General features: G+C 43.4%; 2 protein-coding genes across 3 annotated transcripts; both read right to left on the bottom strand.

Annotated features, from left to right (window-relative positions):
* Positions 1-460: 460 nt before the first annotated feature.
* MEIOC (meiosis specific with coiled-coil domain) lies at positions 461-19,869 on the bottom strand. Of its 2 annotated transcripts, none has more exons than XM_003913176.4 (8): positions 19,580-19,869; positions 18,922-19,056; positions 13,642-13,796; positions 10,658-10,762; positions 7,570-9,436; positions 6,273-6,407; positions 2,585-2,765; positions 461-2,176 (listed from the first exon to the last, which is right to left on the bottom strand). In XM_003913176.4, exons 1-8 carry the CDS (start codon positions 19,646-19,648, stop codon positions 1,956-1,958), a joined length of 2,868 nt encoding a protein of 955 aa, XP_003913225.2. In that variant the 5' UTR covers positions 19,649-19,869; the 3' UTR covers positions 461-1,955. The 2 variants fall into 2 exon arrangements, 1 of the variants encoding a protein (XP_003913225.2); XR_002518162.2 differs by having other exon boundaries at positions 2,058-2,176; positions 2,585-2,688.
* An 8,965-nt stretch (positions 19,870-28,834) lies between these two features.
* On the bottom strand, positions 28,835-29,625 carry SMCO4 (single-pass membrane protein with coiled-coil domains 4). Its single transcript, XM_031657215.1, has one exon. The coding sequence runs from the start codon at positions 29,190-29,192 to the stop codon at positions 29,013-29,015; it is 180 nt and encodes a 59-aa protein (XP_031513075.1). The 5' UTR covers positions 29,193-29,625; the 3' UTR covers positions 28,835-29,012.
* Positions 29,626-60,948: the final 31,323 nt, after the last annotated feature.

Below are 60,948 nucleotides of genomic sequence, written 5' to 3'. Positions count from 1 at the left end.
TGTAATTCAGAAGTACAATGTTTTCATAGGTTGTAATTCAGAAATACAAGTACATAAGAACCATCTGTTAGAGGATATGCCATTGAAAGGGACACCAACTAATTTAAAAATTATCTATTGGGTGATGTGATTAACAATATTTAAAAGACTTTTGTTAAGTGTTTGGTTCTTATTAATGGACTGGTATTTCATTTCTGACCAGTATCATGTAAAAGCTTCCCTAAAATTTTTATTCTGGTTTACCTGGATTAGCATAAAGATAGAGCAAAAATTTCATCTTTGAAAGAGATCAGGTTAGATCCATGGATATCTGAATGGCATTGATTTATAAACCAACATTATTACTTGTGTGTTAATAGTGAAATCTAAAACAGTGTAAGTTCTTAAATTCATTTAACTTTCTGATATGAGTGACTCTTAAGGTTAGAAACTAATATAAATTTAGAAAAATGAAACCAAATGTTTTCAACAAAGTAATTTATTTTTTTCCTGAGACTAAATTCAGTACAGTATTTGTTTTTATAACATCCAACATGTCTTATGTTAAACTTAACCACTTTCTATGCAGTGACTGTGGTGAGATGATCTATTTTATTTGACTACCCTCAATGTAATTCATTTGGGTAGTTCTAAGGCATATCAGTGATCAAAATGTTTCTCCCTACAGTTACTCCTGCATTCTCAATCAGTTTCTTCTGCACATCATCTAAAGAAAATTTATGTGGTATGATTACACTCTTTTTTTTTTAATACCAGAATTTCTAAAACTAAGAAAAACACTAACATTTAAAAATCAGTGTTTCTAGTCAAGGATATTTCAATTAAATTTCATCAGTACATTATAGTTTAACTCATGCTAGAAATGTTAAAACCCAAGATCTTCTGAGTCACATAATACCAACATTTCATATTAATGAATAAATTACTCAAGTTCTATACAAAGATACTAAGTGATGAGAAACAGAAAAAGCTTTCAATAGTTTTAAAAAAATACAGAAGCAAACTAATGAACACAACTACACAAAATATACACTAACCAATTGCAAGCTAAACTAGTTAGAGATTAACCTTTTAAAAAATACATTTTAGAACTTCGTGATACCCTCATAAAAGGCAGCAAACTAAGGGTATTAAAACAGTAGTCATTATTTCAGTTACTGTGTATCAAGTCTAAAAGATCCAGACAAAGGGAATGTTTTGTGATTCAATTTAAATAACTTTAAAATTGGAAACATTTAATAATTGATAATATAATTAAAAGTTAAAGAATATATACAAATGATCTGAATAGGTTTTATATTCAGTAACTTGCATGGTTTTTACACTGGCACTTTTATCATTAATTTAGGAGAATCAGATGCATTTCCCTCCATATACTTAGGCATTAAGATTTCAAATTTATAAATATGGTAGTATTTTAAATATTAAATTTTTACATGAATATTGGGTTTATCCATACTTTCCTTTGTTTCCCAGGTATTATCCAGTTTTGCAAGGAAAACACTTTTATATCACAATCAAAACTTGTCTTGGTTACTAGGCTGTAGCCATAATTGGGTTACAGTCACTTAGATTCATTATTTGGAATTATACCTAACTAAGACAGACCTAAATTAAACTTATCTCCTAGAAGAATTTCACATTTGCATTTACCTGCATGGCAGAATGGGTTTAAGCATATTTTAGCTGTTAGGAAATATTTAATTTACTTAAACTTGTTATCTGACTACTCAGAACTCTTGAGTAGTCAGCTGTACCTTTGAGCTTACTTAAAACTATATCGGATTCACTTCAAATAGAAGATTTTTAAATAGAAGTTAGACTTCATTAAGGTATTGGTATTAACTTTAAATCTGAAAGAAAACATACTGAAAGTTTGACAAGTTCATTAAAAAATTTTTAGCATGTCTTGATATATTTATCAGCTTTTTATTCTTCTTTCTGCTGTCATTTCCTTAATGTTTGTTTGTTTCACCTCTCTGGTTCATTGGATTGCTACTATTTATGCTTTCATGGACTTTATCTTCACAGTTTACTGTATCTTGTAAAGCCTTTACCACATCAGCTGTACTGGCTGTTTTTGGCAAGGTCATCTGCAGTGCACACCACAGAGTAGTGCGTGTTTTCCGAGTAGCCACACACATCTCTTTAATTGCTGAAGCAAGGGCAAAAACATCTGTAAAATAAACATTCAGGATAATTTCATATTAAATGCCATTTAAATATCTGTTAAATCTTACAAAACCCAGTGCTTTTGCTACTAAATGATCAAATGTTATTTTTGTAAAAAAAGGATGGTTATTGATTGAACCAAAGTCCTGTCCTTTATCATTAAAATATTTAAAATTATTGATACTTTATTTCTGACTTGAGTAGAACACAGACTATCTTAAAACAGTTATAATAGACAAAATTAATAAAATGGAAATACTTTTGGAGTGAATAATGTGGAGATTATTTACCAATTTATTCTGTAGATAAGTGTTAATTTTAGAAATCTAATCTTTCAACCTCAGAATCTGACTTTATCAATACCTAAATTATTGCACTGACTTATCACAAGAATATGCATCAATATTTGTACCTCTGTCATCTTGGCATCTAGGAACTCCTTGCCTTTGCCGATTGGAAGCATTAACAATTTCATCCTTTCTACGTGACTGTACAATGTGAATAGACTCCAAGTGTCTATCAAGAGCAGTAGAGATATTGGCATGAAGAAGAGAACTCCGAAGACGTTCCATTTTGCCTAGTAAAGTCACAACCTGAGGGAAGCATTTTAAATTTTGATAAGACATGTCCTGCCCTTAACTTAAGTAAAAACAAATCTTCAGTGAAGCAGAATAGAGATGACAGCAATAATATTCATTCAATAAATCAAAGAATGCTTAGTGTCCTGACACCATGCTGGGGAAACAAAAATGGAAAGTGTTTTCTATCTACTTGTCTATGTTAATTCTAAAAATATGTGGCAGTTGATTACTGAAAAGCAGCAATGAAAATGTTAAATATTCAAACATTACCATGTCATTAACAGTGCAAATACAAGATCTGATACTGTTTTTGGCAAATAAGAGACCAGCCTGCAAACAGCATTGTTAGGAAGTATTGTAATCTAATGGAAAAAGTTTTGAGCTAAAAAGAGAAGTACTTGATTGATTAATCCTGACCTCAATAAGTCTTTAATTTTTCTGGGCCTCTAATGTTCCCTTTTTGGAAATCAGAAATATTCAGATAGTAATACTGACTAGTGATAGCTTTAAGGAATCCATAATACAGAAAATATTGATTTAAATTTACATTAAAATAATACAAAATGACTCCTGTAACTGTCAAAACTGCTAAAGAAAATTAGGATGCTTCTCAATCCTCTGGATAATGAAACTTAAAAAAAGGCACTGATATATTAGGTCAGTAGAGGGAGTATGTTTCATATGCCTAACTTGTTTCAAATTCTAAACTTGGAAAGTGTATGGAAAGATAACTTTTTGAATAATTGCAGTTTGAAGATCAAGTAAATACAACAATTGTCTTTGGGAGTTAAATGATTTAACAATTGATATTAGAACTTGGTATTCACTGATTGGAGAATATAAGGGGAAAAGGCTTTTCAAGAAACTAATGGCACTGGAATTAATGTTTCTCTAACCTCAAACTTGTATTAAGTTTCTTTGTAATAAGTCTATTCCGGATGTTAAATATTTTCCTCTCAACTGTGTATCAGCCAGATCCTTCAGGGGAAAACAAAACACTCAAAAAAAACCTCCAGGGAACTACTAATTATTTTTAAATAAGACAATCATTTTGAGCAAATGATAAAGAGTAAAGAAATGTGCAGATTGGGGCTGGGCACTGTAGCTCACACCTGTAATCCCAGCACTTTGGGGAGGCTGAGGCGGGCGGCTCATTTGAGATCAGGAGTTCGAGATCAGCCTGACCAACACGGTGAAACCCTATCTCTACTAAAAATACAAAAAATTAGTCGGGTGTGGTGGTGCATGCCTGTAATCTCAACTATTCAGGAAGCTAAGGCAGGAGAATCGCTTGAACCCAGGAGGCAGAGGTTGCAGTGAGCCAGGATCTTGTCAGAGTGAGACTCTATCTCAAAAAAAGAAAAGTTTGCATAGGATGATTTTTAATAAAGTTTAAAAAGTATTTTTTTTCAAAATTCTACAAAGCTAGCAAACTAGAAAATAGTAATTTTTAAACCCTCTGTTATTGAAATAATGCTGCTAAGTATAAATAAAATATATATATATATTTTTGAGATAGGGTCCCACCCTGTCCCAGGCTGGCATGCAGTGGCATCATCTCATCTCACTGCAATCTCTGCCTCCCAGGCTCAAGTGATCCTCCCACCTAAGACTCCTGAGTAGCTGGGACTATAGGCACATGCCACCATGCCCAGCTAATTTTTGTAGAGAAAATAAAATTATTATAACAGGCATAAATACATCCTTCTAAATTAATGTGAAGCATAAGCAAAGCTGGGAAAAGTATATCACTATCCACAGTATGTCATCCTTTATTTCCTAGAAATGTATTACTGAGATAAAGAAATTTTAATTTGGAACAGTTTTTTTTTTAAAATAATAAAAGACTGAAGTTTTTATTAACATCTGGCTGTACCTCATGTTAGGCTCTGAACGTACCATAGATAAATTCCATTGTACAGATTTACAAATTTGACTCATGTTCTAATTCCTAAAATGGTTTTATTCAATCATAGAGGTAATCCATTTGGCTGCATTTTTCCCCCAGGAATCTTTATCAAATTTTATTTGGAAAACTAAGTTTTTAAGAGAGGAAGGTCAAAAAAGGAAAAGTTTACCTACCCTAAGTTGCTTAGAAAATTCTGAAATTACAAAGAATAGGAATAATCATTAAATTACAAAATGAGAGGATTCTTACAACATTTGACTTGAAATAATATCCTGCTTTGCCAAAACAAAAGTATTTTGTTGGCTGAGCGTGGTGGCTCACACCTGTAATCCCAGCACTTTGGGAGGCTGAGGCGGGTGGATTGCTTGAGCTCAGAAGTTTGAGACCAACCTGGGCAACATGGCGAATCCTGTCTCTATAAAAAATACAAAAATTAGCTGTGCGTGGTAGTGTGCATCTGTAGTCCCAGCTATTTGGGGGCTTAGGCAGGAGGATCTTGTGAACCCAGAAGGTCAAGGCTACAGTGAGCGTAGATAATGCCACTGTACTCTAGCCTGGGTGACAAAGAGACCCTGCCTCAAAAAGAAAAAAAAAAAAAAAAAGGAAAGATGATAATTCCCTGTTACCATCTTACGTAAGCACAGCTTGCTCATCAAGCTAGAAAACAAATGTGACAAAGAAATGAGACTTTCTCCATAAATAATACTCAAAATGGTTTTTGCTTTAAAAAAAAATTATTTCAGTTGAAGATTAGCTCCACTGCCAATCTGAGCTTCAAGAAGAACCATTTAAATTATGAAAATTACTTTTTAAATGATTGAGTGAGACTATTTTCCCTTTCCTATTTTTTTTTTTTTTTTTTGAAACAAGGTCTTGCTCTGTTGCCCAGCTTGGAATGCAATGGTATGGTTATGGCTCACTGTAGCCCTGACCTCCCAGGCTCAAGCTATCCTCCCATTTCAGCCTCCTGAGTAGCACAAGCATGCGCCACCATGTCCAGCTAATTTTTAATTTTTAGTAGAGACAGGGTCTCCCTATGTTGCCTAGGATGGTCTCAAACTCCTGGGCTCAAGTGATTCTCCCACCTCCACTTCCCAAAGTGCTGGTATTACAGGTGTGAGCCACTGCACCCAGCCCCTTTCCTAAATATTATAGTTCTAGGAACAAACATGGAAAAAATATATTTCAGAGAGTTAGATGTAAATGTGATTTAAAAACCCTTCAAAGTTCTAAAACTTGATGAAGTTTTATTTATTTATTTATTTATTGAGATGAAGTCTCGCTCTGTCACTCAGGTTGGAGTGCAGTGGCGTGATCTTGGCTCACTGCAACCTCCACCTCCTGAGTTTAAGTGATTCTCCTGCCTCAGCCTCCCGAGTAGCTGGGACTACAGGCACATGCCACCACCCCCAGCTAATTTTTGTATTTTTAGTAGAGATGGGGTTTCACCGTAATGGCCAGGCTGGTCTTGAACTCCTGACCTCAGGTGATCTGCCCGCCTTGGCCTCCCAAAGTGCTGGGACTACAGGAGTGAGTCACCATGCCTGGCCTGAAATTTTAACAAAATTTAACAAAATATCCATCCACTGTTATCTGTTTTTACAGCTTACTCTGGCTTGTTCTCGAAGTTCATCCACAATTAAGCGATCAACTCTAGATGGGTTGGAGGTCAGCCTTGGAATTGGAGTGTTGTTAGTACTGGATACTTTTTTTCCAGGATAATTCTTGGCAAGGGCTAATTCAGTCTGTAAAAAATTACATACTTTTAAAAAATTATATACTTTTTAGAATTTTCTAAATATGATTCGACCATGAATAATAGTTTTCATAAGCCTAATAAATAGAGTATTACCACTTTAAATGAAAATTCTGTTTTGGTATCAAAAGGCAACAAATGTAAACCACAGTACCACAGTATTTTTCTATCTTTTTTTTGAGAGTCTCGCTTTGTTGCCCAGGCTGGAGTGCAGTGGCACAGTCTTAGCTCACTGCAACCTCCGTTTCCCGGGTTCAAGTGATTCTCCTGTCTCAGCCTCCCAAGTAGCTGGGATTAAAGGTGCCTGCTACCATGCCTGGCTAATTTTTTGTATTTTTAGTAGAGAATGGGTTTCACCATGTTGGCCAGGCTGGTCTCCAACTCCTGACCTTGTGATCCGCCCGCCTTGGCCTCCCAAAGTGTTGGGATTACAGGCGTGAGCCACGGCGCCCAACTATCATCTTAATACAGATAGAATACCTGAGTATACAAACAGGTTAACACTAAAAAAATTAAAAGAAATAAACTTATAACCACTAAGGGGGTAAAAAAATCTACTTCAGGGCAAGTCAACTTAAAATAACAATAACTTTAAAATATCAAGCATTTTTCGTCTTCATTTATTTAAGCTTCCCATTGGCCAACCCCATCCATTTTTAGTTTTTAAGTAACCCACTTAATTCCTTACAGTCATGAACTTATAGCAAATCCTGGACATTATAGAATTCAGCTCAGAAATAAGGCAAGTTGGCTGGGTGCAGTGGCTCACACCTGTAATCCCAGCACTTGGGACATCAAGGTGGGAGGATTGCTTGAGGCCAGGGGTTTGAGACCACCGTGGGGAACATAGTGAAACCCAATGTCTACAAAAAATTAAAATTACCTAGGCATGGTGGCATGTGCCTGTAGTACTAGCTACTCAGGAGGCTGAGGAGGAAGGATTGCTTGAGCCAGGAGTTTGGTTACAGTAAACTATGATTGTGCCACTGTACTCCAGCCTGGGCAACAGAGCGAGACTCTGTCTCTTTAAAACAACAACAAATAAAGCAAAAAGAAATAAGGCAAGTACTCTTAAACTACACTAAGGTAAACAGAATGAAGACAGGCAAAAGGAACATACTGTTACTCCTAAATGGTTAACTTTGTGTTACCTTTTTTCTCTCTTTTTCTAATGCTCTCCATTGTTCATAGCACTCTTCTAGACGAATATGAAGTTCACTGGCTGGTCCACTACGGGTTTTAATTGGTCTTTGAAATCCAAAAGTTGGCACGAGACCAGAAAAAGAATTATCACCATACATCATATCATTAAAATAAGGGTACAAATGGCTTAAGTCATCATAAGAAAATAAGTCATAGGAATCCAACAGTGGAACAACTGAATGGCCAAATGGGTGGGTGGATCTTAGGGGAAACCCATTTGAACCAAGTTGTTGAAAACCCTGATTATGCCTTAAGTCTCCCATCATATAATTATTAGAAAAGCATGACGCTTGTGTGCGATTCACACGGCTATTAATACTGTCTCCACCTCTCGTTCTGTGGCTATTTGAATGACCCTGTGACTCCAGTAGATCTTGGTATGTATTTTGTGATAAGCCATCTAAATGCTTTGAACCTTCCTCAGGATCATAATGTCCACTCTGGGGCTTGGCTTGAAAATTATGTTTGTTTACATTTTCAATTATCCCATACTGCTGAGCTGAATAGTTATCACAAAATCCATTTGGCTGCTTTATTTTTTTATCTGTAACCAATTCAAAGAGATTTTCTTCTCCAGGCTTTGTTAGTCCTTCTATGTGATTGACAGATTGGATTCTTTCTGCACCATTGTAACTAAAATCAAAACTAGAAAATGCTGAAGGGTTTTCTTGGCAATACTTCTGAAATAAATTGCTATTTGGGGTTAAGTTTGTGGATGATAGTTGGGGGAAATCTGAAGAATGGTTAGAACCTTTTGAAGCTGCACTTAAATGACTATTTAATTTCATCAAGTTACCTTGATTTCGATAAGGAATAGGAGTGTTATTTTTTGTTTGAACATTCATCCAAGTTGGTCTGTTTAAACTGATACCTCCTGAAGATGTTGCTGAGTTTGATAATAAATTCGCTGATTTAAAATACTCAGAATTTGGGGGATCAGGTTTAGCAAACTGTTGCTTTTCTGTGACGTTAGCAAAATCATTAGCGGGACAAGCTGTGTGAGGTTTTAGTCCATATTCTGAGGTTAAGCCAAAATCAGCAGTGAATGCTGCTTCCTTTGCAAACTGTTTCTCTGTCAGATGTGGAGTAGTTTTTGGAAATGTGAAATTCTGCTGGTCAGGGATTGTCTCCTCCATTTTTTTCTGATTTGCTGGTTTAACCTGAAATAGCTTTGTGTAAGTATCTGCTTCTACAGTTGGTGTTTCAGGTGTGCCATTGGCTAATTTTTTGCTATCTTGGACACTAAAATTTGAACATTTATTAAGCTTAGCCTTATTAGGATGAACATATTCTGGGTATCTACAATAATCTACATTTTCATTGTATCTATTAAATTGAGAAAGAAACATCTCTGCCCTTTTTTGCTGTAATGGTGCTTCAAGACCTTTAGTACATATTCTGTCCCTTCCATAAGGGTAAATATCAACTCCTGATTCTTTCATGATGTCAGACAGACCAGTTTGTGGTGTAAAACAGTTTTTGATAAATGGATATTCTTGGAATGTTGTCTTAACTGTATCATTTGTCTGCATATTGTGACAGTTAGAATGATCACTTCGTGAGGGGTACATCCATTGTTCTTCAAGGTCTAAACCGGTAAATCCATGATAAAGTTCATCTATTTTTTGTTGTGGTGTGAGATTACTGTTATGCAGGTATTGCTTTTCCATTGCTGACATAGATTCACCACTATAAAAAGCTTGCTGAGAGATGGCTGTATCTATTGGCCTTTTGGTTTCTGTTAAGAGGTCATGGTGATCTGCAAATCTGCTTGTGTTCATTGGCCAAACTGACTTTAAATTGGAGGAGCAGGTCCTAGAACAAATAAATATATTTAATTACAACTTAGGTTTTAAAGACTTTATTTCCTCAGTGGAAGAGGGAGAAATGGTCTTCAAAAACATTTATCTTGCCCCATGTCACCATTCTCTAATCCCTTTCAACTCTGCTTTATAAGCTACCATTAGCTCCAGATAATTATCTATCACATGAAATGTGCTATATGTTATATAAATATGCATTTTATTTTTTTATTATTTTTTTTAATTTTTTTGAGACGGAGTCTCGCTCTGTCGCCCAGGCTGGTGTGCAAGTGGCCAGATCTCAGCTCACTGCAAGCTCCGCCTCTCAGGTTTATGCCATTCTCCTGCCTCAGCCTCCCGAGTAGTTGGGACTACAGGCGCCCGCCACCTCGCCCGGCTAGTTTTTTTTGTATTTTTTTTAGTAGAGACGGGGTTTCACCGTGTTAGCCAGGATGGTCTCGATCTCCTGACCTCGTGATCCGCCCGTCTCGGCCTCCCAAAGTGCTGGGATTGCAGGCTTGAGCCACCGCACCCGGCCAAATATGCATTTTAATGTCTTCACTGTACTTTCCCAAGAGACAATAACTAAGGCCTAATATGTGACTTCATGGTCTTAGATGATTTATCTATAGTAAGCAGAAAATAAGTTTTTCCTTTGCTTAGGTTATTATATAAAAGCATTGTTGACCACAGTTTTTTTTTTTTTAAATGAAAAAAGATGTGTTTTGCTTAAACTCTGTGAAATTAAAATATTTTAATTGATTATATGTGTGCTACATACTTCCCTATTTATGAAGTAGGATATTTGCGTAATATGGCTTCCACACTCAAATAAAACAATTAAAACATTAAAAAATTTTCTAACACATGAATAAAATCCATATGTATTTCTGCATAGTAGTAATGAGTTTTATTCTTTGGGATCTATGTATAAAAGCTCCCTTGAATTTATATTCTTTAAGCCAATCTTTAGTTCATTCATGAACTCAAGGGAAATAGCTCTGAATTATGCAAGAATAATTTTTCAATGAAAGTCCTTACACAAAACCTTAGACTGAACTTCCAATTGTATAGCAAATACTTCAGCAAAATCAAGTCTCCTTGAAACAATATTTGAATTAAGATATCTAGTGTCAGATGATCCACTATTAAGTAAAAATAAAAGTTAATAAACGGTAATCTAGTGTATGTTAGTTTAAAAGCCTGTTATATACTATATAGATTATATACTAACCCTTCAGCAAAGTATGGCTGTGACTTATCTTGTTCTTCCAAAATGTTAGACACAAGTCCATATAAGTCTGTTTCACTGCCATAGTCATTTCTTTCTGTTTGAATCCTAAAAACAAATGAATTTGTGCTGAAATACAATATATTGATTACTCTTTCCAGACTTATCCTACCTTACCATTTTTATCTATAAAATATTTGGACTGAATCTACACCATCATTTCAAATAAAGAAGAGACTAGAACTCAAGAATATTTTCTTTTCCACATAAATATTTTATGTGGAAATGTCTTTTCCAAATAATATTTCTCCTTCATTTCAAATCCTATATCTAACTTACAGTGTATGCTTACCTCTTATTTCTCCACAACACATGCTTTTCATTTTAGGTGACCAAGATATAAATCTCTCATCTATGATGTCACAGACATGATTGGTATCATAGCTGCTCCTGAAAGCAAGTCTTGTCCTATTATATATCATTCCATCAACACCTGCTCAGCTTCCTCATTTGCAGTTTGAAAACCATATGAACCTGATGCTCTATTTTTGTGACTCTATACTAAATACTGGATAAAAAAGTGAAATGTGATATGGTCATCCTAGACACCATAGCAATTTTGCAGTTGTTCCTTACATGTAACAGATTTGGGAGCCATCCTTAATCCTTGCAAAGCATGACTGGATGGAGTTCCTTATATCCCAGAAATCCACCTAGTAACTGATACTGACTAAATACAAAATGTAAAAACCACAAGCACATGGAAGATTGGTACCTTTTACCTATTACAGTTTTTGGGTAATTTCTTCCTAGAAGTAATACAGGTTGAGTATTCCTTATCCAAAATGCTTGGGATTAGAGGTGTTTTGGATTTCAGGTTTTTTTCTTGGATTCTGGAAATATACATTATACTTCAAATATATAATGTATATTTGTATATTTGGTTGAACAGCCCTGATCCAAAATCTGAAATGCTCCAATGAATATTTGTTTTGAGCATCATGTCAGCAAAAAGTTTTGGATTTTGGATCAGTTTGGATTTTGGATTTTCAGATTGGGATGCTCAACCTGTACGTTTGTTTGTTTGTTTATTTATTTTTGAGATGGAGTGTCACTCTGTTCCCCAGGCTGCAGTGCGCAGTCTCTGCTCACTGCAACCTCCGCCTCCCAGGTTCAAGCAATTCTCCTGTCTCAGCCTCCCAAGTAGCTGGGACTACAACAAGCGCGTGCCACCACGCCTGGCTAATTTTTTTTGTATTTTCAGTAGAGACAGGGTTTCACCATGTTGGTCAGGCTGGTCTCGAACTCCTGACCTTGTGATCTGCCCACCTCGGCTTCCCAAAGTGCTGGGATTACAGGCGTGAGCCACTGCTCCCAGCCCTGTACGTTGCTTTATAATAAATTGTAACTTCCTGTTTTTTCATATTTCAACATTTCATAGTGTTGGGGTATTTTAGAAATAAAATACCTTATATTTGCATAACACTCATATTTAATTGATCTTTATAACACTGGAAGGGTAAGCATTAGTAATCTTTTGTTATTATCTGTTGAATAAATGAATGATCATTTGAGATATTAAGAAACTTGTATTTTGCAAGGGTATATGACTTGCCAAACTACTTCATACTTGCTAAATAGTCTGCCTATAAGTCCAATACCTTTTCTACTACATGTGTTATCTCATAAAAGTTCAATATAAAAGCTTTTTTGTGTAATTATGTATTAGTATATATCTAAAAAAAATTCAATGTAATGTATACCAAATTGCTAGCAGCTGTTATTGGGTGGTGGGGGAGAAGGTTAAGATAGACTTTCACTTTTCTTGATACATATTTCTGAAAAGTTTGAATTTTTTCACTTGATCTTAGCCAAAAGCTGAGAAGAAATAGGCTTGAATTTTTTCAATAGCATATATCAACTTTAAAAATATTTTTGTTTTTTGTAGAATTATGTATTATATGGACTTTCTAATAAAATCATTATTTAGAGAATTTGCCAAGAATTTTAATTTTTAACACTTTTCTAATAAATACAAATAACTATTTCCTGATTAGACTAAAGATGCATCAGCTGCTATAAATAGCTCCCATACATAATTAAAGATAGATGTCACTCCCTTAGGGCTCCTCTTTGCAATAGGCTCCCATAATATCCTAGTTATCGTCGTCATCGTCATTATCATCATCATCATCATCAAGATTATAAAGGCAAGGATAATATTTGCCATGTTTAAATTCTGGTATCCCCCATAGAAAAGCATCTGATGTACAGGGGGCCCTTATTATTTGTGGAATTGAACAGAAAAATAATTTAAAATATCTTATGTTTGATAAAACCCTGTTTGTTCTGTAGTTGTGAAGGAAAAAAATGGAAAATTTAGAACTGGATGACAAAAACATCTAAAAGTTTTAACTCATTCATATAAGTCATCTTTAGAAAGAAGAACTTAAGATTTATGCACTAAATGTTCCCACTAATGAATTTTTTAAAGTAATAACCTAGCTGGGCAGAGGCTCATGCCTATAATTCCAGCACTTTGGGAGGCCAAGGTGGGAGGATGCTTTGAGACCAGGAGTTCAAGACCAGCCTAGGCAACAAAGTGAGACCTCGTTTCTTAAAAAGAAAAGGAAACAAAAGTTTTTAAAGTTAGCTGACCACCGTGGTGCATACCTGTAGTCCCAGCTACTGTGGAGGCTGAGGCAGGAGGATGGCTTGAGCCCAGGAGTTCAAAGTTGCAGTGAGTCATGATCTCGCCACTGCCCTCCAGACTGGGTGACAGAGTGAGACCGTGTCTCAACAAAACAAAACACCATAAAAACTATACACAAATAACTGCCCAGTTTACACTTTCCTAAAAGTATGAAAAACCTAGAATGCCACAACAGTAAAATGCTGATGTAGGGAACAGAGAGCAAATAAACCTCAGTTCCTATGTAATTAAATTTAAAATTACCTCAATTACCCTGAGAAATGAATTAATTTACCTGTTCTTTATATTGATTTGAGAATTAGAAGGTTGTTTAATATCATCTCCGTAAGTAGACCATGGTGCACAGAAAAGTGAAGAATCTACAGAACTTGAATATTCTGTTGAAGAAAATGGAGTATAGGTCTGCCTTAGGTCTACATTGTCTTCACTCTGAAAGTTTTAAGAAATGTTTATCAGATACATCAAAACTTCATTTGTTATAGAATATTAGAAAAATAAGAAAGCAGGGGAAATAACACAGGTGTAAGAGTTGGGAGAATTACATTCAAATGTAGACTTAGTGACTTAAGCTTACTTTATTCCAGGGATTGGCAAACTTTTTCTGCAAAAGGCCAAATAGTAAATATTTTAGGCTTAGCTGGCCATTAAGGTTGCTGTCAAAACTCTTCAACTCTAATGCTGCAGCACTAAATCAACCATAGACAATAAACAAATGGGTTTGGCTGCACTGCAATAAAACTTTATTTACAAAACAGGCATTGGGCAGATCTGGCTCCTTGTTGCTGGTCCGTGGCATAAAATACTTACAATTATTATACTTTTTTGTAATTCTTTGAATAGATAAGCATTATGTGGATACTAGCAATGTTATTTTTAATAAATTATATATAAAATTCAGTCTTGGGGCCAGGCGCGGTGGCTCACGCCTGTAATCCCAGCACTTTGGGAGGCTGAGGTGGGCGGATCATGAGGTCAGGAGATGAGACCATCCTGGCTAAACCCCGTCTCTACTAAAAATACAAAAAATTAGCCAGGCGTGGTGGTGGGAGCCTGTAATCCCAGCTACTTGGGAGGCTGAGGCAGGAGAATGGTGTGAACCCGGGAGGGGAAGCTTGCAGTGAGCCGAGATTGCGCCACTGCACTCCAGCCTGGGCGACAGAGCAAGACTCCGTGTCAAAAATAAATAAATAAATAAAATTCAGTCTTAATGTCCCCAATCTCTGAAAAAAGTTAATGTATATTTATATAGAATTTTACACTATTCAAAGAAATTTCACATATATTATATTCAGTAAACCTTGTGACATGAGTATGATCTTACTTTAAAAACAAGGAAACTGAGGCTGCAAGTCACTCAGCCAATATGTAACAAATCTAAAACCAAAATTCAAGGTCTTCTTCCTTCTAGTCCCGGGCCTTTTATACAGTATCTTTTTTGTTTGTTTGTTTTTTGGAGACAAGAGTCTCACTCTGTCGCCCAGGCTGGAGTACAGTGGCGAGATCTTGGTTCACTGCAACCTCTGCCTCCCAGGTTGAAGCGATTCTCCTGCCTTAGCCTCCCAAGTAGCTGGAATTACAGGCACCTGCCACCATGTCTGGCTAATTTTTGTATTTTCAGTAGAGTTTTAGGATTTCACCATGTTGGCCAGGCTGCTCTCGAATCCTGACCTCAAGTGATCTGCCTGCCTTGGGCCTTCCGAAGTGTTGGGTTTACAGGCGTGAGCCATTGCACGCAGCCTCGGTGAATGCTTCTATAATGAACTTGAGTAAACAAAAAGTTTGGGTGTTAAGTTTCTTTTTTTTTTTTTTTTTTCTGTTAATAGAGATGGGGTCTCGCTGTGTTGCCCAGGCTGGTCTTAAACTCCTGGCCTCAAGTGATCCTCCTGCCTTGGCTTCCCAAAGTGCTGGGATTACAGGTGTGAGTCACTTTGCCAGGCCTTGGGTTTTAAGATTTTAATGATTCAAACCCTGAAGGACCGTGTAGGGAAAGTGAATTTAACAAACAAAAAAAGATTAAGCTAATTTATACATTGTTTATTCTAGAAAATGCTTCCTTAAAGAAGACAGAAAGTATAAATTCAAAATTTTTAACTCTCCAGATAAGGAACTATTAAAAACTGAGATGCAATAACTTAAATACCCAGACATAAACACAATGAAAATAGTATTTTCTTCTAAATACAGAAGAGAGATAATTCTGGCCGGGCGCAGTGGCTCACACCCGTAATCCCAGCACTTTGGGAGGCCTAGGTGTGCGGATCACCTGAGGTCAGGAGTTCAACTCCTGACCAACATGGTGAAACCCCGTTTCTACAAAAATACAAAAATTAGCTGGGCGTGGTGGCAGGTGCCTGTAATCCCAGCTACTCTAGAGGCTGAGGCAGGACAGTCACTTGAACCCGAAAGGCGGAGGTTGCAATGAGCCAAGATTGAGCCACTGTACTCCAGCCTGGGCGACAGAGAGAGACTCTGTCAAAAAAGAAAGGAAAGAAAGGAAAGAAAGGAAGGAAGGAAGGAAGGAAGGAAGAGAAAGATAGAAAAAGAGAAAAAGAGAGAAAGTGAGAGAAAAGATATAATTCTGGCTAAAAGTATTTTCTAATTGCTTTTATTCTGTTAATATTTCTAAATTTTTGTTCCTAATAGATATGATCACTGAAAAACATTTAAACTATACAACCATGTTATACGATACCAACAAAATGTGAACATTAAGAAATACCTTCCAATCATCCATCTTAAAGAATCTCAAAATATTTTACAACCATTTGTTCAAGTTCTGGTTATGATTCTATTTAAAATCCACACATTATAATTTTTCTGTGTATAGTTTATATTACAACTATTCTCAAGCTAAGGAAATGGAAACACAGAAGGCATTTTGCTGAGAGCTAAAACTAAAAACTACCTTCCCAGAATTTGTTGGTTAGCAGAAACTTTTACAAAGGCTTTTTATCTTTCTTTCCTAATTTTATCCCTTGAGTTCTAAAGTTATCATCATAGGCCCACTCTTACTGTGTGAAGTATCCAAAGTGACATAAATAATTGTTCATCTTTTTGAAATAGTTGCTTAAACAAAAGGAACATTTTCAGATTATGTAATGTCAAATGAGTAAACAGTATTTGAAATTAAAAATATTTGGGGAGTATTCTTTCAAGTACATTTTACATTTTAAAGCAAATTTTGAATATTACAAATAAAAATCATTTTAAAAGATTGACTTAACTTTTGTATTCTTGGGTTAAAACAACTAAAGTAATGTGGTGGATTCAAACATAATTATACTTGAAATATCTGCATCCCTTTCGTTAACAGAGGCCAGGAAATATGCAAATATTTGAGTGGCATATTAACTGGATTAACTTTAAAATGTATCACTTATATCCTTAACATACTTAAAACAATGAACTGAAATTAAATCCAAGTAAATTTTAGTCCGGATGTAAACACTGCAGAGAGCAGTGGAACTATGGTCTGGGTTCCACTTGAGCTTTGACATTTAGGGCACAAATCAAGCTCTCTGAGGCTCAGTTTCTCAATCTGTACAGTGGCATAATAATATACAAGTTTCTTAGTGTAGATTAAATAAAATAATTTATTTCTAGATATTGTTATAATTCAAAGTACAACAATATCAACATTGATGTCCTGGTTAAATAATTTCAAATGAAAATTACTTACATTACCCAAGCTTTATTTCCTTTGATTAATAAATCTAAATGTATTGGTGAGGTAAGTGGTAGCATGTAATTTAAGACATTGTTGAAACCAGAAAATAAAGGAGTAAAGTGAAATTTTCACCTTTAAATTATCAAAAATATGTCTGTACCAACTTGCAATAAATGCCTGAAGGAAAAAAATATATTTTGATCTTACTAAATAAGTGGATTTTCTTACATTGCTGGCCTCATGTTATGCTGAGGACAAGATGGAAACAAATCAATAAAAAATCTTATTCCTTGTTTTCTTGTTTTTTTTTTTTTTTTTGAGAGGGAGTCTTGCTCTGTCACCCAGGTTGGAGTGCAGTGGCATGATCTTGGCTCACTGCAACCTCCACCTCCCTGGTTCAAGATTCTGCCGCTTCAGTCTCCCAAGCAGCTGGGATTACAGGTGCCTGCCACCACACCCGGCTGATTTTTGTATTTTTAGTAGAGATGGGGTTTCACCATGTTGGCCAGGCTGGTCTTGAACTCCCGAACTCAGGTGATCCACCCGCCTTGGCCTCCCAAAGTGCTGAGATTACAGGCATGAGCCACCCCGCCCGGCCTTAATTTGTTTTCAAAGCAAAGTATATATTCTGAAAACACTGTATTTAAACGATTGTAGCTGGACGCAGTGGCTCACACCTGTAATCCCAGCACTTTGGGAGGTCGAGGCGGGAGGATCACGAGGTCAGGAGATCAAGACATACTGGCTAAATCTCGTGTCTACGGTGAAACCCCGTGTCTACTAAAAATACAAAAAATTAGCCGGGCGTGATGCCGGGTGCCTGTAGTCCCAGCTACTTGGGAGGCTGAGGCAGGAGAATGGCGTGAACCCTGGAGGTGGAGCTTGCAGTGAGCCAAGATCCTGCCACTGCACTCCAGCCTGGGTGACAGAGCAAGACTCCGTCCCAAAAAAGGAAAAAAAAAAAAAAAAAAAGATTGTTACTGGGCTGGGCGCAGTGGTCTGAAATCCTAGCACTTTGGGAGGCCGAGGCGGAAGCATGGCTGGAGCCCAGGAGTTCGAGACCAGCCCGGGGAATATGGGGAAACCCTGTCTCTAAAAACAACATAAAAATTAGCCGGGCATGATGGCAGGTGCCTGTAATCCCAGCTACTCGGGAGGCTGAGATGGAAGAACTGCTTGAACCGGGGAGACAGAGGTTACTGTGATCCGAGATCGCGCCACTGCACTCCAGCCTGGGCAACAGAACGAGACTCAAAAAACAAAACAAAACGGCCTGACGCGGTGGCTCATGCCTGTAATCCCAGCACTTTGGGAGGCCAAGGTGCGCGGATCACCTCAAGTCGGGAGTTCGAGACCAGCCTGACCAAAATGGAGAAACCCCGTCTCTACTAAAAATACAAAATTAGCCAGGCGTGGTGGCGCATGCCCGCAATCCCAGCTACTCGGGAGGCTGAGGCAGGAGAATAGCTTGAGCCCGGGAGGCGGAGGTTGCGGTGAGCCGAGATCACGCCACTGCACTCCAGTCTGGGCAACAAGAGCAAAACTCCATCTCAAAAAACAAAACAAAACAAAACAAAAAAGTGCAGCCGGGCGTGGTGGCGTGCGCCTCAGGAAGCTGAGGCACAAGAATCGCTTCAGCCCGGCTGGCGAAGGTTGCAGTGAGCCGAGATGGCGCCACTGCACTCCAGCCTGGGAGGCAGAGCAAAACCCTGTCTCAAAAAAAAAAAAAAAGAAAAAAGAAAAAGGAAAAAAAGGTTGTCTCCGGTTTTCTTTTCCTTAACTGTGGAGCCACTAAACCCCTGTGAATCGGAGGCTCGAGTAAATTAATTTGAGAACAAATTGTGTAACAGGGGCGGAGTTTAACAGGGGCGGAGTTTACTCAAGGACCTGCGATTTGTAGCAATCGTAGAAGGAAGCGGAGCCAGCCAACATCACGCTGCCGAAGACATCGGTTAACCTGTTGCCGGCGTCGGCGCCGAGGTTCCAGCAGCGATTCGCACCTCCAGGGAACGCGACTTTGGGCTGCAGCACGCGGGAACAGGAAATATCAGAAAGTGGTCACGAGGGTGACGCCGGAGCTGAAACGGCCCGACACCTGTCCCACCTAGGCCGTTCGGCTCAATTCCGAACCCTCTCAGAGGACACGAATTTGGGGGCCCGCGCTTCCAGCCTCGGGATTCTCACTCTTCCCTCGGGCCCCCTGAGTGCCACCCCGAGGGGCGCCCCTCCCCGGCCACCGCCTCAGCGCGACGGCTGCCTCCCGGGAATCGCGGCGACCCCTGAGTGCCGACCCCGAGGCGCGCCCCTCCCCGGCCACCGCCTCAGCGCGACGGCTGCCTCCCGGGAATCGCGGCGACTCGGGCTCCGTCCGGCCCGTCCAGTCAGCCCTCGCCGCGCCCCCCGCCCGCCCGCCCCGTCCGGGCTCCCCACCGACGACCCGCCTCTGCCGCCCCGTCTGGGGACGCGTCCCCTCCTCAGCCTCTCCTCCTTGTCGCCTCTTGCAAGCCTGGCCGCCCCCTGGACCCTGCCCTTCCCCATCCGTTACCTCAAGTCCTTCCTCCCTCAGGCCTGAGGGGTGAGGGCGCGGGCAGGTGTCTCCACGTCTCACCTCCATGGGGCCCCCCCAGCCTCTCCCGGACTAGGCACAGCTCCTGGGGTACGGAGGTGAGGGGGGGCGTCCAGGCCCGGCTCCCTCAGCCCGCACCCCGCCGTCTCCGCAGCCGCCTCCGCCGCCCGGGCGCTGCCTGAAGCCAGTCTACGGGTGGGGGGGGGGGGCCGGAGCGGGGAGGGAGGGGCGGGGGCAGAGGCCGTTACCTGGCCTGCCTGGGGCTCGCGACTAGGCACACGGCACAGGCGCGCCCCGCCCCGCTGTGAGGCCCGCCCCCCGCTTCGCACCCCGCCATTGGCCCGATACCCATCCAATGGGCGACCACTCCAGGCTCCGTTACCCCCCAGAGACAAGCAGAGGAAGGGGCGGTTAGCGAACCTCGCTCTCTGAGCTTTTCCCGCTTAAAGTAAATGTGTTTGGGATTGGCCCGGACTGGCAGGCACCGGCCCGATGATTTGCTGATAGGACAGCGGAGAGGCGGGGCGTGGAAGGTTGAAAGAGCGCAGCCCTACTGGGTGGGAGAGGTATTGGGGGCGCTTGGAAGATTTGAGAAGTCGCTCAGCAACTGGCTCATCATCCAAAACCTAGCCGTTGCGCACATTTCATTTGTCCGACATTTCATATTTGTCCCTTAGTCCCTCCCGTAGCTCCCAGAATCCTTTGGAGCTGCCCAGAGACTAATATATCTTGTACCGGTTTGGGGAGGGCGAGGAACAACTTGTGGACTGGGTGTTGTTGGGAGACCACCCTTTTGAGGGAGAGCTGCCCTGTGTCCTAAGCCCGGGCTTCCAGTCAGGGTTAAGACTGAGTGTTAATGTGACTTTTGAACAAAGTTCGCTGTGACCTTTTGTTCGTTTGTGTTGTTTGTCTGTGTAAAACAGGGTCTTGCTCTGTCGCCCAGGCTGGAGTGCAGTGGCGCTATCATAGCTCGTTGCAGCCTTGAACTCCCGGGTTCAAGCGATCCTCCCGCCTCAGCCTCACGAGTAGCTGGGGCTGCAGGCTACGCGACGCCACCACTCCTGGCTAATTTTTAAAAATTTTTTGTAAAACTGAGGGGCCTGGGGGTTGGGTCTCTTTATGTTGCCCAGGCTGGTCTCAAACTCCTGGTCTCAGCCTCCCGAGTAGTTGGGGCTACAGGCGCATGCCACCACTCTCAGCTAATTTTTGTGTGTGTGTGTGAGATGGAATGTCACTCTGTCGCCAGGCTAGAGTGCAGTGGCACAAAGGCTCACTACAACCTCTGCCTCCCGGGTTCGAGCGATTCTCCTGCCTCAGCTTCCCAAGTAGCTGGGACTACAGGCCCATGCCACCACTCCCAGCTAATTTTTGTATTTTTAGTAGAGACGGGAATTTCACCATGTTGCCCAGGATGGTCTCCATCTCTTGACCTCGTGATCTGCCCGCTTCAGCCTCCCAGAGTTCTGGGATTACAGGCGTGAGCCACCGTGCCTGGCCCCAGCTCATTTTTAAATTTTTTTGTAGAGCCAGGGTTGGAGGTGGGGATGGGAGTGGGGGCGTGGGTCTCTTTATGTTGCCCAGGCTAGTCTTGAACTGAACTCTTGACCTGAAGTGATTCTCCGCCTCGGCCTCCCAAAGTGTAAGATTACAAGTGAGAACTTACATGAAGAAGCCATTCCAGGCACCCAACAAACCATTCATATGGCAGTCAGTTTGGGGATATGACGGTCTCGGAGAAATGCTAGTTTTTGTCCCCAGACACTGCTAAAAATGAGATAGTTGAAATATAAAAGAAGTAAACACAGCACTTTTAGGCTGTTTTTATATTTCAAATCAAAACTTGAGAAATGAGCACTTAAGTGGAAGATACTGTTTTAACTCAAACACAAATGGAAGTAGGAGGATGAGTTTTATTGATCCATATCGTTCTGATAATTACTTCAGGTCTCTACTCAGCTTTGAGTTCAGAAAGCTCACCAAGACTGGGCACAGTGGCTCATACCTGTAATCCCAGCACTTTGGGAGGCCAAGGCAGGGGGATTTCTTGAGCCCAGGAGTTGCCCAGCTAGGGCAGCATAAGGAGACTTCCTCTCTACAAAAAAATTAACAGTTGGGTATGGTGGTGTGCGCGGTACTTGCACTTGGGAGGCTGAGGTGGGAGGATCGCCTGAGCTGGAGAGTTAGAGGATGCAGTGAGCCATAATTACTCCATTACACTCCAGCATGGGTGACAGAGCAAGACCCTGTTTCAAAAAAAAAAAAAAAAAAAAAGGAAGAAAGAAAAGAGAAAAAGCTGCTGGGCTTATAACTGCAATCCCAGCATTTAGGGAAGCAAAGGCAGGCGGATAGATTGAGCTCAGGAGTTTGAGATTTGCCTGGGCAATATAGTGCTCCACAAAAAGGAAAACCAAAATGTGCATGCACACACACACACACTAAAAGAAATAGCTGACCAGGTGGTGTGGCTCTAACAGTTACATTTCTCTGCCTCAGCCTTAAAGTTGCTGGTGTAGGGCTCATTGCATTGAGGACTACTGGCTTTTTCCCCCTCTCCAGTACTCCCCAGAAGAGTTTTGAAAAACTATGAATCCTCTTATGTATTTTTGTAGTAAAATATATAGAAGATTTGCCATTTTTAAGTGTTCGGTTAAGTGGCATTAAGCATGTTCATAATGTTGTGTAACCATGACCGCTCTACAGTTTCAGAACTTCATTAATCACAAACAGAAACTCTGCATCCCATAAATAATTACTCTCCATGTCCCCTTCTCCCAGTTCCTGGCAACCACCATTCTACTTTCTATCCCTATGAATTTGACCACTCTAGGTACCTCATATAAGTGGAATCATACAGTATTTATCCTTTTGTGCCTGGCTTATTTTACTAAGCATAATGTCATCAAGTTTCCTTCATGCTATAGCATATACCTGAATGTCATTCCTTTTTATGGCTGACTAAGGTTCCATTGTATGGATATACCACATTTTGTTCAAGTATTCATCTATTTATGGACACATGGGTGGTTTCCATCTTTTTTTTTTTTTTTTTTTTTTTTTTTTTTGAGTCAGAGTCTTGCTCTGTGCTGCAGACTGGAGTGCAGGCACAATCTTGGCTCACTGCAACCTCCCCCTCATTGGAGGAATCATTCAAACGATTATCCTGCCTTAGCTTCCCCAGGAGCTGGAATTACAGGCATGCGCCACCAAACCTGGCTATTTTTTTTTTTTTTTTTTTTTGAGACACAGTCTTGCTCTGTTGCATAGGCTGGAGTGCAGTGGCGTGATCTCAGCTCACTGCAACCTCTGCCTCCTGGGTTCAAGTGATTCTCCTGTCTCAGCCTCCTGAATAGATGGGATTACAGGCATGGACCACCATGCCCAGCTAATTTTTGTATTTTTAGTAGAGACAGGGTTTTGCCATGTTGGCCAGGCTGGCCTCGAACTCCTGACCTCTGGAGATCCACCCGCCTCGGCCTCCCAAAGTGCTGGGATTACAGGGGTGAGCCACGGTGACCAGCCTAATTTTTGTATTTTTAATAGAGATAGGATCTCACCATGTTGGCCAGGGTGGTCTTGACCTCTTGACCTCAAGTGATCTACCTGCCTTGACCTCTCAAAGTGATTACAGGCATGAGTCACTGCGCTTGGCCCTCAACTTTTCACGATTGTGAATAGTACTACTAGGAACATTGGTGTACAAGTATTTGATTCATTTTTTTCCCAATTCTTTTGGGTATATACCTAAGAGTGGTATTGTTGGGACATATGGTAATTGTATTTGATGTCTTGAGTAATTCCAAAATGTTTTACACTGTGACTGCACCATTTTACATTCTCACCAACAATGCATGAGAGTTTCCATTTCTCCACATCCTCACCAATACTTGTTATTGTCTTTTCCCCTCCCTTCCTTCCTTCCTCCCTCCCTCCCTCCCTCCCTCCCTCCCTCCCTCCCCCCCTCCCTTCCTTCCTTCCTTCCTCCCTCCCTTCCTTCCTTCCTTCCTTCCCTCATTCCCTCCCTCCCTCTCTTCTTTCTCTCTCTCTCTCTCTCTTTCTTTCTTTCTGACACAGAGTCTCCCTCTGTCGCCCAGGCTGGAGTAGAGTGACACGATCTTGGCTCATTGCAACATCCACCTCTCGGGTTCAAGGAATTTTCATGCCTCAGCCTCCCGAGTAGCTGGGATTACAGGCACACACAACCATGCCTGGCTAATTTTTTGTATTTTTAGTAGAGACAGGGTTTTGACATGTTACCCAGGCTGGTCTCGAACTCCTGAGCTTAGGCAATCCAGCTGCCTTGGCCTCCCAAAGTGTTAGGATTACAGGCGTGAGCCACTGCACCCAGCCTATTTTGGTGCAATCTCGGCTCACTGCAACCTCCGTCTCCCGGGTTCAAGCGATTCTCCTGCCTCAGCCTTCTGAGTAGCTGGGATTACAGGCACACACCACCATGCCCGGCTAATTTTTCTATTTTTAGTAGAGACAGGGTTTCACCATGTTGGCCAGGCTGGTCTTGAACTCCTGACCTCGTGATCCACCTGCCTCGGCTTCCCAAGGGAAAAACTTTTTTTTCCACTTACTATTTTGGGGATATTTAAGTGAATCTGAAACTACTATTGGATTTTTTTTTTTTTTTTTCTTTTGAGACAGAGTTTTGCTCTTGCTGCCCAGGCTGGAGTGCAATGGTGCAATCTTGGCTGGCAGCAACCTCCACCTCCCGGGTGCAAGTGATCCTCCTGCCTCAGCCTCCCAAGTAGCTGGGATTACAGGCGCCCGCCACCACGCCTGGCTAATTTTTTGTATTCTTAGTAGAGACGGGGTTTCATCATCTTGGCCAGGCTGGTCTAGAACTCCTGACCTCGTGATCCACCCGCCTTGGCCTCCCAAAGTGCTGGGATTATAGGCGTGAGTCACCATGCCCGGCCTATTGGATTTTTAAAGAAAGATATTTAAGAACATTCTTTGCTAGAACTGAAGACAATTTAAACTGATTCCATTCAAAAAAACTTAGTGCAGAATGCAGACTTTCTCTTCCAAGTATATGTAAAAGTTAACTTCTTTTTTTTCCACTTGTGGAAGACAATGTACAATGTAGTACTCTTCAGATACACTAATGAGGCCCTTTTTATACTTTAACAGGGATGTAAACATTTCCTTTTGTAAAATAAATAAATTATGGGTTTCATTAAAAAAAGCCTATCCCCAAGAAATGTTCTGAGTGTTAATATAAGTAACATTTCATTATTCTCGTAAGTAAACCTTTGTATTCAAATAAAGTTTTGTGGGTTTTCTTTTTTTGAAAATTGAAGGTATATGTAGGGGCTCAATCTAAATGCCAGGGAATTAACCCTCCATAGGAAGCAATCATATAATTCTAAGTCAGTAGATCATTGAATCGATGCAGGATTTTTAAGTATTCTCTCAACTATATTAAATGAATTGTTTTTCCAGTTTTCTAGTGGTCCAAAAACTTAAATAGGCTGCAAATCTGCTGTGATTCAAACCGTGCAATTCCTCACAGGCATCTCTGACTTGAGGAACTAAGTTCCTGTAATTATATGTCCTGAAATTAACTGGGTTGCCAGATAGGTTTTCTCAACCTTTACTAGCTCGTTGGAAGCCTTACAGAATGCTCTTTATTAGAAATATTTGGAACTACTTCCCCCTTTTTGGATGCTCAAATTAGTGTTTTTCTACTTCTCTGGCATAATTTGTATAGCTGCTTCTTTTGTAGAAAGTAAGCTTATGTTCTGCTTTTCCCCTTTTGGTTGGCTGGGGTGCTAGGTCACTCTTATCTGTGCTCTAGGAAACTTCTAGGTTTCTACTTAGCTTAGGATGACACCCTGAAAGAGTTAGGGTCTGCTGCTGTTTGGGTTAGGGGGTAGATACTTGAATTCACTGGTCTTTTTTTGGTTCACTACAGCCTTGACCTCCAGCACTCAAGCGATCCTTCCACTTCAGCCTCTAGAATAGCTGCGACTAATAGGTGAGCACTATGCTCACTAATTTTGTGTATGTATTGTAGAGACAAGGTCTTACTGTGTTCCCAGGCTGCTCTCGGACTCCTGGACTCAAGGGATCCTCCTTCTTCAGCCTCCCAAAGTGCTAGGATAACAGGCATGAGCCACCACGCCCGGCCAAATGGATTGTTTTTTATCACAGATGCTGCAATATGAATATGCATCTTCCTGCTATCCCTTCAAAAGTGAGAATTAATGTTGTTTTCTTTTCTTTCTTTCTTTCTTTTCTTTTTTTTTTTTTTTTTTTTGAGATGGAGTCTCTCTGTCACCCAGGCTGGAGTGCAGTGGTGCAATCTTGGCCCACCGCAACCTCCGCCTCCCAGGTTCAAGCAATTCTCCTGCCTCAGCCTCCTGAGTAGCTGGGATTAAGGGTATGCACCACCAACCCCAGCTAATTTTGTATTTTTAGTAGAGATGGGGTTTCTCCGTGTTAGTCAAGCTGGTCTTGAACTTCTGACCTCAGGTAATCTTCCTGTAACCCTAAGTTCTGGGATTACAAGTGTGAGCCACTGCGCCCAGCCCAAAAAAGACTTTATTTTTCAGAGTAGTTTTAGGTTCACGGCAAAACTGAGAAGGAAGTACAGAGAGGTCCCATATACAGATTTCCTGCCCCTTCACAGATGCATCCTTCCCCAGTATCAACATCCTGCACTAGAATGGTACATATGTTATCATCAATGAACCTACACTGACGTATCATTATCAATCAAAGTCCATAGTTTACATTAGGATCCCCTCTTGGTGTTGTACTTTCTGTGGGTTTGGAAAAGTATATAGCAACATGTATCCACCATTTTGGTATCATACAGAATAGTTTCACTACCCTAAAAATCCTCTATGCTCCGCCTATTCATTCCTCCCTCCCCCCAACCCCTGGCAACCACTGAATTTTTTTTTTTTTTTTTTTTTTTTTTTTTTACTTCTCCATAGTTTTACCTTTCACAGAATGTCATAGAATTGGAATCATACCGTATGTAGACTTTTCATATTGGCTTCTTTCACTTAGCAATATGCATTTAGGGTTCCTCCATGTATTTTCATGGCTTGATAGCTCATTTCTTTTTAGCACTGAATAATACTTCATTGGATGTACCACAGTTTTATCTACTCACCTACTGAAGGACATCTTTCAGTTTTGGCAATTATGACTAAAACTGCTATAAACACCAGTGTGCAAGTTTTTGGGTGGATATAGTTTACAACTCATTTGGGTAAATACCCAAGAGCACAATTGCCGGATCATATGGTAAGGGTATATTTAATTTTGTAAGAAACTGCCAAATTATCTTCCAAAGTGGCTATACTATTTTGCATTCCTACCAGCAATCAATGACACTTCCTGTTGTTCCACATCCTTGCCAGTATTTGGAATTGTCAGTATTTTGGATTTTAGCCATTCTTTTTTTTTTTTTTTTTTTGAGATGGAATCTCTCTGTGTTGCCCCGGCTGTGGCACGATCTCAGCTCACTGCAACCTCCACCTCCTGGGTTCAAGCGATTCTCCTGCCTCAGCCTCCTGAGTAGCTGGGATTACAGGTGCATATCACCACACCCAACTAATTTTTTTTGTATTTTTAGTAAGAGACAGAGTTTCACCATGTTGGCCAGGGTAGTTTCAAACTCCTGACCTCAGGTGATCTGCCCACCTCGGCCTCCCAAAGTGCTGGGATTATAGGCGTGAGCTGCCATGCCTGGTCTAGCCATTCTAATAGACGTGTAGTGGTATCTCATTGTTAGTTTGTTTTTTTTTTTTTTTTTTTTTTTAACAGGGTCTTGCTCTGTCACCTAGCTGGAGTGCAGTGGTGTGATCACGGCTCACTGAAGTCTCGACCTTCTGGGGTCAAGCGAGTCTCCCACCTCAACCTTTGAAGTAACTGGGACTAGTCACCATCATGCTTTGTTGATTTTTAAGTTTTTATGTTGTAGAGATAGGGTTTCCCTGTGTTGCCCAGTTTGCTCTCAAACTCCTGGGCTCAAGTGATCCTCCCACCTTGGCCTTCCAAGGTACTGGGATTACAGGCATGTACCACCACACCCATCTAATTTTTGTATTTTTAGTAGAGACGGGGTTTTCACCATGTTGGCCAGGCTGGTCTCAAACTCCTGACCTCAAATGATCCATCCGCCTCGGCCTCCCAAAGTGCTGGGATTACAGGCGTGAGCCACTGCGCCTGGCTTTCTTTTCTTTTTTTTTTTCAAACCACTTTCTGTTACATATCCCTGGCTCCTAATTGCTTCTCTACTTTTTCTTACTGCTCCAGCTTCTAGATAAGTGGTTCTCAAGGTGTGGTCCTTCAACCAACAGCGTCATCACCACCTAGGAACTTGTTAGAAATGGAAGTTCTTGCACCCTGCCAAAACCAGAAACTCTGGGGATGGGTCCCAGCAATCTTAATTTTAACAGCCCTCCAAGCAATTCTGATGCAAAGTTAAGTTTGAAAACATTGTTATATTAAAAGTAATGGCAAAAATCGCAATTACTTTTGCACCAACCTAAGAGCTCTGCACTCTTCAATATGGTAGCCTCTAACTATTGAATTTGTTTAATGCTATTATCTCCTTTATTCAAAAATAAATATTTCACTTTGATTCAACATATTTCAAATCACATTAAGCAACAGAGAAGAAATACATTCCTTTTGGAGATTGTGAACACATGTTGGAAAGAGGCATGATCCAAACAATGGGGATGAGGTAAGTGGAGATTCCAGCTACTTCCTGACCCAGAAGTTCCGCCCCTCGTCAGGTGGAGCTACTTATCAATTTTTAGGCAAGAAAAAGACACACACACACAGACACACTGCTTTGAAGTCTGAAAGGCACATGAGTGGACCATAAGGTACATGGCACATTCACTGATGAAACATCCCCTATTCCCTCCCAAGAAAAACGGAGACACTTTAACCAAGTCAAAGGCCAGAGAAGGGCCCGGTGCGGTGGCTCACGCCTGTATCCCAGCACTTTGGGAGGCTGAGGTGGGTGGATCCCGAGGTCAGGAGTTCGAGACCAGCCTGACCCATATGGTGAAACTCCGTTTCTACTAAAAATACGAAAATCAGCTAGGCGTGGTGGCACGTGCCTGTAATCCCAGCTACTCAGGAGGTTGAGGCAGGAGAATCGCTTGAATCCAGAAGGTAGAGGTTGCAGTGAGCCGAGATTGTACCATTGCACTCCTGGGTGATAGAGCAAGACTGGGTGATAGTCTGGGTGGTAGAGCGAGACTCCATCTCAAAAAAGAAGAAGAAGAAGAAAAAAAAAAACCAGAGAAGACAGGGTGCTCCTGCTTATAGCTCAGCAGCATGAACATCTCTGAATATGAAAGCCATATTTCATTTGCTTCCACCTCCTGTGCCTCCTCTCCCTGCCAAACGGGTCTGCGGATGGCCGCGGTGCTCACTTGTTGATGGTGGGGCGTGTGGCCATGTACACAAACACCACGATCAGGAGCACGACCGTGGCCAGCGTGGGCAGTGCCACCGTGGTGATCTGCTGCCGGGCCTCCTGCATGGCTTGCTTCTGCTCCTTCTTGTCTTTCCATGTCTCCTTCCTGGGCTTCCCTTTGAGCTGCTGCATCTTTCCTAGAAGTTGCTGGGAGGGTGTGTCCAGAGGGATTCCAGGAAGGGCCACAATCCCCTTGTCAAGGCTGGAACCTCCTTTTCTTCAACTTGATTCAATAATTTCAGCAAACTGATTTCCAGTACAGGTGACTTGACTTATTTGTTGTAACAGATCATGTCTTCAACATGCAACACTCTCAGATGATGCAGCTGGGCAAATGGATAACATCTTTACTGATCTTCAGCAGTCTGTAACTATTGAATTCTTATGTTTAGAGTGAACTGAGATGGGCTATAAGTGTAAGATACATCCTGGATTTCAAAGGCTTATTATGAAAACAGAGAAAGTAAAATATCTCACTGGTAATTTACATATTGATGGCATGAAAATTATATTTTCATATACTGAGTTAAATAAAATATTAATTTTACCTTTTTAAAAGTTTTTACATGAGATTACTAGAAAATTTAAAATTACATATATGGCTCTCATTATATTTTTCTTTTTCTTTTTTCTTTCTTTCTTTTTATTTTTTTAGAGATGGGTCTTACTATGTTGCCTAGGCTACATCTAACTCCCGGGCTGAAGCAAATCCTCCCACCTCAGCCTTGCAAGTAACTGGGACTGCAGGCATGTTCCACTGTGCCTGGCTTCAGCTCTTATACTTCAGCCATTCTCCCGCCTCAGCCTCCCGAGGAGCTAGGACTACAGGCACCCACCATCACGCCTGGCTAATTTTGTTTTTGTATTTTTAGTAAAAACAGGGTTTCACTGTGTTAGTCAGGATGGTCTCAATCTCCTGACCTCGTGATCCGCCCGCCTCGGCCTCCCAAAGTGCTGGGATTACAGGCATGAGCCACCGACCGTGCCCGGCCTTCTTTTCTTTTTTAAGAGACAGAGTCTCACTCTGTTACCCAGGCTGGAGTGTAGTAGTGGATGTAATAGCTCACTACATCCTTGAACTACTGAGATCAAGCAATCTTCTTCCAGCCTCATTCTCCCCAGTAGCTAGGACTGTAGGTGCACACCACCATGCCCAGCTGATTTTTAATTTTTTTTTTTTTTGTAGAGATGATCTCTTGCCATGTTACCCAGGCTGTTCTTAAACTCCAGGGCTCAGGAGCTCCTCTCACTTTGGCCTCCCAAAATGCTGGGATTACAGGTGTGAACCACTGTACCCAACAGCTCTCATATTTCTAATGGACAGCATTGTTCTAAACCACAGGTCTGCAAACTACAGCCTGTGGGCCAAATCTGGCCTACCACCTGTTTTTGTACAGCCCATGAGCTAAGAATAGCTTTAATTTTTTAAGTGGTTGAAAATAATTTTTAAAAAGAATGATGTCCTGTGACATGTACAAATTATATGAAATTCAAGTTTCATTGTTTATCAGTAAAGTTTTATTGGAACACTGGCACACTCAGTTGTTTGTTTATCATCTATGACTGCTTTTGCTTTACAGTGGCAGAACTGAGTAGCTGTGATAAGGATGTGCAGCTTGAAAGTCTAAATATTTACTATCTGGCCCTTTATCGCAAATGTGTGCTGATCCCCGTTCTAGACCATCAGTTTTCATATGTTCCCTGGAAGAGGATCCTGCTTTTAACTTACTCCTATTTTTTTGTTCTCAATCTTTGCTTAGCTTTTAGGCCCAATTCCTTGATATGCCACTGCCTAAATCTCAGTGGTATTTTGGGGTTGCAAGAGCTGACCTATGCATTCTCTAGATTACAAAGAAGTCAGCCAAAAATGTTCTTGCCTTCCAAGAGCTGCACAGGAACCAGTGGATCTAGCAAGAGGGAACAGAGAGATGTTCAATAGCTTCTTTCTCCAAAGGTGGGGACTTCCTTCTCAGAGGACAAGCAAATCCAGGATTGATACTACATCAGACTGAGAGGGGAGCCTATGATTTAGGGCTGGCCAGTTTCTTTCACAGCTCAGCGATACCTCTTTTTTTTTTTTTTTTTGGATGCAGAGTCTCACACTGTTGCCCAAGCTGGAGTGCAGTTGCATGATCTTGGCTCACTGCAACCTTTGGCTCCCAGGTTCAGGCGATTCTCATGCCTCAGCCTCCCAAGTAACTGGGATTACAGGCATGCACTGCCATACCCGGCTAATTTTTGTACTTTTAGTAGAGATGGGATTTCACTATGTTGGCCAGGCTGGTCTCGAACTCCTGGCCTCAAGTGATCCACCTGCCTCGGCCTCCCAAAGTGCTGTGATTACACTGGTGTGAGCCACTATGCCCGGCCAGCAACACCTCTCGAATTACATCTTCTCTCTCTTCCCCTCTCCCTCTCTCCCTCTCTCTCTCTCTCTTGCTCTCACTTATGCTCACTCTCAGTCAGTGTAGTTGGCTTCTGCATGGTCTATTCCTGCCAGATATTTCGTGGAATTCACTATGACATTTTTTTCCACTCCAATGAAGCAGACATCTGGATCCTTTAGTGAGCCTCTTGATCCCAGTGTGCAACCAAAGCCTTGTTGGCTCACTGAATCTTTATGTTCTCATGTTATAGGATTCCCAAGGAAGAGGAGTAAGGCTATGGTTTCAGAATGTTAATTGATAACAGTTCTTGGCAACAGTGCTCTTCCTGGCTTTTCCTTCATAACCTGCTTCTTCCACCCACATTAATAACATTTATTCTTAATAGATTGGTACCAGTCTGGAGTTCTCTGTCATCCCTCTCTCTTACACACACACATGTCCTTCATTCCTTTTTTCCTTGCTCTACTGATTATATTTAGGACTGTTTAACTTAATTCCTCCCTCCCTCCCTCCCTCTCTTCCTTCCTTCCTTCCCTCCCTCCCTTCTTTCCTTCTTTCTTTCAAACAGGGTCTCATTCTGTCACCCAGGCTAGAGTGCACTGGCATGATCTTGGCTCACTGCAACCCTTGCCTCCTGGGCTCAAGTGGTCCTCCCACCACCTCAACCTCCTGAGTAGCTGGGACCACAAGTATGCACCACCACATCTGGCTAATTTTTTATATTTTGTATAGAGATAGGGTTTCACCATGTTGCCCAGGCTGGTCTTGAACTCCTGGACGCAAGTGACCTGCCCATCTCGGCCTCCCAAAGTGCTGGGATTGCAGGTGTGAGTCACCACACCCGGCCAAGACTGTTTAATTTTCTAATATTCGTTTCTAAGTAAATTCCCTGACCATTATAATGATGTTATCCTGGTTTTTGACGGAATATTAATGGTTAAAATGTAAACTGTCAAAGTTAGGGAGGGATCTTATATCTCTCTTCATTAAAGAACTCTTTCCTTTAGACAATTGCCTTTAGATTTTATAGTAGAGTTGAATTTAGGCATGGGGTGGGGAAAAGCAGGAACCCTATAACGTAGGAAAATCCTAAAAACCCTGGAGTTTCTCTATCTAGCTTATCCTACACTTTGGGCACCATGAGGGAAATCTGTTGAGGGCTTCTAGCTGATTCTAGAATTTATGTTTCCTGCAAGGATTGCCTCCTGAGAAAGAGATGTCAATAAGATCACAATTATTTTGTTTTTAATCCTTAGTCTGTAGTAAGGCCGCATAGTCTTCTCATAATGTTGGAAAGTAAGCTGGGGGATCAGGAGGCCTACTATTTTATTCCTACTCTTATCCAGATGATCTCCATATTTCTGGCCTTTACCTTCTCCGGGTCTCTCCTTCCTTCCTTCCTTCCTTCCTTCCTTTCCTTCCTTCCTTCCTTCCTTCCCTTCCTTCCTTCCCTTCCTTCCTTCCTTCCTTCCTTCCCTTCCATTCCTTCCTTCCTTCCTTCCTTCCTTCCTTCCTTCCTTCCTTCCTTCCTTCCTTCCTTCCTTCCTTCCTTCCTTCCTTCCTTCCTTCCTTCCCTTCTTTCCCTTCTTTTTGAGCCGAGATCTTTCATATCCACCCAGGCTGGAGTGCAGTGGTGTGATCTCCGCTCACTGCAAGCTCCGCCTCCGGGTTTCGCCATTCTCCTGCCTCAGCCTCCGGTAGCTGGGACCACCAGGCACCGCCACCACGCCGGCTAGTTTTTGTTGCACCCAGTAGGGGCGGGTTTCACCATGTTAGCCAGGATGGTCTCGATCCTCTGACCTCGTGAGATCCACGCGCCTGTCGGCCTCCCAAAGTGCTGGGATTACAGGGTTGAGCCATGCGGCCTCCTTCTTTCCTTCTTTCTTCTTTCCTTCTTCCTTCGCCTACTTCATTCCCTTCCTTCCTTCCTTCCTTCCTTCCTTGTAGCTAATAGCCTCTTTTCTTTCTTTCTTTCTTTCTTTTCTGCTGCTGCTTTCTTTCTTTTTCTTTCTTTCTTTCTTTCTTTCTTTCTCTTTCTTTTTTCTTTCTTTCTTTTCTTTTCTTTTCCTTCTTTCCTTCTTTCCTTCTTTCCTTTCCTTCTTTCTAAATTTGAGAGGGGTCTTGTTCTGTCACCCAGGCTGGAGTACAGCAGTGGGTATAGTTCTTTCTGGCGCGGGCTCCCTGAGGTCAGGGATCCTCCTGCTTCAGCCTCCCAATGTATTGGGATTACAGGCATGAGCCACTGCACTGGGCCTGGTCTCACTCTTCTCATCTGTAAATTAAAGGGTCTGATTAGTCAGTTTTTAAAGTTCCTTCCAGCTTCAAATTGTTGTGATTCTGCATCCCTATCGATAGCCTAGAGACAATAATCTCTATCATTCTCATTCGAAGATTGAGTAATGCTAATAAAATGCCAAAAATAAAAACTTGTTGAGTCCCTTAGAAGAAAGATAGGTGTGTGAGACCACTTATTCAGAATGAGCAAGAAATGAGATATTTCAATTAATTCCATGTGTTGGTTAATGGAAATTTTTTTTTTTTTTTTTTTGAGACAGAGTCTGGCTCTGTCTCCCCAGGCTGGAGTGCAGTGGCCGGATCTCAGCTCACTGCACAGCTCCGCCTCCCGGGTTCACGCCATTCTCCTGCCTCAGCCTCCCGGTAGCTGGGACTACGAGCAGCCACGCCACCTCACCCGGCTAGTTTTTTGTATTTTTTTTAGTAGAGGCGGGAGTTTCACGTGTTAGCCAGGATGGTCCTAGATCTCACAGCCTCATGCGATCCCACCCGTCTGAAGCCTCCCAAAGTGGGAAATTGTTATGTACTACATATGGTTAACAAATATTTAGATAATTAAATATTATCTAAATATTTAGATATTTATTCTAAAATACACAATAGAATTATAATAACTATAATATAATTTTTGATTCAGTCTGTTACAGGGCCCTCACAACAGAATTCTGAACTCATAATCATTGTATGGCACTGCAGCTACAGATAAGATTGAGCTAAGTTAACAATATATAATTGTAGGCTGGTGCAGAGGTTCACGCCTGTAATCCCAGCACTTTTGGAGGCCAAGGCAGGCAGATCACTTGAGGTTGGGAGTTCAAGACCAGCTTGGCCAACATGGTGAAACCTCAGCTCTACTAAAAATACAAAAATTAGCTAGGTATGGTGGCACATGTCTATAATCTCAGTTACTGGGGAGGCTGAGGCACAAGAATCGCTTGAACCCTGGGGATGGAGGTTGCAGTGAGCTGAGATCATGCCACTTCACTCCAGCCTGGGCAAGAGCATGAAACTCTGTATTTAAAAAAAAAAAAAATATATATATATATATATATATATATATATAAAATTATACTTGTTTCTTGAAAGTTTTGTTTATCTGTAATTTTTCCTTCTTTTAAAATTGGAATATATACAAATTCAAGGTTTTTTTCTCTTCTTTTTTGAAATGGAGTCTTGCTCTGTCATCCAGGCTGGAGTGCAGTGGCACGATCTGGGCTCACTGCAACCTCCACCTCCCAGGTTTAAGTCATTCTTTTGCCTCAATCTCCCAAGTAGATGGGACTACAGGCACCCGCCACCATGCCTGGCTAATTTTCTTTGTATTTTTAGTAGAGACGGGGTGTTGCCATGTTGGCCAGGCTGGTTTCGAACTCCTGACCTCAGGTGATCTGCCTGCCTTGGCCTCTCAAAGTGCTGGGATTATAGGCATCAGCCACCGCGCCCAGCGAGAAAAATTCAAGTTATTAGAAACACAGAATTACAGAATTTTAGATCTGGAAGGGCCCTTGAGTATCATTTGGCCCAACTCTCAAATGTACAGATGAGAATCCCAAGGCTCAGAGAAGTCCAAATCACAGAGCTAGTGGTGCCATGGATGGTTCTAGAATTCATGTTTCCTGCAAGGGTTGCCTCCTGGAGAAAGGGATGTTAATAAAATATGATTACTTTGTGTTTAATTCTCAGTCTGTAGTAAGTCCTCATAATCTTCTTATAATTTACTCATGTAATCACCATTATAATCATTTACAATTGAGACAATTTCCTAGTACTCAAAACAATGTTGCCATCTTTTGAAAATAATCAGTAAAATAAGGGGCAGAGAGGGATATAGTAAAACTGTTTTTTTTAAAGAGATAAAATGTAAGTTTTTGATACCAACATTTTAAAGCTTATGTAGGCAGGGCGAGGTAGCTCATGTCTATAATTACAACACTTTGGGAGGCTGAGGTAAGAGCCTCCCTTAAGCATTCCTCACTTAAGCCCAGGAATTCAAGACCAGCCTGGGCAACATAGTGAAACCCTATCTCTACAAAAATTTAGCTGGGCATGGTGGCGTGTGTCTGTAGTCCCAGATACTCTGGAGGCTGAGGTGGGAGGATCACTTGAACTTGCCTGGAGGTTAAGGCTGCAGTGCACCTCTATCACAACATTGCTCTCCATCTTGGGTGACACAGTGAGACCCTGTCTCTTAAAAAAAAAAAAGGCAGCAAATATCTTATTTGTAATAATTTTCTTTTTTTACATAGGTTTTTGGCATCATATATGTCAGACTCCCTAACTAAGGTAGGCATTTGCCCATAAATTTAGGAACAATTGTCCTGAGTTTGCTCCAATTTCTTTGGTAGGAAGGAGAATGTAACATATATTAATGCTTTTTCTCACTCTCCTTTGCTCTTTCTCTTTTTTTATATATATAATGTTTTTTGGAGGTGGGAGGTTTTGAGACAGGGTCTCAATCTGTCACCCAGGCTGGAGTACAGTGGCACATTCTCAGCTCACTGCAGCCTCAACCTCTGGGGCCCAAGCCATCCTCCCACCTAAACTTCTCAAGTAACTGGGACCACAGGTGTGCGCCACCACACCCGACTAATTTTTTTATATTTTGGAGAGACAGGGTCTCGCGATGTTGCCCAGGCTGGTCTCAAACTCCTGGGCTCAAGCACTCCTCTTGCCTTGGCTTCTCAAAGTGCTGGGGTTACAGGTGTGACCCATCCTGCCCAGCCTCTCTCTTTATTTATATACCTAGGGTTTTATACCTAGCACATTCGAGGACTCAAGGACAATAAAAGTGGCTCTTCAACGTACAAATGCTGGGGACCTTTTAAATAAGATATAAGTTTGTGACTATACTCATACAAATTTCGGAAATCAAACACATTTTAGAAATTGTGTTCTGTGCCAATCACCTTGTTTTGATCTGCCACAATCATATATATATAGTCATTAACAATATGGCTAGCTTCAACCATCAGTTGAATAATTTTATCTAAATTAGTGGATCTCACACTTCAGCCTACATCAGAATTACCTAGAGCAGGGGTCCCCAACCCCTGGGCCATGGACCAGTCTGGTTCAGGTCCGTGCCTGTTAGGAACTGGGCTGCCCAGCAGGAGGTGAGCGGCAGGCGAGCCAATATTAGTGCCTGAGCTTTGCCTCCTGTCAGATCAGTAGTGGCACTGGAATCTCATGGGAGTGCGAACCCTATTGTGAACTGTGCATGCGAGGGATCTAAGTTGGCACTCCTTGTGAGATCTAACTAATGATCTGGAGTGAACAGTTTCACCCCGAAACCATCCCCCGTCCACTGTCTGTGGAAAAATTGTCTTCCAGGAAACTGGTCCCTGGTGCCAAAAAGATTGGGGACCACTGACCTAGGGCATTTGTTAGAAAACAGATTGGCCCAAATCCCAGAGTCTCAGATTCAATAGATCTGGGGTGGGGCCCCAGAATTTGTGTTTCTGAGGTGATGGTGATGTTCCTGGCCTAGAGCACTTTGAGAAGTTCTGTTTTAGCCAGGTGCCGTGGCTCATGCCTATAATCCCAGAACTTTGAGAGGCCTCTTGAGGTGGACTGCTTGAGTCCAGGAGTTTGAGACCAGCCTAAGCAATATGGCCAAACCCTATCTCTACAAAAGACACAACCATTAGCTGGGTGTGGTGGCCCATGCCTGTAGTCCCAGCTACTGGGAGGCTGAGGCGGGAGTATCGGTTGAGCCTGGGGTGTCCAGGCTGCAGTAAGCTGAGATGGTGCTACTGCACTTCAGCCTGGGTGACAAAGTGAGACCCTGTCTCAAAATAAATAAATAAATAAATAAAAATAATGATCTCTTGAACTGAAAATCAAAGTAAGTTATTTGGTATTATGTAGAGTAGGCCAAGACAACAGTATCAAAGTGTTTCACTTTTACATCGTGAGACCCCTTCTCTATCAAAAAAAAGGTGAACTTTTTTTTTTTACCGACAAGGTCTCACCTTTTTGAGACGGAGTCTCGCGCTGTGTCCCCCAGGCTGGAGTGCAGTGGCGCGATCTCGGCTCACTGCAAGCTCTGCCTCCCAGGTTCAGGCCATTCTCCTGCCTCAGCCTCCGAGTAGCTGGGACTACAGGCGCCCGCCACCATGCCCGGCTAGTTTTTCGTATTTTTAGTAGAGACGGGGTTTCACCATGTTAGCCAGGATGGTCTCGATCTCCTGACCTCGTGATCCGCCCGCCTCGGCCTCCCAAAGTGCTGGGATTACAGGCTTGAGCCACCGCGCCCGGCGAACTTTTTTTTTATACCGACAAGGTCTCACCACTCTGTCACACAGGCTGGAGTGCAGTGTCACGATCATAGCTCACTGCAGCCTCAAATTCCTGGGTTCAAGCGATCCTCTCACCTCAGCCTCCTGTGGTTTCCACTTTTTAATGAGTTGTGTTAGTATTTTATTGACATACCTATTTACTTTTGTCAATTGAGTGAATTCCACCAATTATGGAGCTGTTTTGGTGTTGTACAGATAAAACCTCCAAATAAACAGGTAGCTGGATGGGACTGGCCCATTAAGTCCCATCCAGCTACAGTTAGATGCAGTTTTGTCTGGTTATTCGTGTGGTCGTTGCACTGTTCTAATTTAAGAAAAAGGAGGACTCCATCTGATTAGCCTGGTGGAAAGCTATATTCTGTATTGGTTAGAGCTCCTAAATGATCTCCAAAGGGCATTAAGGGGATTGTGGGGATATGGTTTGCAGGTCAGCCCACTAGCTATTAAGATCAAACCACGCCTGGAGAGTTCAACTGTTTCTGTTTACTCAGTACTCCCAGGCTCACACTTCCCCTGCCGTCTTGGTTATTATTTTTGTTGTTTGAGCTTTCAATTTGGCTTTAGGAAAATGTCAAACATTTGGTGGGGGAGTTGCATGGGTCATGACTTTGACCCAGTGCACTATTAGAAAACATTTTCAGGCCGGGCGCGGTGGCTCGGCCGGGCGCGGTGGCTCAAGCCTGTAATCCCAGCACTTTGGGAGGCCGAGACGGGCGGATCACGAGGTCAGGAGATCGAGACCATCCTGGCTAACACGGTGAAACCCCGTCTCTACTAAAAAATACAAAAAAAAACTAGCCGGGCGAAGTGGCGGGCGCCTGTGGTCCCAGCTACTCGGGAGGCTGAGGCAGGAGAATGGCGTGAACCCGGGAGGCGGAGCTTGCAGTGAGCTGAGATCCGGCCACCGCACTCCAGCCTGGGCGACAGAGCCAGACTCAGTCTCAAAAAAAAAAAAAAAAAAAGAAAACATTTTCAGGAAATTCTCACGCTGGGAGTGGTGCTGAAAAACTAAAATTATATGTGTGTATATATATATAAAATTATGAGCATATAAAAACTATATATGTATATAGTTTTTTAACTTTAATTTCCACTTCTTTCTTAAGTATGGTTTTTACATTTTACAAAGAAAGCACTGCTCGTTGTAGAAAGGTTAGTAATACACTATGGGTTAAAGAAAAAGAAAAAAATCTCCTAGAAATTGCACCATACTGTTAAAGAAGAGCCTTCAGTCACACACACACAGAGAAACACTGAGGCATAATTTTAACTACCACATGGTAGTGGTAAATATCTCCATGAGATGGTGCTCAAAGATTAGTTTTAGTTTCTGTCCTGACCATTATGAAATTACAATTCAAAAGTTATGTAGGTGAGTTCGTGCCCTTTACTGTTCACACACATCTTTGTGTGTGTTTTATTGTATTTAGGGTGATTATAAAATTTCACCCCTTTGGGGCTTTTGATCATTACATTGTTTCTTTGGAAAATGTTATAAAAGAGATGAGGAAGACATTGTAATGTGTACCCAATTTTCACCAGACAATATTTTATGGAAATCTTTCCAAGTCAGAATATACATGTATATGATATTTATAATCCTTTTAAAGTCTTTCCTTATTTGAATATTTTGTAATTTATAATTAATCCTCAAATTTAATTCTTTGATTATAAAATTAATACATGCTTGCTGTAAAATATTTTAAGATAGTACACAAATGTACAAAGTAAAATTTAAGTTTCTTCCCCCATCTTCCCCACCCCCTTCCAGAAGTATCCACTGTTAATAGTTTGGAATTATTCCTCCAGACCTTTTTTACCTTTGATAAAAACAAAAGTAATATATAGTTGGATATTTATTCATTTTATTTTTATTTTTATTTTTGAGATGGAGTCTCGCTCTGTCACCAGGCTGGAGTGCAGTGGCACGATCTCAGCTCACGGCAACCTCCGCCTCCTGGGTTCAAGCTATTCTCCTGCCTCAGCCTTCAGAGTAGCTGGGACTACAGACGTGCACCACCACACCCAGCTAATTTCTGTATTTTTAGTAGAGACAGGGTTTCACCATGTTGGCCAGAGTGGTCTCAAATTCTTGGCCTCAGGTGATCCGCCCACCTCAGCCTCCCAAAGTGATGGGATTACAGGTGTGAGACACTGTGTCCAGCCTTGAACAATCTTGCAAACCTGCTACTTTTTTTTCTTTTCCCCTGCCCACCCATCCGTAGCATCTGGCACTGGCTTTGTACCATCACATGCCCATCAAATTATTGTTGATTGATTGTTTTCAAAATTTCCATATTAGACCCTCAGCAGCATGTCAGGAGACTGTCTGGGGCATAATTTAAGTGGGAGTTGAGTTAAGAAATTCAACACACAGTATCTTACTTTCAGATAATATGAAACTACTGGTTGCCATTTATTTAAGTGCCTATTAATTGTCATACCCTACAAATAGTTTTATTTAATTCTTGTAACAATCTCATGCAGCGGAAGCTTACTGATGATATTCACAGAGGTTAAGTGACTTGCCTAAAGTCTCTGGGCTTAATTGTCAGAGCCAAGCTTTGAACTCAGTTTTGTCTGACTACACAGCACTTTCTACCATGCTATATTGCCTCCATATATTTTCTCCATCAAAGCCCACCCATCACATCATCCAGGTTTGTTTTTACTTCATTGTCATAGTCATGTTTGCCTGGAGGGAGCACCCAAGCCCTCCTGCTGAGGTACGTGATGGAGATACTCAGGAAGCACCACAGAATCATTGCTTCTCTCACAGGTGACCTTATTTCCTGCCCTGGCCAAGCTATCAGGGATCAAGTTAATTCCTCGCTTTACTATGCTCTAGATAGTAAACAGTACTGGGCCAGCGCGGTGACTCATGCCTGTAATCCCAGCACTTTGAAAGGCCAAGTAAGGAGCATCCCTTGAGTCCAGCAGTTCAAGACCAGCCTGGCAACACAGGGAGACCTTGTCTCTACAAAAAATAACAAAAAAATTAACTGGGCATTAGGCATGCATCTGTGGTCCCAGCTACTCAAGAGGCTGAGATGGGAGGATCGTTTGAGCCTGGTTACTTGAGCTGGAGAAGTCGAGGCTGCAGTAAGCTGTGACTGCCCCACTGCAGTATGGCCTGGGCAACAGAGGGAGACCCTGTCTCAAAAAAAAAAAAAAAAAAAAAAGTGTGCTAGATGGAGTCTCATACTGTCTGGCCCAAGTGTTATAACTGTCGCCTTAGCTAGAGTTGGAGCAAGAATATGGGATTGAAGCCAGGCTCAGCCTCCACTGTAAGGATGGGAGACATTATTTTTCTAAGGAAGAGAATCCCAGTGAGCGCCTGGAGCTCCATCTCTTCCCAGTCTGCCCATACTTGGCCTCTTCCTATTTCCTGTCTTCTAAAAATGTATGAAATTCAGGGATATCAGAGACTGCTATTTGGAGAAATTAAGTTTAAATGCAGAAACATATGGATCAGCTTTCCCTCAGAAGAGACTTGCATTTTAAAACTGAAAGGAAAATATATGGGACCAAGACCAGATGGGATTTTAAGTATGGAAGAAGGGTTGGATTGTTTCAGCAAATCCTCATCAGTTGGGCACACCCAGCTCAAGCTCCCCTTCACAGCTGCAGAAAGACAGGTCACCTCTGGGATGGTACGGTCCTGGATGTATGTTCTCAGAGGACAGAGGCCCTGGATGTGGACTTAGAAGGCATGAATTCACGATGAAGCAATGTCACTTAGTAGCTCTTATGGCCTTGCCACCGGACATTTGGCCCTTGTAAATTTTCTTATCTGGCCGGGCGTGGTGGCTTACACCTGTAATTCAGCACTTTGGGGGGCTGAGGTGGTGAGATTGCTTGAGCTCAGGAGTTTGAGACCAGCCTAGGCAACATGGCGAGACCCCTTCTTTACAAAAAATACAAAAATTAATGGGATATGGTGGTGTGCACCTGCAGTCCCAGCTACTCAGGAGGCTGAGGTGGGAGGATGGCTTGAGCCTGGGGGGCAGAGGTTGCAGTGAGCTGAGATCACACCACTGCACTCCAGCCTGGGCAACATAACAAGACTCTGTCTCAAAAAAAATTTTTTTTCTTATCTGCTTTAAAAAAGGGGGAGGAGTTTATAATAACATCTTTCCTACCTGCTTGTATGGCTTTTGTGACATCATGGTTCCAGTTTGCCAAAAACTATTAAACCATTATCGTAATTTAGCTGCACAATAAAGACTTTGAGGAGAGTAATAAGTGATGAGAATGACCACATTAGGGCAAATAGGTTGACAATTTATAAAATGGCTTTAAGACTTTTCCTTCAAGGGGATGTTAGTGTAAGCACTAACATCAATAACTGGTTTTTGTTAGGTGATCCTTATCAGCCCAGCCTCCTAGGTCACAGTCATTCAGTCAATAGTGTCACTTTTAGATGACTTGTGTGCAGGAACCCAGCCCCTGGTGCTACATATGAGTATGTTTGGGAGTTGGGTAGTGGTGGGGATATGGAGCACTGAGACGATATGCAAGAAAACTAAATGCTAGAAGGATGCTTAGGAATAATTATGTCCAGTTTCCTCCTTCTCCAGATTAGAAAAGTGTTAGCTACGCACGGTGGCTCATGCCTGTAATCCCAGTGCTTTGGGAAGCTGAGAGGGGAGGATGGCTTGAGGTCAGGAGTTTGAGACCAGCCTGGGCAACATGGAGAAAGTCCTGTCTCTACCAAAACAAAACTTTTTTTTTTTTGACAGGGTCTCACTCCATTGCCCAGGTTGAAATGCAGTGGCACGATCACCGCTCACTGCAGCCTGGACTTCCTGAGCTCATATGTTCTCTCACCTCAGCCTCCGGATGTAGCTGAGACTACAGACGTGTGCCATGGCCAAATAATTTTTTCTGTATTTTTTGTAGAGATGGGGTTTCACCACGTTGCCCAGGCTGGCCTCAAACTCCTAACCTCAAGTGATCCTCCTGTCACGGCCTCCCAAAGTGCTAGCGAAATGGGAAAAGTTCCCTTGTCCCCCTTGCAGGGCATGCAATGGGTGTGTGGCTCGCTTCTTCAGTGCACCGCTGCTCAAACCTCTAGCGGAGGCATGCAGACAGGCAGGCTGTGGGGCTCCGGCCCCACCAGTGTCTAGGGGTGAATGCTTACAGCTCCTGAAGCCCCAGTGGGCACGTGTTACAGGGTGCTCTTTCAGTTTTGCTCTTTCAGCTTTTCTGTCGATAGGTGGCTTGTCTTACCAGCTCAATTAGACCCTCTTCCTTGGTGCAAGGACAGAGAACAGAGGGCTTTCTGTATCCCGGGGTTCTTGCCTTGGTGTACCAGAATCGGATCACATGTGGGCTTGGAGTATGACTGCAAGGTTTTATTGAGTGGAAGTTGCTCTCAGAAGACGGGGCAGCCAGAAAGTAAATGGGTGTCACCTAGGAATCAGGCCACTCGGCGGCCCAGGCTCTTCTCTGACTGCGCCAGCCAGACTCCGTGTTGTTCTGCCTGGTCAGTGGCCTGCCAGCATGCCGGTGCCTATTGGTGTGTCCCTCTCAACGCCTAACCGCCTGTGTGTTGCCTCTGCTGACGTGCTCCTCTTCAGCATCCAGCGGCTTGGCTTTGCCTTGCTGGGGGTCTCGGGTTTTTATAGGCACAGGACGGGGGCATGGCAGGCCAGGGTGGTCTTGGGAAACGCAACATTTGGGCAGGAAAACAAAAGTGCCTGTCCTCACCTAGGTCCGTGGGGGTGTAGCACTGGCCAGGGACCACGCCCTCCTGTACCCAGCACTTCCCTTCCCCCTTTGCATATCATTTAAAGGAACTACACTCTTCCCTTCCCAGCACTTTTGTATCAGTTTCAACAGAAGAGAATGATTTCCTAGGTTCTCAGTTTTTCTGCCTGACTCAGGGTGCCAGTCCAGTGTCTAAAGGCTCCTCGGGGTGGCGGTGGCCAGTGTTTTTCTTCCTCTTTCTCCTCTGATTGGGACAGAAATGTCTTACTCGCCTGAGTGAGCAGGGCACACACGCAGGCGGGCTCTCTCTCTGCCCGCTTTGAAGCTGACTAATTAGGGCCTGGGTTGTCACAGCTGGCTTCCCCTGCGCCTCCCCTACCCCTGCCCCTGCCGCTGCCCCTGCCTCCCAGCCTGAGAGCTCCTCCCCTGCTGCCTTGTCTTCCACACCCCGACTCGTGGCTCCGCCAAGCCATCCGGCAAGGCCCTGGGATCTGAGGCCTGGAAGAGCCAAGGCGAAAGCAACCGAGAAGGGACAAGATGAGGTGTGGGACATGGAGCGAGCCCACAGGCCACGGGGTTGCTAGAGGACTGCCTCTTCCTGGAACCCCTCATTCATAAGGAAGCCTGGAAGAGAGCCGGCCTGCGCTAGGGGCTGAGCCGTGGGCCCTTTGTTTGAAAGCCAAAGCTTTCCAAAGGCTCCAGCCTCCCAGCCTGGCCCTTATAATTAGCCCCAATCAGAGTGTTTATGTCGGGGCCTAGTGCGGAACTCAGGGCCCCATGATTTCATTCCAAACCTGGGGGGAGGAGAGGGGAGTGAGAGGGACTTGTGTGGGGACAAAGAAAACCGAGGGATGGGTAACAAAGTTGGTGAGAGAAGAGGAGGCCGTCCTGGAGCAGGAGGACAATCAGCCTCCGTTTGGCCATCATCACACAGGTCAGGAATCCACCTAGAGGAGCTGGTGCCCCAGCATCCTGACCTGGGCCCTGCCTGCCTGCCTTCTGGGCAGGCTCTGTGGGTGGGTGGGCTTGTGCCAATCGGAAATGGCTCGGATATAATTAACCCAACTAATCACCAGCCTCAGCCCTGTGGGAGGGGAGGGTACAGCCCAGAGCCACGGCCCCCCAGGAAGCTCCCACCTCCCCATGCTCCCTCCTCTGACTGGGGCCTAGGGTGTTCCAGGCTCTGCAGCTGCTTTGGATGGTAGAGTCAGAGGGCGAGCAGGGAAGGGGTGTAGGAAGAGACATGTTGCTTATTCTTATCTCTGGCCTCAAAGGGGATGTGACAGGAGGAAGTGTGCCTGAGTGCCTGAGCTGGCAAGGTTGGGTTGGGGGGCGGGGGTGACTGAAGGGATTGTGGGGGAGGGCTTGGGGAGAGAATCCCAGCCATGGCTCCCAGGTGGCTCTGGCTGTGTCCCACACTCAATTAGCATTTCCCTCCTGTCTAGCCCTCCCGGGGAACTCTCCGGGGTGGGATACAGCTTGTAAGGAATTCTGTGTACTGGGTTTAGTGTCCTGGGCGGGGCAGGTGGAGTGTGGGGTCTGATTTCGTATCTCCCTTGCGCACAGTCCTGTGAGGCCTCCAAGGGGCATCCCAACACCCTTCCTCCCTCAGCAAGTGAAGCTTTCCAGGGTCTGGATCTGGCTCGTCTTCCAGTTTCACTTCCCTGCACTTCTGGGCTCCAGCCTTGGGACTCTCACCTTCTCAGACCAAACGTACCAGTGGCCTGAATGCTCTTCCCTTCCTCTGGTCTGAACATTAACTACCAGTAGCCTCAGAACTTGCCTCAGGTCAAGTGGCCCCTCTGCAGTCAGCCACACCCCTGTCCAACCCTCTGACACCCTCTGTCCCTAGCATCCTGTTCTCACTTGCCAGAGCACATCACATTCTTTTTAGTTATTTGTTGCCTTTCTTGAGTGTGACCTCCTTAAGGAAAGTCTGTGTTTGGTGTGTCTTTTATCTCTGTATATCAGAACCTAGCAAGATGCCTGGCGCATATGGGTGCCCAAGATCATAGGCTCAGGAGCCAGGCTACCAGGGCTTGAATTCTGCCTCAACCATTGCTAGCTGTTGACCTTGAGCAAGTTCATTCACCTCTCTGTATTATGTGTAAATGAGGATAGTAATTAATTGTACCTACCATGTAACTAGTGTGAGGATTAAACAAACTAAATAAAGTGTTTAAAACAATGTTCAGTACATAGTAAACACTCAGTAAAGGCTTGCTGGGCTTATTCATTCATGTGTTGGCTCAGTGGATGTGTCTTTAGAACTTACCATGAGTTAGGCACTTGCTAAGCTCAAAAGAGGTACAAATGCAGTCCCTGCCACATGCAACTTCCTATCATTGAATGAATACATGGATAAGTATTTGGTGTGGTACTTGTAGGTTTGTTATATGTTTTGTTAAACAAACACATATAAATGTTTGAGAATGTGTCCAACTCAAATATAGAATCATTATGTATCTATTTGGATGGCATGCAACAAGCAATGAAGTGGGGGTAATCCCTTATAAACCTGACAGATGGGCCGGATGCGGTGGCTCATGCCTGTAATCCCAGCACTTTGGGAGGCCAAGATGGGCGGATCATGAGGTCAAGAGATTGAGACCATCCTGACCAACATGGTGAAACTTTGTCTCTACTAAAAATACAAGAATTATCTGGGTATGGTGGTGTGCGCCTGTAGTCCAAGCTACTCTGGAGGCTGAGGCAGGAGAATCGTTTGAACCTGGGAGGCGGAGGTTGCAGTTAGCCGAGATCGCGCCACTGCACTCCAACCTGGTGACAGAGCAAGACTCCGTCTCAAAAACAAACCAAAAAACCAACCTGACAGACCTGACAGGTGTAATGGCGTTTGGAGCCTGTGGAAAAGCTTGTCCGGGGCAAAGGATCTTGGAAACCTCCTGCCCAATCTTCACTGTTAATGAGAATGTCAAAAAAAGTTTTTTTCTATAAAACAGAATAATTACTCTCATAGAAATATACAATAATCATGTCAACATTTTTATTTAACTCATTAATTAGTGAAGGAACCAGTAAGATGTTACAGTCAGTTCAAAGGACAATCCAAAGAGCAGAGACATATTTAGGCCATCAAGAGTGATGAAATAGGCTGGGCGTTTTGGTTCATGCCTGTAATTCCAGCACTTTAGGAGGCCAAGGCAGGTGGGTCACTTGGATCAGTTCAAGACCAGCCTGGCCAACATGGCAAAACACTGTCTCTACTAAAAATACAAAAATTAGCCAGGCATGGGGGTGCATGCCTGTAATCCCAGCTACTCGAGGGTCAGAGGCATGAGAATCACTTGAGCCTGGGAGGCGGAGGTTACAGTGAGCCAAGTTCGTACCATTGCACTCCAGCCTGGGTGAAAGGAGTGAGACTCTGTCTCAAAACGAAGAAAAACAAAGAGTGATGAAGTAGCAACCTGGACAACATAGTGAGACCCTGTCTCTACCAAAAATTTTAAAAATTAGTCAGGCATGGTGGTGTGCACCTGTAGCCCCAGCTATTCAGGAGATTGAGGTTACAATGAGCTAAGATCATGCCACTGCACTCCAGCCTGGGTGACAGAGCAAGACCCTGTCTTACAACAAAACAAACCAAACAAAAAGAATGATTAAGTCAGCAGGGCACAGTGGCTCACATCTGTAATCCCAGCACTTTCACAGACCAAGGTAGGAGGATCACTTGAACCCAGGAGTTCAAGACCAGCCTGGGCAACATAGTGAGATCCAAAAAATAATCTACAAAAAATTTTATCTACAAAAAATAATTCAAAAAAATTAGCCGGCCGGGCGCGGTGGCTCACGCCTGTAATCCCAGCACTTTGGGAGGCCGAGGCGGGCGGATCACAAGGTCAGGAGATCGAGACCACGGTGAAACCTCGTCTCTACTAAAAATACAAAAAATTAGCCGGGCGCGGTTGTGGGCGCCTGTAGTCCCAGCTACTCGGGAGGCTGAGGCAGGAGAATGGCGGGAACCCGGGAGGCGGAGCTTGCAGTGAGCTGAGATCCGGCCACTGCACTCCAGCCTGGGCGACAGAGCGAGACTCCGTCTCAAAAAAAAAAAAAAATTAGCCAAGGATGGTGGTGCACGCCTGTAGTCCCAGCTACTCAGAAGGCTGAGGCAGGAGAATCACTTGAGCATGGGAAGTTGAGGATGCAGTGAGCCATGATCACACCACTGTACTCCAGCCTGGGCAACAGAGCAAGACCCTGTCTCAAAAAAAAAACAAAAAAGATGAAGTAAATCTGCTTAATAGATGCCAAATTGGTCAATAACCACTAAGCAATAATCAATTGCATATGCACCAGGCAATTTGCATTTCTATGGACAATAATTGTTTCCATTGACTGGGTGGTAAAACAGCTTGATGACAATAGAACTAGAAAATAGCACACAAGGACAGGTTATATCTTTTTGACCATATCAGAGTCTTTCACAACTTTCCTTGAAAAGAAGTTCTGTACTCAGGTATTTCAAGATGACAAGTGCCACTCACCTCTTTCAAAGAGCTTTAGTGCCAGTAGGGAGCCCAGGGCCATCCAGAGAGAGCTGGGAATCTGCCCATAGTCTTAGGCAAGAATAGTCTTTGTCACCTATTCTTCCCCACCCCTAGCTCTCTGACTCCTGTCTCCCTCTATTCCTCTTTCCCATTCCACTACCATGTCCCGTAAAACTGTGCAGGCAATATATTCACCACTTTATATTGGTAGTCACCATTTATTTATTTTATTTTATTTTGTTTATTTTTGAGACAGAGTTTGGCTCTGTTGCCCAGGCTGGAGTGCAGTGTCAGGAGCTTGGCTTACTGCAACCTCCGCCTCCCGGGTTCAAGCGATTCTCCTGCCTCAGCCTCCCAAGTAACTGGGATTACAGATGCACGCCACCACACCCAGCTAGTGTTTTGTATTTTTAGTAGAGACGGGGTTTTGCCATGTTTGCCATGCTGGTCTTGAACTCCTGACCATGGTCACAGAATCAAAGAATGGAAGGGTTGGCACACATGCCAGATATTTGTCAGGCTTGCTTTGTGTATTGTCTCCTGCATCATCTTCTGAACATTTTACTGATGTTGCTGATGGCAGCCACTCCCTTTAAGGGCTGAATCCTCAGCATCTGGATCATAATGCTAGTTTTCTAGGTCTTTGCTACTCGAAGTGTGATTGCAGCTGCGTTCTGGCCCCTGCCCTCTATCCTTCCAACAGTGCCATCACCTGGGAGCTTGTTAGAAAAGCAGGATCTTGGGGCTGACCTCATACCTTCTGAATCAGAAGCAGCATTTTAACAAGATTCCCAGGGAATTTGCACATTCAAGTGTGAGGAGCACTGATCTTTTATTTAATTTTTTTTCAGATGGAGTTTTGCTCTGTCACCCAGGCTGGAGTGCAGTGGTGCAACCTTGGCTGACTGCCAACTCCGCTTCCCAGGTTCAAATGATTCCCCTGCCTCAGGAGAGTAGCTGGGATTACAGGCATAAGCCACAACACCTGGCTAATTTTTGTACTTTCAGTAGAGATGGGGTTTCACCATGTTGGCCAGGCTGGTCTTGAACTCCTGGCCTCAAGTGATCCAACCCCTCGGCCTCCCAAAGTGCTAGGATTACAAGCGTGAGCCACCACGCCCGGCCAGGAGCACTGATCTTGGGGACTTCTTTTCTCAACTGCACCTGCCCCCACCTCAGCAGCCTGAATTATTTTCTTCCCGCAGGGTACTGGCTCAGTCCCAGTCTAAGTATTCCCAGCAGACCCTAACACCTAACCCAATGTTTACAGACTATTTCAGACGTTAAGACATCCTCCCCAACATTAGAAAAACCCTGCAGAATGCACTCTGGGTGTGAGGGCCTGTGGGCCTGCTGGGCCCACCTCTACAACATGGAATCCTTCCCTGTTTTCGGAGACTCTGCAGAATCTCCCTGGGGCCTCAAGAATGCAGCCCAAACTTTTCACTCTAGACTTTGGGACCCTTGCCCCTTCTCATAGCAGCCCAGGGAATCGGGGTGGAGTGGGACAGAGCAAAGACATGGAGGAGAAATAGTTGCTGAATCTGGGAGCAATAGCTGTTCATTCAATCATTAGTTCAACCAGTGTTTGTTGAGAATGATTGTGCGCCAAGCGCTAGTGATATGGCGATGAGTAGAGCATGGTCTCTGCTCTTGAGGAAAGTGGAGCTATTAATTTATACAGATCACCGGGCATGGTGGTTCACACCTGTAATCCTAGCACTTTGGGAGGCCCAGGCAGGTGGATCACGTGAAGTCAAGGGGTTGAGACCAGCCTGACTAACATGGTGAAACCCCATCTCTACTAAAAATACAAAAATTAGCCGGGTGTGGTGTCACATGCCTGTAATCCCAGCTACTCGGGAGGTTGAGGCAGGAGAATCGCTTGAACCCAGGAGGCAGAGGTTGCCATGAACAGAGATCACACCACTGCACTCTAGCCTGGCAACAGAGTGAGACTCTGTCTAAAAAAATAAAAAAATAAATAATAATAATAATAATAATAATATATACAGATCATTGCAATATCACATGATACAAAAGGCAGACACTAGGGTTGTCAGGAAAAAGAGGGGGCAAGGGCATTCTATGCAGAGAGAACAGCATGGGCAAAGCTACGGAAGAATGGAAGAACGTGGCATGATCAGGGAACGGTGAGTACGCATGGGACATAAGATGAGTATGGGGAAGAGTGTGGCAGGGCTGGTTAGAGTGAGGATTTGGGCTGATCCCTGCAGAATTCAGATCTCACTTTGGCTTCCTTGGATTTATAGGATGTGTCTGAGCCATCCGGCCTGCTCTTAGCACCAGACCTCACTTCTACACTGACTTGAGCCAGTCAGAACCAGGAGGCATTTACGCACGCACGTGCATGCACACCCTAGAGAACACATCAAAGCCAGACTCCCCAGTCAGTGACTGACTGGATTCCATCCCTACCAACACCCCCTGTTCACACCAGTGGGAGCAGGAATGGTCAGTGAATTAACTTCCTGGGAAAAAACTCTAGGGCAGGACTATGGGTCTCCTTGACCTGGAAAACGGATAGAAATGGAGACAGCGTTGACTACACAGATATACCAGATCTGCCTGTGTGAATGCCTGTGTGTGCGCATGTGGATGGACATGGGTGAGGATATACCTGCACACCTCCAGGGAAGGGTGTGAAATGATTGCCTCCAAATCACAGGAGATATAATCCTAATTCCTTGTCAGAGAAAGAAGGATAGACTATTCCATCGACATCCTTCTGGAGTTCATCCCTCCAGGAGACTTCTTTTGGGGGTCAAAGTGTGAGGAGTGTTTAATGTATAACTTCAAATTCTTTGACACTCCTCCTATTGAGAGGTAAGGTCTGTATCTCCTTGCCTTGAATCTGGATTACTTTGACCAACTGAATATGGTGGCAGTGACTGTATGTGACATCCAAGTCTAGGTTATAAAAGCCTATGCAGGGCCAGGTACAGTGGCTTATGCCTGTGATCCTAGCATTTTGGGGTCGAGGCGAGAGGATTGCTTGAATCCAGGAGTTCAAGACTAGCTGAGGCAACATAGCAAGACCCTGTCTCTACCAAAATTTTTTTAATTAGCTGGGTGTGGTGACGCATGCCTGTAGTCCCAGCTACTCAGGAGGCTAAGTTGGGAGGATCGCTTGAGCCCAGAGTTTGAAGCTGCAGTGAGCTGTGATTGCACCACTGCACTCCAGCCTGGAAGACAGAGCAAGACCCTGTCTCTAAAGGAAAAAAAAAAGATTGAGACCAGCTTAGGCAACATAGGGAGACCCCGTGTCTATAAAAATTAAAAAATTAGCTGGACGTGGTGGCGCCCACCTGTAATCCCAGCTACTCGGGAGGTGAAGGGGGACGGACAACTGCTTGAGCCTGGGAAGTTGAGGCTACAGGGAGAAAAAAAAAAAACTCATGCAGCCTCAACCTTGTTCCTTGTAACCCTCAAACCCGTGCCCTTCGAGCTGCCTGAGCTGTGATGTAAGAAGTCAGACTATCCTGAGTCCACTATGCTAAAGAGGTCATATGAAGGTGTTCTGTTTAATAGTTCTAGTTGAATAGTTCTAATTTTTTTTTTTTTTTTTGAGACAGAGTTTAGCTCTTGTTGCCCAGGCTGGAGTGCAATGGCACGATCTTGGCTCACTGCAACCTCTGCATCCTGGGTCCAGGCGATTCTCCTGACTCAGCCTCCCAAGTAGCTGGAATTAGAGGCGCGTACCTCCATGCCTGGCTAATTTTGTATTTTTAGTAGAGACGGGGTTTACTCCATCTTCGTCAGGCTGGTCTTGAACTCCCGCCCTCAGGCGATCCGCCCACCTCAGCCTCCCAAAGTGCTGGAATTACAGGCATGAGCCACTGTGCCGGGCCAATAGTTCTAACTTTCAGCCATGCTCACTAACACAATAGACATGTAGGTGAAACTGTTTTGAATTCTGACCAGCCCAACTGCCAGCTGAATATCATCAAGCATCCTTATCAACACCTTGTGGAATGGAAGAATCTCCCAGCCAAGCCCTGCCCAAATTCCTGACACATAAAATCGTGAGATATAATAAAACAATTGTTGTTTTAAGCTACTAAATTTTGGGGTACTTTGTTATGCAGGAATAGATAACTGAAACAAATGGTAATAATAATTATTAAGCTATCGCTGAGCGCAGTGGCTCACACCCGTAATCCTAGCACCGTGGGATGCTGAGGTGGGAGGACTGCCTAAGGTCAGGAGTTTGAGAGCAGCCTGGGCAACATAGCAACACTTTGTCTCTACTCAAAATAAAAAAAATTGGCTGGGTGCGGTGGCTCGTGCCTGTAATCCCAGCACTTTGGGTGGCCAAGGCAGGCACATCAAGAGGTTAGGAATTGGAGACCAGCCTAGCCAACATGGTGAAACCCCGTCTCTACTAAAATTACAAAAATTAGCTGGGTGTGGTGGCGGGTGCCTGCAATCCCAGCTACTCAGGAGGCTAAGGCAGGAGAATCACTTGAACCCAGGAAGCGGAGGTTGCAATGAACCGAGGTTGCGCCATTGCACTCCAGACTGGGTGACAGAGCAAGACTCCATCTCTAAATAAATAAATAAATAAAATTAGCCAGGAGACTCCATCTCTAAATAAATAAATAAATAAATAAATAAATAAATAAAATTAGCCAGGCATTGTTGTGCACACTTGTAGTCCCAGCTCCTCAGGACGTTGAGGTGGAAGGATTGCTTGAGCCAGGAAGGGTTGAGGCTGCAGCGAGCCATTATCAGGCCACTACACTCCAGCCTGGCAACACAGCAAGACACTGTCCAAAAAAAGAATTATTAAGTTTATATATGTGTCACTGTTCCAAGTGATTGACATGTATTAACTCATTTATTCCTCAGAAGATGAAGTAGAGCTTGCTGGGCGCAGTGGCTCACGTCTGTAATCCCAGCACTTTGGGAGGCCCAGTTGGGCAGATCACCTAAGGTCGGGAGTTCGAGACCAGCCTGACCAACATGGAGAAACCCTGTCTCTACTAAAAATACAAAATTAGCTGGGCGTGGTGGCGCATGCCTGATATCCCAGCTACTTGGGAGGCTGAGGCAGGAGAATTGCTTGAACCCGGGAGGCAGAGGTTGTGGTGAGCCGAGATCACATCATTGCACTCCAGCCTGGGCGACAAGAGTGAAACTGTCTCAAAATAAACAAAAACAAAAACAAACAAACAAAAAACACTACTAATTTTGGGGCCGGGCGTAGTGGCTCACACCTGTAATTCCAGCACTTTGGGAGGTAGAGGCAGGCAGATTACCTGAGGTTGGGAGTTTGAGACCATCCTGGCTAACATGGCGAAACCACATATCTACTAAGAATACAAAAATTAGCTGTGTGTAGTGGCAGGCACCTAGAGTCCCAGCTACTCGGGAGGCTGAGGCATCTATTTTTAGAGATAGAGTCTCCCTATGTTGCCCAGACTGGAATGCAGCGGTTATTCACAGGTGTGATCACGGCATACCACAGTCTTCAACTCCTGTGCTCAAGTGATTCTTCTGCCTCAGTTTCCAGAGTAGCTGGGGCTACAGGCATGTGCCACTGTACCCAGTGTGATAATTTTTTAGAAAGTTTTTTTTAGGAACTGCCATTCTGTTTTCCACAGTTTATTATATTCCCAGCAACCGTGCACAAGGATTCCAACTTCACCAACACTTGTTATTTTCTGTTTTATTTTAAAATTACCTATTCTGGCTGGGTGCAGTGGCTCATGCCTGTAATCCCAGCACTTTGGGAGGCTGAGGCGGGTGGATTATGAGGTCAGGAGTTTGAGACCAGCCTGGCCAACATGGTGAAATCCCACCTCTATTAAAAATACAAAAATTAGCCTGTAATCCCAGCTACTCAGGAGGCTGAGGCAGGAGAATTGCTTGAACCTGGGAGGTGGAGGCTGCAGTGAGCCGAGATCACGCCATTGCACTCCAGCCTGGGTGACAGAGCAAGACTCCATCTCAAAAATAAAAATAAAATAAAAAATAAATAATAAATAAAAAATACCCATCCTAATGGATGTGAGGTATTACCTATTGTTAATTTTGTTTTTGTTTTTTTTGAGGCAGGCTCTCTCTCTGTCACCCAGGCTGGAGTACAGTGGCATGATCTCTGTTCACTGCAACCTCTGCTTCCTGGGTGCAAGGGATTCTCCCACCTGAGCCTCCTGAATAGCAAGGACTACAGGCATGTGCCACCATGCCTAGCTAATTTTTGTATTTTTTTGTAGAGATGTGGTTTCACCATGTTGGTCAGGCTGGTCTCGAACTCCTGGGCTCAAGTGATCTACCCATCTTGGCATACCAAAGTGCTGTGAGCCACTGCACCTGGCCACCTATTGTAGTTTTGATTTGCATTTCCCTGATGATTAGTGATGTTGAACATTTTTTCATTTGTTTATTGGCCATTTGTATATGTTCTTTAGAGAAATATCTTTTCAACTCCTTTGCCCATTTTTATTTATTTTTTTATTATTTGAGATGGAGTTGCTCTGTTGCCCAGGCTGGAGTATGGTGGTGCGATCTCGGCTCACTGCAACCTCTGCCTCCCAGTTTCAAGCTATTCTCCTGCCTCAGCCTCCCGAGTAGCTGGGATTACAAGCACACGCCACCACACTCAACTCATTTTTGTATTTTTAGTAGAAACAAGGTTTCACCATGTTGGCCAGGCTGGTCTCGAACTCCTGACCTCATGATCTCCCCGCCTTTGCCCATTTTTAAATCAGGTGGGTTTTTTTGTTGTTGAGTTTTAGGAGTTCTCTATATATTGTGGCTATTAATCCTCTACCAGATACATGATATGCAAATAGTTTTCCTCATTCTGTGGGTTACCTTTTTACTTGTTGATATTGTCTTTTAATGCACAAAAATTTTACACTTTTATAATATAACATCTAATTTATCAATTTTTTTCATTAAAGACAAAAACAAGTGTCTTTAATGTCATACCAAAAAACCATTGCCAAATCCAATGAAGTGAAGCTTCTGCTTACATTTAGGTCTTGCATTTAGGTCTTTGATCCATTTCTTTCTTTTTTTCTTTTTTTTTTTTTTGAGATGGAGCCTCTCTGTCACCCAGGTTGTTGGAGTGCAATGACTCGATCTCAGCTCACTGCAACCTCTGCCTCCCGGATTCAAGCGATTCTCCTGCCCCAGCCTCCCGAGTAGCTGGGATTACAGGCAAGCACCGCCATGCCCAACTAATTTTTGTATTTTTAGTAGCAAGGAGGGTTTCGCTATGTTGGCCAGGCTGGTCTCAAACTCCTGACTTCACGTGATCCACTGGCCTTGGCCTCCCAAAGTGCTGGGATTACAGGCATGAGCTACTGCGCCTGACCCTTTAATCCATTTCGAGTTAAGTTTTGTACATGATGTGTAAGGGTCCAACTTCATTCTTTTGTGTGTGGCTATCCAGTTTTCCAACTCCACTTGTTGAAAAGACTATCCTTTCCCCATTGAACGGTCTTGGCACCCTTGTCAAAAATAATTTAACTATATACATGAGAGTTTATTTCTGGGTTATCTATCATTAACTCAGTTTTGAACACATATACTTTGAGGAGGAGATATCTAGTAGGCAGTTGCAAATGTGGTTCTGATGCAGATGAGAGTTGGGAGCTAGAGCTGTAGGTTTGGGCACTGACATTGTCCCTGACTTCTGGAGGGCTTATGTGATAGATGGAGACAGAATCATACATAAATCGCTGTGATCTACCAGAGGTCAACTTACATGCTATCTGGCTGTGAGCAAAGGGCCATGAAAAGAACGACAGAGGAGCAGTTAATACATAATGGTGAGTAGGAGTTCAATAAGGAAAAGGCAATCATAGCTGATCTCTCTGTGGACTGGTACACCCATACAGGTAAAGAGTGTACTGAACGGCAGGGCATGGTGGCTCACACGTGTAATCCCAGCACTTTGGGAGGTCGAGGTAGATGGATCGCTTGAGCTTAGGAGTTCAAGACCAGCCTGGGCAATGTGCCGAAACCCCATCTCTACCAAAAATACAAAAATTAGCCGGGCATGGTGGTGCGTGCCTCTGGTTCCACATATTCAAGAGGTTGAGGTGGGAGTATCACTTGGACCAGGGAGGTCAAGGCTGCAATAAGTTGAGATTGCACCACTGAACTCCAGCCTGGGTGACAGAGTGAGTCCTTCTTTCAATAATAATAATAATAATAATTTAACAACAAATTTTAAAAAGAGTACAAGGAAGCATGCATTGTGTGGTGGATGTGGGGAGAGAGAGCATGAAGAAAGGGAGACAGACCTGGAAGGACGGTTGGGGGCACAGATAGAAGAAAGCTTTAATGTGAGGTCAAGGAGTCTGGATTTTAAGTATAGTAATGGAAAATCCAGTGGAGGCTTTGGGAGGGAATGGGAAGGTGCATGAAGAATAGATGAGCAATTTTTTTGCATTACTTTCCTCCTTTCAATAAAAACTAGCTTCCTCACTTGCATGCACATATGTGTACACACACGTGTGACACTGCTTTTTCCGCCTAGATCCCAGTTCCATGCCTTAGTCCTAGATTGTAACTGCTTTATCACTCTCACCCAACTAGGCAGTTGACTTGAATTTCCAGCCTATTTATTTATTTATTTATTTAGAGATGGAGTCTTGCTCTGTCACCCAGGCTGGAGTGCAGTTGCACAGTCTCAGCTCACTGCAACCTCAACCTCCTATGTTCAAGCAATTCTCCTGCCTCAGCATCCCAAGTAGCTGGGATTACAGGCGTGCGCCATCATGCCTGGCTAATTTTTGTATTTTTAGTAGAGATGGGGTTTCACCATGTTGGCCAGTCTGGTCTCAAACTCCTGAGCTCAGATGATCCACCCACCTTGGCCTCCCAAAGTGCTGGGATTACAAACGTAAGCTACCATGCCCGGCGTAAATAATTTTATTTATTCCTTTTTAAATTCTTTCCTTCCTTTTTCCCTTCCTTCCTTTCTAATTTCTTATTAAAATAACATAGACTAAAATGCATAAAGTGCTTTTTAAAAATTTTTTTGAGACAGGGTCTTGCTGTGTCACCCAGATCGGGCTGCAGTGGTATGAATACAGCTCACTGCAGTCTCAACCTCCTGTGTTCAAATGATCCTCCCAAGTTGCTGGGACCACAGGCATGTGCTACCATGCCCAGCTTTTTGAAAAAAAATTTTTTTTGTAGAAATGAGGGTCTTGCCATGTTGCCCAGGCTGTAAAGTGCATTTAAGTCTTAAGTACAGCTTAATAATTTTTTTTTTTTTTTGAGATGGAATTTCATTCTTGTTGCCCAGGCTGGAGTGCAATGGTGCAATATTGGCTCACCACAACCTCCGCCTCCCGGGTTCAAGCGATTCTTCTGCCTCAGCCTCCCGAGTAGCTGGGATTACAGGCATGTGCCACCATGCTAGGCTAATTTTGTATTTGTAGTAGAGACAGAGTTTCTCCACGTTGGTCAGGCTGGTCTTGAACTCCCGACCTCAGGTGATCCACTCACCTTGGCCTCCCAAAGTGCTAGGATTACAGGCGTAAGCCACCGTGCCCGGCCAGCTTAATGAATTTTTACATGTGTCTATGCTCATGTAAACACTACCTAAGTAACGAAAGAGAACATTTTGCTCCTTCTACCTTCTAGTGAGCACTGTGCTAGAGGTAACCACTATTCTGACTTCTATCACTATGATTAATTTGGCCTGTTATAGAACTTCTAGAAAAGGAATCATGAAATGGACCTTCTTTTGTATCTAATGTCTATGAGATTTATTCACATGGTTGAGTCCACATGGCCACATAATTTCTTACAGTAAAACTCCCCACTTAATATTCCAAAATTAGCTTCCTGACCTGCTGCAGCTTTTAAACCAACTTATCTTTCTTCTCTTTCTCTCTCCTCCTTTTCTTTCTTCCTCCCTCTCCTTTTCTTCTCTCCTTCAGTAAGTAGTAAGCACCTTTGCACGGTGTTAGGGAAGCAGCAGGGAGCATCACAGTCTTGGTTCCTGCCCTGTTGGAAGTATATGCTATGGTGGGAGGGACAGGTGAAGAACCAGGTAAGGACAGTAGAGTGTGAGGCTGGGTGTGGTGGCTCAACCTGTAATCCCAGGACTTTGGGAGGCTGAGGCGGGAAGATTGCTTGAGCTCAGGAAATCGAGACCAGTCTGGGCAACATAGCAAGACTTTGTCTCTATTAAAAACTTAAAAACTCAGCTTGGCATCATGGTGCACATCTGTGGTCCAGCTACTCAGGAGACTGAAGCAGGAGGATTGCTTGAGCCCAGGAGTTCAAGGCTGCAGCGAGCTATGATCGCACCACTGCACTTCAGCCAGGGCAACAGAGTGAGACCTTGTCTCGAAAACAAAACAAAACAAAATAGGCCAGCACAGTGGCTCATTTCTGTAATCCTAGCACTTTGGGAAGCCGAGGCTAGTGCATCCCTTGTGCCCAGGAGTTCGAGACAAGCCTGGAGAACATGGTGGAATCCTGTCTCTACAAAAGAATACAAAACATTAGCCAGTGTGGTGGCATGCACCTGTAGTCCCAGCTACTCAGGAGGCTGGGGCAGGAGGATCAACTGAGCCCAGGAGATCGAGGCTGCAGTGAGCCAAGATCGCGACACCGCATTCCAGCCTGGGCGACAGAGTGAGACCCTGTCTCAAACAAACAAACAAACAAACAAACAAAAAAGACAGTAGAATGTGATGAGCAGAATGCTAGAAAAGTCAAGGGCACTGTGGCAACTTGTAGAAGAGACATCAAACCCCAACTTTATGGACCACAAAAGACTTCCTGGAGAAAACACCTGAACTGAGACCTGAAGAATAAATAGTGTTGTGAGCAGTCACTTGTGCAAAAGCGGCAAGCAAGAGAGAACTGGTACTTTCAAGGAAATGCAAGAAATTCAGAGAAGTTCGGCTTGACTGGAACATAGAGCGTGAAGTTGGGAAGAGTGCCTGCAGGGCCAGGCAGGGCAGATCTTGAAAGAGTGACACAATAAGGATCTGGTTTATTTTATTTATTATTAAATTTGATTTTGAGTCGATTGTTTTGTGTGTGTGTGTGGTTTTTTGTTTGTTTGTTTTCAGACAGGGTCTCACTGTTGCCCAGACTGGAGTGCAATGGTGCGATCATAGCTCACTGCAGCCTTGACCTCCTGGGCTTAGGTGATTCTACCCCCTCAGCCCCCGCCCTCCTCCCTCCAACAAGTAGCTGGGACGACACGACCATGGCCAGCTAATTAAAAAAAAATTTTTGTAAGGCTGGGTGCGGTGGCTTATGCCTGTAATCCCAGCTACTCGGGAGGCTGAGGCATGAGAATTACTTGAACCAGGGAGGCAGAGGTTGCCGTGAGCCAAGATTGCGCCACTGCATTCCAGCCTGGGTGATAGAGCAAGACCCTGTCTCCAAAAATAAAATAAAATTACGTAAATAATTTTTTTATTTTTCTTTTAGAGACAGGGTCTCCCTGTGTTGCCCAGGTTGGTCTCAAACTCCTGGGGCTCAAAAGATCCTCCTGCCTCAGCTTCCCAAATGCTGGGATTACAGGTGTGAGCCACTGCACCAGGCCCTAAAAGGCATTTTAGTTTTTGCAGAGATACGCACATGGTACAAAAGAGCATATATTGAAACACAAGTCCCCCTGGCTGTCCTGTCCCCGGCCACCCAGCTCCCCACAGATGCAGCCTTTGGAATGCTCATTCTGGCTGCAAGTTGAAAAGCAACATGTTATTGAAGCAAGAGTGAAAACAGGAGACCTTTCAGGAAGCTGTTGAGCATTCTGGGTAACAGGGGATGGTAGTGACTGTGAGGATGATTTTACACTCTAGGAGGCCAAGGCGGGTGGATCACTTGAGGTCAGGAGTTCGATACCAGCTTGACCAACATGGTGATACCTCGTCTCTACTAAAAATAAAAAATAAAAAATTAGCCAGGCATGATGGCGCAGCTACTTGGGAGGCTGAGGCAGAAGAATTGCTTGAACCCGGGAGGCAGAGGTTGCAATAAGCTGAGATCGTGCCACTGCGCTCCAGCCTGGGCAACAGCAAGACTCAAAAAAAAAAAAAAAAAAAGAAAGAAAAGAAAAGAAAAGAAAAACTTGTATTGTTGTAAGTCTCAGTTTTGGGGTGGATTATTTACTCAATAGACAGCTGAAAAACGAAGGGAAGAGGGGTAGGGGAGAGAGGCTATGGGTTCAGTTTGTTGCCTTGGAGTTCTGGATCTCAGAATTTCGCAACCATGGCCGTCTGCTTCCCTCTTTTCCTGTTTCCCTGCTAAGCGTCTACAGCTTTGTAGTCCAGAGCTTCAGCCTGGGAGGTTCAGGCGTCTGGTCTGCTGTTTCTCTGGTGCCCACATAAACAGCTCTAAAATTCAATAGCATGTTGATGGCTCTGTTTCTTTGGTTGGTGTAGGGTTGGTTTCAGTCCACCTTTGGTTTGGGGGAAGGATTTTTTTCCCTCTAATTTCATACCCCTGGGGGAAATGTTATTTCTTTGTATTATTCAGCTTCTATTAATAATACAGCGCTGAATACAAAGTAGGTGTTCACTAAATGCCAGATGAACAGCTAGATGAAGCTCACTTGGATAGAGTCCTAAATGCGGTCCAATTCCTGAGTTCCCATCCCACCCACAGCCCTTCAGTTTCTCCAAGTATGCAAAGGAGGTCACACCTCACCTTCTCCCTGCAACTCAGGAGC

This window comes from Papio anubis, chromosome 17, assembly GCF_008728515.1.
Source record: "Papio anubis isolate 15944 chromosome 17, Panubis1.0, whole genome shotgun sequence".
In the NCBI taxonomy this organism is placed as follows: Eukaryota; Metazoa; Chordata; class Mammalia; order Primates; family Cercopithecidae; genus Papio; species Papio anubis.
The sequence above is the reverse complement of the archived record's forward strand: the minus strand, read 5'-3'. Positions and strand labels throughout refer to the sequence as shown.

What these genes read in the sequence shown, in the direction of transcription:
- SMCO4 (XM_031657215.1), bottom strand. Translation starts at nt 29,192, where the DNA reads ATGCAGCAGCTCAAAGGGAAGCCCAGGAAGGAGACATGGAAAGACAAG.
- MEIOC (XM_003913176.4), bottom strand. Translation starts at nt 19,648, where the DNA reads ATGGAGGTGAGACGTGGAGACACCTGCCCGCGCCCTCACCCCTCAGGC. An exon ending in CAGCCATACTTTGCTGAAGG is followed by an intron (nt 9,437 to 10,657) that starts GTTAGTATATAA and finishes TATTTGTTCTAG; the next exon opens with GACCTGCTCCTCCAATTTAA. An exon ending in TAGAAAAAGAGAGAAAAAAG is followed by an intron (nt 6,408 to 7,569) that starts GTAACACAAAGT and finishes AATTTTTTACAG; the next exon opens with ACTGAATTAGCCCTTGCCAA.